At 37.8% G+C, this 72,089-nt stretch overlaps 2 protein-coding genes and 1 non-coding gene across 3 annotated transcripts; all 3 read right to left on the bottom strand.

Annotated features, from left to right (window-relative positions):
* Positions 1-8,691: 8,691 nt before the first annotated feature.
* LOC107615277 (pectinesterase 4-like) lies at positions 8,692-10,808 on the bottom strand. The gene is made up of 2 exons (XM_016317366.3): positions 9,727-10,808; positions 8,692-9,585 (listed from the first exon to the last, which is right to left on the bottom strand). Exons 1-2 carry the CDS (start codon positions 10,706-10,708, stop codon positions 8,885-8,887), a joined length of 1,683 nt encoding a protein of 560 aa, XP_016172852.1. The 5' UTR covers positions 10,709-10,808; the 3' UTR covers positions 8,692-8,884.
* A 3,695-nt stretch (positions 10,809-14,503) lies between these two features.
* Positions 14,504-17,377, bottom strand: LOC107617430 (pectinesterase/pectinesterase inhibitor-like). Its single transcript, XM_016319186.3, has 2 exons — positions 16,366-17,377; positions 14,504-15,198 (listed from the first exon to the last, which is right to left on the bottom strand). Exons 1-2 carry the CDS (start codon positions 17,375-17,377, stop codon positions 14,504-14,506), a joined length of 1,707 nt encoding a protein of 568 aa, XP_016174672.1.
* A 17,388-nt stretch (positions 17,378-34,765) lies between these two features.
* LOC148544059 (small nucleolar RNA R71) lies at positions 34,766-34,873 on the bottom strand. Its single transcript, XR_015901778.1, has one exon. It is a non-coding gene; the product is annotated as a small nucleolar RNA R71 (small nucleolar RNA).
* Between the last annotated feature and the right edge of the window lie 37,216 nt (positions 34,874-72,089).

Genomic DNA, 72,089 nt, shown 5'->3' with positions numbered 1-72,089 from the left:
TAGGATGCTATAAGCCAAGATCACATGTGATCTTAATGTATCTAATGATTCTTTTAACAGCTGAAAGATGAGATTCTTTTGGGTGAGATTGAAATCTAGAGCACACACCCATATTTTGAACAATATCCGGCCTAGAGGATGTAAGATACATGAGTGATCCTATCATTCCTCTATACTTTGTTTCATCCGCATATTTGCCTTTTTCGTCTTTGTCAAGTTTAGTGTTTGGATGCATTGGGGTTCCCATTGGTTTGGAATTTTCTAAACCAAATTTCTTGATTAACTCTTTGGCATATTTTCCTTGGTGAATAAAGATACCACTAGGAGTTTGTTTGATTTGAAGACCAAGAAAGAAAGTTAATTCTCCCATCAAACTCATTTCAAACTCACTAGTCATTAGTTTTCCAAACTCTTCACACAAGGATTCATTGACCGATCCAAACACAATGTCATCCACATAAACTTGAACAAGTAAGAAATCATCATTAGGTTCTTTTATAAACAAAGTAGTATCGGTGGTACCCCTTTGAAAATCATTTTCCAACAAGAAGGCACTAACCCTTTCATACCAAGCTCTTGGTGCTTGCCTACGGCCATAGATGGCCTTTGATAGTTTAAAAATATGATTTGGAAACTCTTTGCTTTCAAAACCGGGGGGTTGAGCCACAAATACTTCCCTATCTATAAAACCATTATGAAAAGTATATTTGACATCCATTTGAAACATTTTAAAGCCCTTGTGGGCAGCAAAGGCAAGAAGCAACCTAATTGCTTCCATTCTTGTTACTGGAGCAAATGACTCATCAAAGTCAATGCCTTCCTCTTGATCGTAACCTTGGGCCACTAATCTAGCCTTGTTACAAACAATACTACCATCCTCACCCAATTTATTTTTGAAAATTCATTTTGTACCGGTTACTTTTTTACCTTTGGGATTCGGTACAAGGATCCAAACCTCATTCTTATCAAATTGTGATAGCTCTTCTTCCATGGCTTTAACCCATGAGGGGTCTTCAAGAGCTTGCTTCACATTAAGAGGTTCCAATTGGGACAAGAAGGCAACATTGCTTGGTTCCATTTGCTTCTTGCTTGAGGATCTAGTGGTTATACCTTGTGAAGGATCACCAATGATGAATTCATGAGGATAACCCTTCAAAAATTTCCATTCACGTGGCCTTTGAAGAATGGTTTTGCTTTGACTAGTTTCAGTTGGCAGCTTTGTTCTGGATTCTCTGGCTTATTTAGGAGACAAAACAGAAATATCTCCTCCATTCTGAAGAGAAGTTTCTGGACAGACAGATTCAACAATTGGGACAGATTTGAGATTTTTTTTATTGGCTTGATAGTTCACATCAGTTTCACTACCTGCATCATCATTTAACACAGCTCTTGGAATAGAGTTAGAATCACAAAAAGACACATATATGGATTCCTCAATTGTTCTATGTTCTTTGAGGTAAACCCTAAATGCTTTTCTAGTGGTGTAGTATCCAACAAACATTCCTTCATAAGATTTTGGATCAAAGTTTCCAAGATTTTCTTTAGTGTTAAGTACAAAATATTTGCATCCAAAAATATGAAAATACTTAAGATTAGGTGGGGTTCCTTTCTAAAGCTCATATGGAGTTTTCTTTAAACCTTTTCTAATGATGGTTCTATTTAGAATATAACAAGCTGTATTTATAGCTTCAGCCCACAAAAACTTTGGAACATCATTTTCACAAAGCATTGCCCTAGTTATTTCTTGAAGGCTTTTATTCCTTCTTTCAACAACCCCATTTTGTTGAGGTGTTCTTGGGCATGAAAAATTATGAGCTATTCCAAATTCATCACAAAAATTTTCAAAATCTTGGTTTTCAAACTCCTTTCCATGATCACTTCTCAAGGGGGCAATTTTTAAATCTTTTTCATTTTGGATCTTCTTGCAAAGAGAGGAAAAAGCATAGAACGCGTCATTTTTATGAGCTAAGAAAAGAACCCAACCAAATCTAGAGTAATCATCCACCACTACCAAACCATAATATTTTTTTCCCAAACTTTGTGTTCTAGTAGGACCAAAAAGGTCAATATGTAACATTTTCAATGGCCTTTTAGTGGAAATTCCATCTTTGGGTTTAAAAGATGATCTTACTTGTTTGCCTAGTTAACAAGCATCACAAGTAATATCTTTATCAAATTTAATATTTGGAATTCCTCTAACTAAATTCTTTTTAACAAGTTTAAAAATTTGGTACATGCTTGCATGTCCCAATTTCTTATGCCAAAGCCATTTTTCAGATTCAAGAGAGGTAAAAAAAGTTACTTTTTGATTCTTTAAATCCTCTAGAGTTAATACATACACATTATTGCATCTTTTTGCTTCAAACAAAATATCACTGGATTTTTCATAAATAACCAAGCAATCTAATTTTCTAAAAATAACCAAATATCCAAGATCACACAATTGGCTAATACTTAGTAGATTGTGCTTTAATCCGTCAACAAGCAAAACATCATTAATGAAAGAAGAGAAGTTCTTATCCACTTTACCTATGGCCACTATTTTTCCTTTTCCATTGTCACCGAAAGTAACAAAACCTCCATCATACTCATCAAGCTTGATGAAGAATGTTGACTTCTCGGTCATATGCCTAGAGCACCCACTATTCATATACCACATGTTGTCTTTTCTCTTGGATGGTAGGTAAACCTACAAAAAAGCTTAAGTGACCTTAGGTATCCAAATCTTTTTGGATCCTTTGATGTCAAACCATCTTCTTTGCCCCGAACCATTATAGTTACAAACAATCTTGTAAACTTTATCACCAACCATCCTTTCACTTATGAAACATTGAATGGGAAAATGTCCATTCCAATTGCATAATCTACAAAATTTTTTGTGTTGCTGTTTTTTAAAGCTTGTTGGGTTTTGAAACCTTATGTCATCCGAAGATGATGCCATGTTGGTAAAAGAACATTTTTTAATAAATTTTTCAGATTTGTGAAAACCCAAACCAGCTTTATCATAAAGAAGTTTTTGACTAGCCAAGAGTTGATTTAAATTTTCAAAACTTTGAGCAAAGCTGGCTAAGTCCTCTTTAAGTTTTTTATCTCTTTATGCAGCCACTCATTTTTCTCAAAATAATTTAGATTTTCAATCACAGAATGATAATATTCACATCTCTTAAGTTCAACTTTTAACCGCTTGTTTTCTTCCACAAGATCAACAACAGTTTCGGCTTTCCTTAATTTATCTTTGAGAAAACTATTTTCTGCTTTTAGAATGGTAACTTGAAATTCAAGATCATAGTTTTCATTTAAGAAGCATCTTATTTTTTCATTGAGATGATCTATCATAAGATGAAGGTCTTCAATTGAGGGTTCAGGAAATATTACCTCATTGACTATGTCGGCCATGAGACAAGTTTGGGACTTGGTTTCTGTTTCCTCTTTTTCATCCGAATCATTCTCCAAGTCTTCCCATGATGTCATGAGTCCTTTCCTCTTTTCTCTTTTCGGTTTGTCCTCCTTCTTCAGTTTAGGACAATCAAACTTGAAGTGTCCATTTTTCTTACAGTTGTAGCAGATCACCTTGCTTAGGTCCCTCTTTGGTTTCCTTGAACTGCCTCATTTGTTCCATTCCTTCAGCTTCATCATTTTCCTAAATTTCTTAGCAAACAAAACAAAGTCATCGTCAGATAAATTATCACTAGATTCATCATCCAGAGATTCAGTGACTGATTTGAGAGCAACTCCTTTCTTTTTTGTATCTCTCTTTAAATAAGTATTTTCAAAAGCAAGCAAGTTTCCTCTCAAATCATCATAGGTCATTTTATCAATACCACTACTCTCAGCTATTATTATAGCCTTGGTTTTCCACTCTTTACTGAGCATCTCAATATTCTCCTCAAAAGTACAGATTCTGAATATCTGATTCCCATATCATCCAAGCCAATGATGATAATGTTGAATCTTTCAAACATTTCATCAATTGTTTCTCCTTCCTTCATTGAGAACATTTCGTAGTCTCTGTTTAGCATGTCTATTCTGGATCTTTTGACTTGGGTTGTGCCTTTATGAGTGACTTGAAGCTTGTCCCAGATTTCTTTTGTTGTTGTGCATTTTGATACCCGTCGATATTACTCGAAGCTGACAGCACAGTTGAGCAAGTTGACAGCTTTGGTGTTGAGCTCTATTTTTTTTCTGTCATCTTCATTCCAATCGGCCTCAGCCTTGGGAATAATCACTCCATCAGCTCCTGTGGTGGTTGAAAATTGTGGACCTTCCAGGATTATCTTCCAAAGCCTGTAATCTACAGACTGAACAAAGATCTTCATTCTTTCTTTCCAGTAACTGTAGTTCTTCCCATTGAAGAATGGTGTTCTGTTACTAGACTGCCCTTCTGTCAGAGTATAGGCCCCCATATTTGAACCACTGTTGACTGCCATTAGGATCTTTTCTCCAAGCTGTAAAGTTTGATCTCTTTGAGACCAAGCTCTGATACCAATTGATGGTAATCAGTGGCTAAGAGAAGGGGTTGAATCTTAGCCCCTTTTTTGCCGAATATTAATTTCTGATTTTTCAAAGAACTTTAGGAGATTTTTCTGCTTTTATCTCGTGTCGAGTTGAGAGACACTTTTGTTTTGTCTCGTACCGAGTTGAGAGACACTTTTGTTTTTCGTCTCCTAATTAACAGAAACAGAGAAAGGATTAGAGAAGAAGAATTAACACCAGATATATCCTGGTTCAGCCACTAGGTGCAATGTGGCCTACATCCAGTCTCCATCACAACAATGATGGAATTTCACTATGTTTTCACAACATTACAAACACCAATTTCTCTCTAGGAACTACCCATTCCTATCTGGGACAAATCCAGATTCTTCACCCAATCTGAATTTTACTAGGACTCAAAACCTAGCTTTTAACCGTAAAGTGCTAACCCAACTTGCAAGGAATCCCCACAGGATCAAGACACACAACATATAGATGTACAAAGAAACTCTAAGACATCTATGGCTTGTTCTCTAATATTGATCACTGCCTTTTTCCTCTCACTGGCTTTTTCTTGCAAACATCACCATGTTTGCCTTTTACCATGAGACTCAGATAGACAATACTAAGAAAAAGAAAACAAAATGAACATCTTTGAAGGAGAAGAACTCAGGAAGCTTGGGTAGCTATGAGAACTCTGTGCTTTTTCTCTTACTCTCCTTGATCTCAACCTTTGGCCGTTCACCCTTAATATAGAAGGGGAAGCTTCCAAGGTTGAAACTGGTTCAACCAACCCAGCAACATATTCTCCAACAAACAGTCGTGGTTCCGACAAAGAGAAGAGAGAGGGAAAAACTAAAAACCAACATGCATGTACCTCTCTCAACCCTTTTCATCAAGCTCCTTCCAACTGAACCCTTGATCTTGTCTTTGGCTCCAAGAAAGGATTCGGATCCTTGATGATCTTCTGACCCAGGACAGCTCCTTGCTTTCCATTTTTGCTTCTTCCTACGTGTAGCTCGGCGGCTACCTTCTTTCTTTGATGAACAAAAATGGAAGTGAACTTTTGCAACTGAGATCTTCTTCTCTGACAGAGGCGGATCCTTTCTTTTCTTGGTATGGAGGATCTTGAAGCTCTTCTTCAAATCATGCCTTCAATGACAAAAATCTTGCTTTTATTTTCTTCATATCTTCACATCTGAAGAGAGATCTTCAGTAGCCTTTCTATTTGATAGCCTTTTTCTTCATGGGCTTCTGATAACTTCTTCTTGCTTCTATCTTCTTCTCTGACAAATGATATGACCGAAAACAAAGAGAGAGAGAGGAGATAGAAGAGACAAAAATTTTAATGCACATTAAATTAAATTAAATTGTGAGTTTCGGTTACCAAGGAGTGTAACCAATTGTATTAAAATTTGAATTCCATTAACCAAGGGAGTAGGTAACTGAAGAGTGCATGCTCCAATTCCTTCTTTCTTCTTCCAATTCGGATCCATAATGATGTTGGACCAAGAGAGGTGTTTGTGTGACTATTTTAACTTTTAAAAAGTAAATTACCTCTGCAACATGGTGGATCACAGCATCTCAGATCTCTATGTTCTCTTCACTCGTATGGTCAACTTGCCGCGTCCAACTTCTTGTCTTCTTAACGGAAACTGCTCCGAAGCCTATGCCACTATGTTTTCTTTTTTTGCCAGATGCTCTCCCAACTGCAATCAAAAAAGGATTCTCATACTTTATGCTAGAAAGTAACAAAATTTAACCAATAATATTATCAAGTGAAAAGACAATAGACGTTAAACATAACAAAATAAACATTAAGAACGAACTTTGAGAGGGCATCCTGTGCTAAGCATCTGCTTCACATAAAATAACCCTTCACCTAGCTGTAAGCTGCAAACAAATTACAGCAGAAGAGTCTCAGTTCTTAATTGATTTGGAATTAGCACAGATCACATAAACTGCATTTTTCTAGTGTCATTCAAGAGAAATGTATCAATATAAGGGTCTTTTGATAAGATATTTCTTTGGTCCTGTAATAGGAACTAAATGTTACCTGTTAGAACTGAATCTTTCCACTAATAATTATCTTCCGCTCTTTTAGTATACCCCTTTGGTATCTGCATCCATGCATTTGGGAAAAGTAGGGAGGATCAAAAACATAGATGATGAGAGACTATATGTACTTAGCTCTCCATACTTCACTGTAAATTGTGCAGCCCTAGTGTATCTAAAAATAATACAGAAAATGAAAATCAGATACACAAACACAAACACACAAACACTAAAAGCCATATTCAATTCCAATTAGCGTTTCCAACAAAACAAATTGTGTGCGAGCGAGAGAACTAACCATCCTGAGGATGGCTATAATTAACGTAACCGAGCGATCAGCGAGTGGTCAACGCGCATTCGCAGGACCCACTGCCGGCGGCGGCAAAGGAGCGGCTACAACGCTATTTTGCGATGGAAGCTGTTATGTGGATCCAACAGCGGCATGGCCTCTGTCATCATTTTGCTTCGTTGTCTTTCTCTCTCTCTCCCTTAACCCTCTCTTCTCTATGACGTCGCCAAAGAAGTCTTCCCTTACAGGCGCCATCCCTGCCAAGAATTGCATCTCTCTCATCTTTCCTTCTCGTTTTCTAAATTTTTGCTTTCTCAGTTTTTTAAATTTCGGCATGAAACGTGAACATACAAACACATATGAGAATATAAGAGAAAATCAATAAAGGTTTTGAATTTGAATTCAATTAAAATTTCCGCCCAATACTTTCTTCATAGAACTTTTTGAATTTGTATTATTTTATATTTTATAGATTTTTAATGATGTGCCACATGTCTATTACAGGAACCTCCACTTATCAATTATACAAACTACCACTTATCAAGCAACTAACCTTCTACTACTCTCCTATTATATATTAATAGATTTCTTTTTCTTCAGTCACAAACTTGATTGCATTGTTTCGGTTCTTGCTCTACTCTCATTTGTAATATATTTATGGGAAAGTATGAGGAGCCAATGGAATATTTATATAATGTGTACAATAGAAGTTTAGAGAGTATTAGAGATATAATCATTAATGTTACCTTTTCTCATCAGCTGAAGCTGATGTTCATTTTGTAACTCAATAGCCCATTGTACACATTGTACAAATAGTCCATTGTCTCCCTAGCGGGATCCTTTATTTATATATGTATTAGAGTGGCTGAGCGCGATGTCATCACAAATAATTTCTTTATCATCGAGTTAATTAGTGGAACGACCTGATTACAAACATATTTATAAATTTTTAAAATTTAGGAACTTATTCATATATGAGATGAATAATAAGTACAGCCGCTAATACAATCCAAAAGGAAAAAGTACTGTGAATTAATTATGTCTAATATAAAATTATAAGTACAGATGAATTTTTCACTTATTCTATACAAAAGCAACAGATAGTGATGATATAAAATAAAAACATTTTGCATCTTTAAAGCATTACAGAAATCTTAAATTTATTTCTTTATCAATAAAATACTTATTTATTTTTCTTGTTTTGTCAAGTAAATTTTAAAGTTTATTTATTTTATTCATTGAGTAAACTATCGTTTCTAACTATAAAAATTTTAAATGTCGACAATTTTAATAATAAAAGATGTAAATTAACTTAATATCCATAAAAAATTATACTAATTTTACAAAGTTTTATAAAATATTCAACAAAACTACCTAACAAAATACTCATTTTGGATAATTTTGTTTAGCTAATCTTTTCTTTAATATGTATTGAATTAGTTTACATTTTTCATAGTTAGAATTGACAACGTTTATATTGTTCATGATAATTAAATATGTATTTTTTTCATTTATATATTCACCACATACAATTAATTTACTTCTCTTGGAAAATTTATGTGTAAAAGATTATAATTTATAAACACTTAAATTTCTTGTGATCGGAAGCCATAATTATATATATATATATATATATATATATATATATATATATATATATATATATATTTTAATTTAATTTAAGTCACATAAATAAAAATAACAATCTTTTAAATGATTATATAATTATTTATAAAAAATAAATATAATTGCATGACGTTATGTTTTAATTTAGACTGCCAGCAAAATTTATATATTGATGTGTTAATAAATTGCTTTGCCGCCATTAAAGTTTGATGTATTAGTATTGCTAACATCAATCAAAAAGAGACAAATAATAACACAATAAAATCAATCAATTAAATTCATTGTTGGTCACCACATCAAACTTTTCTCTAGGATCGATTGTCTACACATAAACTCAAAATCTTTGCCGATCTAATTCTCCAATAAAAAGTGGGAAGAATTAACGAAAGAATACAAAATCATATAACCCTCCACGATACCTCCCGATTCTTTAAAACTAAGTTAAGCCTTGGTGAAGCCAGCATCGTATGTAATGCCAGTGGCAGGGACCCAAGTGCTAGCTTGGATCCATCGCTCAGCAAGAAATTGAGAAGCTTCATCCTTACTAATAATGCCTTTTGCAAATGGGGCCCTGGCTGAGGCATTGGCACCAGCTCCACTGTTTCCATACTCAACAAAGTAACAATTGTCAGTGTTAGCCTCAGTTGGTGGGTTCCATGGGATATAACCTTGTGGCTGGATCAAATCACCAATGGTATTCTCAATGAACACTGCCCTTGAGAATGCCTTCCATGGCCTTGCCAAGAATGTCCTCACTGTCAACCTGTCTGGGTAGAGGGCGGCATCAGCCATGATCTCACAATTTTGGAGGACAATACCAGTAGGCATGTTCTTCTGGTCAGTTCCGTCTGCGACCACGATGTTCTGCTGGTTTGACATGGGCTTCCTCACAATGATCCTAGAGTTTTGGATCAAGGTGGTGCCATAGCCGAAGATGAAGTCAATGGTACCAGAGATTTCGCAGTTGCGGTAGAACTGACGATGGGCGTGGGCGTAAAGTGTATCTTGGTAACCACGCATTGCGCAATCAAAGAAGGCTGAGCGATCTCCCTGCACGCGAAGTGCCACTGCTTGGTGACCTTCAGCTCCAGCGGTATTCTCAAATGCAATTGACTTGGCAATGAAATCATCAGCATTGGTGGCTGCACATACAATTTAACTCGTTGGTGATGTAGAAATTATATGATGTTATATCAATATTAGTAAATAACCATGTCATTTTATAATAAAAGTTTTCAATAGAAAAATTTTTAGAATACGTGAGAAATGAAACTTGGACTTACAGAATGTGGATGTTCTCATGGTCTTAGTACCCTCATGGAAGTTCTTGCGACCAGTGATGATGGTTTTTGTATTTCCATCGCCATAGATAAACAAGTTCTTGAACTTCTTGTCAACGGTAATGTATTCGTCATAAACGCCAGCCTTAACGTAGATAATGTATCTACCTGTGTAGTTCTTAGGGTAAGAGTTAATAGCCTCCAAAACGGTCTTAAATTGGCCACTACCATCCTTGGCAACAACAACATTAGGTCTGACATTATTGACGTCTTGCAAGAGTTTACGATCTGCGGCAGATAACCAAGTGGGGAATCCCTCATGATCCACCTCAAGGAGCTTTCTAGAAGCAGGTTTGAGGTTCAAGTTCAAACCAAGACCGTTAAGGAAGTGGGACAATCCGGAAACAACATCAAGAGCAAGCGCAGTGAGCTGGCCAACGCTATCCAAGCTGTCAGATTGCAACTCGGTTTTGACTTTCTTTTCACCGTCGGTGTCAAAGCCGTCCATGCAGGATTGCTGGTAGGCAATAACGGCACCCAACCAATTCTTGAGTTCAGCGGAACTCTGGTAAACATTTGCAAAATTGTTGTCAGTGATAAGGTTGATAGAGGCCTCGAGTTCGTGGGTTGCTGATTGCAATAAGTCCTTGCAATCATCAAGGGCCATCTTCATGCCAGGATTACTCTCGCCATGCTCCACAGAGAGGCTATCGGTCATGTTGAATGCCTTGATGACGGTATCCAATGTTCTCTTCACCACTTCTGAGACGTAATCCTTTGGGTCAGTGGTATTGACGTTGCCAATGACATCATAGCAAAGTTTCTTGTCATCTGCGTTTTGGCACAACTTCTCGACTGCCTTGTTGTGGGATTTCAATTGGTCATGGCTGCTGTTGTTGTTGCTAACAACTGCAACGGTGCCAATGACAACACCAACTACAAGGATGATAGAAACTGCAGAAACAACGACTTTGCCGTTTGCCATTTTTTATTCTTAATTTATTTCTATCCAACAACGCCAATACAAATCAAGATAGAGGTAGATTGGGAAGGAGATTGAATCCTTCCCAATCTGTTATTATTGTTTCTTGATGGTGACGATGAAAACCTTGCATAAAGGTGGGTATTTATACTAGCGTTTATGATATTTTTATGTGTAAATAAACAAAAATAGACATTATTGACCGATTCTGTCGAAGCTATTAGCGGTTTGATTGAATTATTCTACGTGTAGTTCGCGTTGTTTACTTTCTAAGAGGCACGAGTTGCTATTTTTTTGATTGAATGCATATATATAGAAAATACTATATAAATTCAAAGAAGTAACTAATTAAAATGTAGAAATAAATTACCTTCACCTCTATTTTCTTAACACTAAAATGCGTTTAGCTCCAATATTTTGTTCTTTGCATCCCCTTTACGAATACATTTACATTTCAACTAAATTCAACTAAGTTAACATATGTTCAAGAAAAAAAAATGTGCACGAGCACTGTTTTTCCTTTTCTATATTTTTATTAGAGAACACATAAATTTATTGACATATTACAAAAATTTTTGTAAATAACACTGAAATTTTTACTTATAACATAAAAATTTGTGTATATAATACATAAATTACAAACCATTTTTTTAACTTAATTCAACTAGATTAACACAAGCTCAACTAAAAAAAGAATGTGCATGCGTCACTGTTTTTTCTTTTCTATATTTTTATTAGAAAGTACAAAAATTTATTAACATATTATAAAAATTTTTATACATAGCACCGAAAATTTTTATTCATAACATAAAAATTTTTTGTACATAATACATAAATCTTTGTTGCGAATATATTTTGTTAGTTGAGTAAGTTAATTGTAGTTCTTCAAAAATTTCTATGCTTTGCATCAAGAATTTTTGTGCTATGCATTAAAATTTTATTAATTGGGTGTCAATATTTTGAATATATAATTTTTTAAAAAGTTTTGTATTACGCACCAAAATTTTTTTACTATACACCAAATTTTTTTTGTGTTATTTAACAAAATCGTGTTGTGAGTATTTTATTAGTTAAATATTAATGTTATAAGCACGTGGTCTTTTAAAGTTTGTACGTTATATATCAAATTTATTATACTGTGAATCAAAATTCATATACTCTAATTTTTTTAAATATAAAAAAGAAAAAATGAAAAAAGAAATCCAACCCAAAAAAAAAAAAGAAAAGAAAATAAGGTTAAAAAAATGTGCATATCTGACTTAGTAGGGAAATAATCGGTAAAATTACTTCATAGCTTAACTTTATTGTTTTACATTTGGGAAGGTCGAATATGGGCATGCTAAGTGGAAGAATTTTTTATTATTATTAGATTCTATACACTGATTTAGTTTAATTTTTTCATAAAGGTTGCTCAACTTCTTATAATGAATCTAAAAGTACCACTTCCACGAATAATTTACCAAACTTTTTTAATAATAATGATACATGAAAGCCATGGATCATGCATAACATTAGTACAAAATAAATAATAATCACAATCATCAACTACGTACTAAAGTCTACACTGAGCCCCTAAAACAACCCCAAACAACCGAAGGATCACCAATGTAATTATTGGTACGAATTTCGATCTATAATAAAATTTGATTATGGTGTCTACTGACTCAGGTGAGTTGAGTCAAAAGGGTTTCAGACAAAGTCGATCAATTAAGTTCTGTCAATGTTTTTGACGGAGTAGAGATTCGAGTATAAAAAAAAATTAGGCCTTTAAGTATGGGGTGAGTCGAGTCAGACTTGTATGGAAAATTTAAAATTACACGTGGTTTTATGCAAAAATACTATACAGAATGTAAAATTTAAAGACTAAAATAAAAATAAAATCGCAAGTTGTGAGATTTAAAGACTAAAAATAAAAGTAAAAACGTGGGGTGTACACCTTAAAAAGTAAAGTCTTTCATAATCAAAGTAAAATCACAAGTTGTGAAAGTATGAGAAAAAAAAAGTTGGATTCAAGAGAGGAACATTCTGCAATTTATTCCTTATGGTTTATAAATAAGAAAAGTTCAAAAAAGTTTAATGACATTAATTTAAACATTTCACCATCACACAAAATTTTGGTCACATTGAAGTAAGGAAAGCTAATGAAATTCAAGTGCATATAAATATTTGGAGTTCACTTTTAATTTATTTTCTTTGTTTTTTTTTCTTTTATTTTTTTTGTCCTTTTTTTTTTTTTGTTAACTTATTTTATCTTAATTTTCTTTGAGCATTTCTTTCTTTTTTTTTTAAATATTTTGCTCTCTTCTAATCCTAATTTTATTTTTTTATCTATTTAAAGCTTTTATTTATTTTATATATTTTTATCATAATTTTTTACATTATTTATCAATGTTTAATATTATTGAGCATTTTTCGACACAAATACTAAAATAAAATTTATCGCAATTCTTTACAAAATAATCTCTGCCTTTTCCTATATTTCTCTTAAAAATAGAGATTCTTTTTTAAGAAATCAGTTTTAAGTTTAATTGTATAGAAACAAAACAAAGGCAAAGCACAGAAGAAAAGAAATACAAATTTTAGTTAAAAAACATAACTTATTTTGAATTGTGTACACTTAATTTTTAATAGAATGATATAGAAGAATAATATAAATTTTAATTAAAAAATATAGAAATTTTAGTTAAATAATAAAAAAATATAAATTGAATAACAAAAATTTATTTTAAATTGTGTAAATTTTTTAATTGAGTAATACAAAAAAAAAAAAAAAAACAAAATTAGTCAAAAAACACATAAATTTTAGTCGTAAAACTTGAAAATTCTAGTTAAATAACACAGAAATGTAACTTAAATAACATAGAATTTCGATATTTTTCAACATAAAATTTCAGTATTTATCATCATCAATATATTTATGTGTCTTTTTTCTTTTGTTATTTTTTCAAAACATTATATTTATGTTAAAAAGAATTCCGGTTTATCGTCATAGAATTTCTATACTTTTACTCAATCATTTTTTTGCGATTTTCTTCTTATATTTCTAAAAAAGTATTTTTATCTTTTGGATATTAATCTTAAATTATTATTTTTTAGATTATTAAAAAATTTAGCCAATTTTCAAAAATAATTAATAAATATTTAAGCGTTTTCGTAATTAATTTAAAGGCTATTTTGGTATTATAAATAAAAAATTGCTGACATTGATTCACATGACAATTTTTTATTCAATCATGTGTCGATGGTAGTTGTACTCATACTTGTTTGTAAAACCAAAAATGGTTAAAATTAATAATTTTATGTGTGTAATATATTTATAACTATATATTTATTATATTTAATAGTATTTAATTATTTCTGTAATAATTAAAGAATACTAAATAAAATAAATTATACTTCTTTGTGTTATGTTCAGTCACCAAAAAAAAAAAAAAAAAATCATACGTTACTTAAGAAATACAAAATTAAATAAATTTAATCTTTTTTGGACTAATTTTCTATTACTTTCAAAGCTGTTGTTTTTAACCAAAATTTTTGTGTAACTATTTTTTGTAGCTTATTTAGAGCATTTGATTTGAATATATTTTCTAACAACTTTACTAGATAACCAATTAGGATTTATCAACTTCAGCCAACTGCAATATGAGCTGACTTATACTTTTACTTCTAATTATGATTCAACACCTACTAATAAGCTAGAATCTGTTTCTTTTCCTCTTTCTCGCTAAACGGTCAAAAACCAGAGATGAATGCATATATATACAAGCTTGCACGCATGCCTTGGTAATAATAATATCATCATCCTCTAGTGAAGGCAGGATCAAAGGGTATACTAGTAGCTGGCAACCATGTACTAGCTTGAATCCAGTGTTCAGCAGTGTACTGAGCAGCATCGTTCTTATTAAGAACCCCACGACCCCACTTCACTCTGGCATTAACGTTAGCCCCAGGTCCGGTGTTTCCATACTCAGCAAAGAAGCAAGTGTTTAGGTACATGTTCCCTGACCACTGAAGATACCCATCCGGTTGAATCAAGTCACCAATTGTGTTCTCCAAGAAGATTGCCCTTGAATACTCCTTCCATGGCCTCGCCAGATATGACTTCACCGTTAGTTTCATAGGAACCAGTTCAGCCTCTGGTGAAATGTCGCAGTTTTGTAGCACTACCCCTGTGGGCATGTTCTTCTGAGGTGTTCCATCTGCAACCACTATGTTTTGTTGGTTTGGGTCGGGTTTTCGGACGATGATCTTGGAGCTTTGGACTATGGTTGAGGAGTAACCGAAGATGAAGTCAACGGTACCGGAGATTTCGCAGTTGCGATAAAACTGGCGGTGGGCGTGGGCATATAGTGTGTCCTGGAAGCCACGAATGGCGCAGTCGAAGAAAGCTGAGCGGTCGCCTTGCACGCGAAGTGCCACTGCTTGATGTTTGCTTGCACCGGCTGTGTTCTCGAATGCAATTGACTTGGCAATGAAATCTTCAGCAACTGTCGCTGCACTTCCATAAAATAAAACAATTAGATATGCACGCATTTTGTTATGTTCTGAAGGAAAAGTATAGGTAAATGTAAATAACAATTGATAAGGAAATACTTACGCTACATATGAAGATCTACTTTGGAAATGTAAATAACAATTTAATCAAACATTGCATGTTAAATTATCTAATAATTTTCGATTAATAGTTTCACACGAACACAGCTACACGTAAGTTTCCGTTAAAAATGTTAAAGTTAGATGCATTTTTATGTGTACATTTTCTTTTCGATAAGTTTTTGCCCTTTCAAAGAGGATACACATACTCAAGAACAACACAAAAGCGTAACAAAAAATAAAAACAACAAACAACAAATATATTTCAAGTTTCAACCAACAAACTTAATCTTTTTTAAAAAAATTTAAAATTTATAATTGATTCCTATATATTTTTTGCAAAGTAATTTTCTTATGGCCAACAAGGAAGTAAAATGCACACATTATCTAAAGAGGTGTATCACATCCATATGGTAATTTCACAAATAGAATCATCCATTTTGTTTACGAAACATTCAAACATTTTATAACATTGAAATTGAAATTTTCAATTCCTGTTTTTCAAAAAATTAAAATATTTTTAAAATTTAAATTGAATTCTCCAATTTTAATTTTGATATAATTAATTTTTTTTAAAATATTAAAATTGAATTCTCTAATTTTTTTATTTTAATAAATTTAACAATTTAAAATTAAAATAAAACTTTCAATTATTGTTTTCAAAAAATAAAAATTAAAATCAGTTTTCTAATTTTATTTTTTTGCTAAACAGACCTTCATATTAAAAAAAAAGCAAAAAAAGAAAATATATTTAAAAATATCATCATATTCTAATCGTATATTAAAAAAAATAATATTATACATTTAAGTCTTTTTATTAATCAATTCCAACTAAATTAATCTAATATAACAAAATTAGTCATGATTAGTATTATTCCAAATTTTATTGTTTAAGTTAATTGGACTTTATTTATGAAAGATTTGGATATATAATATTATTCATTAAAATTTTTTTGTCATTTTTTTAGTGAAATATGAGATTGTTAACATATTTAATATACATGTGTATGTGTATAATTTTATTTTAATACTTGCAATGATTAAAATAATTGATAAAGACGACTCACCAAAGGTAGCAGTTCTCATTGTCTTCCAGCCATCAACAAAATTTTTATTACCAGTAATAATGGTTTTGGTGTGGCCATCTCCATACATCAAAATATTTTTCTTGTTCTTATCCACAGTAATATACTCATCATATATGCCAGCCTTAACATAGATAACATATCTCCCCTTATTGTTTTTAGGGTACGCATTAATGGCATCCAAAACAGTCTTAAATTGCCCGCTCCCATCTTTAGCAACAACTGCATTGGGAGCAATGCTACCTCCCTTGCTGACGTCACCCAAGAGCTTCCGATCCGTAACGCCGAACCAAGCCGGGTAACCATCTTGATCAACCTCAATTAAACGCCGTGAAGAAGGCTTAACGATAAGGTGTAAGTCAAAATTTGACAGCACATGTGCAATCCGAGACACAACGTCAAGAGCCAACGCCGTAACCTTCCCAACGTGGTCCAAGCTTCCGGTTTGCAACTGCGACCGAACCTGCTTCTCGTGGTGGGTGTGGAACCCGTCCAGGCACGATTGTTGGAAGGCGAAAACAGCCCCTAACCAATTCTTGAGGTCGGCGACGCGATCATGTACGTGATTTATTGTGTTGCCCTGAAGGACTGTTTTTGTTGCTTGTAACTCCCCAATGGCGAATTGGAGCAGGTCTCTGCAATCTTCGAGGGCCATCTTGACCCCCGGGGTGCTGTTATCGTGCTCCAATCTGAGCCTATCGCTCATGTTAAAGGCCTTGATGACGCTTTCCAACGATCTCTTTACAACCGTTGATATGTACTCTTTTGGATCCGTGTGGTTTACAGGATTCAGTGTGTCTAGGCATAGTCTTCGGTCGTCGGAGTTTTGGCACATGGCCTTAACGGCCTTGCTATGTGTACTTATTAATCCGCCGTCGTTACCGGTTGTGCCGGTGACTTTCTCGTCGTTGGTGCGGACAATGGCAACAACACCCACTGCAACACCCACCACTAGAAGGAGAGAAACTGCAGAAGCAACCTTCGTCTTTTCCATGTTTCTTTTTTTCTTTTTTAAATAAATTAAAATTTTATTTATTTAGTAGGTGTTTTTTATTTTTTTTTCTTTTTTTTTTTTTAAAATAATTGGGGAAGGTATGATAGATTTTCTTCCCTAATTGTTTGTGTGATGGTGTTATTGTGAGGGCGGATGGTGAATGAAATACTCTTCTTCACCCCCAGTAGTTCTAAAAATTATTTTCCTAAAGATGGTTCAAGATTTTAAGCGACAATAACCATTTCCCATAAACGTGATTCATGGATAATATGAGCTCTGCTATAAATCGACAACCACTATTAGTGGCTTTGAGATTGATGGACTCAATGAACGTCTGTGTTTGCCTCTTTTCTAGTAGTGTATAGCAAGTGCGACGCAAGCCACCCAATAATTACACTTTTAAGGTGGTTTAATTTGCAGCTCAACTATAATTAGGTTAACAAAAATCGAAACACACAGTCTTTCCCAGTCTTTCTTTCTTTTTTCATTATTTTCCTTCATGGCAAGCCCATTAATGGCTATAGCTATAACAATTGTTGACATTGAAAATAAAAACAATAATTTGATGATTATAATTTTGGATCGTGCGTATGACAATGTATAATCTTGTGCAGGTCAATAATTAAATGAAAATACAACAAATAAGGTCCAATAACAAACAATTTATACAGTCCAAGAAAGTTGTTGTTGATCACAAATTAAGAAGTATAACAACTCTCTCCTCTGGCTTATAGTCGAGCAACCGAACTCACCTTTTTTCCTTAGCTCTATAACTCGCGTGATTAACACTGAATCAAGGTTGAAAAGTTCCAAAACCAAGCAAAGAAAATGAAGCTGATTAGGGTTCAAATAAAAAAGAAAAATGTAATTATCAAATCCAAGTAACAAGGAGAGAAGAAGAAGAAAAATCAGAAGTTAGGACAAAAAAAAAATTAAATTAAGGTTGAATCGAAAAAAAATCAGAACAATATTTTTATTTTTGTGTCTTTATTGTGGTTTATTAAAGTTGTCTTCTTCCTGCATGCACCGTTCGAGTAAGATGAAGAAAATGGAAGTAGTGTATCACTGCTACAAATCAAATGTCAAAAACAAAATTTAGAACCAAAGAATGGATGAACGGCTTAAACACTTGAAACCAAAAGAAAAAGAAAAAAAAAGAAGCAGCAAGGTAACGATGCATACCAACTTTAATCACTACTATTGTCCTCTCTTTCCTCTGCTTCTCTGATATGGATTTTGGGAAAGAAGAACAAATCAAAGGTGTTCAACCAAGCTTAAATTTTTAGAAGTTTTACTCTTCTTTAAAAAGGGTAAACGGCCAGAAACTGAAGCAAGTAGTGAGCACACAGTTTGGGTCTTCATAGCTTTCAATCTATCCCTTCTTCTCATTCATAGTTTTACATTAAATTTTATGTTATTCAATATTCATCTTTCTTTATTTCATATCAATGAAAAGGACATTAAGTGAGGTATCAATAAAAATCATTGAGAGAAAAGATAAAGAGAGTAATTTAGAAAATGCCAAAAAATTATGTTAAACTCTTTTATTTGTATTTCTATTTTGTATTCATGATCTTGAGGAGATTCCCTTACTAAATTGGGTAAGCACTTAGTGGTTAAAATTTTAGGAAGTGATGAACCTAGCCAAATCAAGTTTTGGTAGAAATTTTGGTTTGTCTCATATAGGAATTTGTAGAATCCTAGAGAAATTAGTAATTGTAATCTTTGTAAAAGATAGTAAAAATTCTACTATACATTGTGGTGAAAACTGGATGTAGGCCACATTGCACATGATAGTTGAACTATGATATATTGTTGTGTGATCTTTCTTCTCTATTCTATTTCTGATTTTATTTGGTAAGAGACAAAATAAAATTGTCTCCTACATAATCAATCCGACAGAAGTCACAGCATCTCAGTTCACTAAAAAAAACGTGTTTGCTCTGTACCTATCTAATCGTTAAGAGACAAAACAAAATTATCTCCTGCATTATCAATATTGTAGACTCAATAGCAACATTGACAAAAATCAAGTTTGAAGTAAAAGAGCTCAAGTTTAAAAGAGGTCATAGATTCAACTCCCTTCTTCTCTAGGCCATAGAGAACTTTCAATTGGTATTAGAACTTGGTCTTAAGAAATCAAGCTTCACAGCTTGGAGCAAAGATTCAAAGACCAACAACATGAGTTCGAATATCGTGGCTTACACGTACACTCACTAAAGGTCAGTCTAATAACAGATCTTCCTTCTTCAATAGCAAGAACTACACCTACTAAAAGGAGAGAATGAGTATATTTGTGCAATCTATCGATTACAACATTTGGAACATCGTTATGAACAGTACTCAAGTTCCAACAAAAGCAAGTGCAGAAGGAGTGGTGATTCCCAAAGATGAAGTCGAATGGAACGATGAATATAAGAAGAAGGTGGAGCTGAACGCAAAGGCAATTAACATGATGCATTGCTCAATTAGCTTTGAAAAATATCGAAAGGTATCAAGGTGAAAAACAGTAAAAGAGATTTGGGATAAACTCCTAGTCACTCATGAAGGTATCGAACAGGTCAAGAAAATAAGGATCGATATGCTAAAAAAGAAATATAAAATATTCACAATGAAGGAAGAAAAAATCATCGATGAGATGTTTGAGGGATTCTTGATCATCATCAATAGCTTGGATGCTTTGGGGATGACTCACAACGAACAAGTACTAGTGAAGAAGATGCTTAGAAGTCTCACTAAGGAGTGAGAAATAAAAGCAACAATCATATATGAGAGTAGCAATCAAAACCAAATATTATATGATGAGTTGAGAGGAAAACTACTTGCTTATAAAACTACCCACATGGACTATGTTACTAAAAAGAAATGAGTGACCTTGAAATCTAATATTGAGTGATTGGAAGATGATTCCGATGATAATTTTTCATATGAAAAAATTATGTTTTTTGTTAGGAGGTTGAAAAGACTCAGAAAGAGCAAAGAAAAATACAAAGACTCAAGCTCAAAGGAACAAAAGAAGGGTTTCAATAAGGTCATATGCCATAATTGGAAGGAAGCTGGTCATTTTAAGTATGACTGTCCCAAATTAAAAAAAAAAGACAAGATGAGAAAAAACAAAAAGAAAGTATTGATGGCTTTATGGGAGGACTTGAAAAATGATTCCAAAGATGATGAAGAATCAAATCACGAAGTACAAGCTTGTTTCATGGTTGACCAAGATCAAGTTAAAGAGGTAAACTATCCCCTCCTTATTAATGAAGAACTCTATCAAATGATTGATGATTTAACTGCTCTTGTTAATTTTTTTTTGGATAAATGCTATGAATATGAGGCTGAAAATGATTCCTTAAAAGTTGAAAATGTATTTCTTAAAGAAAAATTGAGTGAAATCGAAAGTGTTGTTAATTTAATTGAACAAAATAAACGGTTTAAAACCAAAAATGAAAAATTTAAAGGAAAGCACTCAGTTATTTTTTTAATGGACAAAATTAATAAAAATAAAAGATTGCATAAAGTGGTTAAAGGTTTGAATCAAGATATAGCGAAATTTGCTCAAAATTCTGGAAACTTGGACAAATTACTAGCTAGTTAAAGACCCTTATTTAAAAAATCTGAGTTGAGATATTTTGACAAAAATAAAGATGCTTTTGAAAAATCTCTTACTGAAACCAAAGCTTTAACTTTCAAAAACAAAATTTTTGCCAGTAAATCTTTACCGATAGAATCTTTTCGTTTGACGGTAATTACCGTCAGACTCTGCGACGGATTACGTGCTTGAAAAATTATTTGGTTACCACTAGATTTTTCCGACGGTAATGTTGGCGCCATAGTTTTTGTTCCTGTACTATTACCGTTGAATTATTCCTTTGGTAAATCCGATGGTAAATCAATTTTTTTAATTGTAAAATAAATAGTCAATTTTAATTTTTATTATTTAAATTTATTCTTATATAACTAATGTCAATTTATAAATAATAGAAACTTATTATTTAAAATAAATTATCAAATATTCAAATAAATTAAAAGTCAAGTAAATCAAATATATACAATGAAATAATAAAAGGAAACACTAATCACGAAAGATCTAGGTAGTCCTCGTCATCGTCATTGTTTCCGTGGCCCTGATGAGGTGACGCAGAAGGCGATGATATTTGTATGCCACTAGCAGGACCACTGCCACTAGCAGCGGTTAGTGCACGGAATTATGATCACACTTTTCACAACTCCGGTACAACTAACCAGCAAGTGCACTGGGTCGTCCAAGTAATACCTTACGTGAGTAAGGGTCGATCCCACGGAGATTGTCAGCTTGAAGCAAGCTATGGTTATCCTGTAACTCTTAGTCAGGAGATTAATGATAAAAATGATTTTGTTTGTAAAAAGTAAAAGAGCACGAAATGAATGATACTTGTTATTCAGTAATGGAGAACATGTTGAGGTTTCAGAGATGCTCTGTCTTCTGAATCTCTGCTTTTCTACTGTCTTCTTCTCCAAACACACAGGGCTTCTTCTATGGCAAGCTATATGTTGGTGGATCACCGTTGTCAATGGCTACCATTCGTCCTCTCAATGAAAATGGTCCAGGTACAGTTTTTGTACGGCTAATTATCTGTTGGTTTTCACTTGTGTTGGAATAGGATCTCTCTATCCTTTTGCACACTGTCACTGCACCCAACATTCGTGAGTTTGAAGCTCATCACAGTCATCCCATCCCAGATCCTACTCAGAATACCACAGACAAGGTTTAGACTTTCCGGATCTCAGGAATGCTGCCAATTGGTTCTAGCCTCTACCACGAAGGTTCTAACTTCACGGATTTGAATGCTCTGTTGTCAGGAGAGGCAAGTCAAACTCGTGGATCAGAAACCCAAGAGATACGCACTCAAGCTGTCGCCCAATGACTACGTTGAGCTCAGATAGAGCGGAAGTGGTTGTCAAGCACGCGTTCATAAATTTGAGAATGATTATGAGTGTCACGGATCATCACATTCTTCATATTGAAGTACGAGTGAGTATCTTAGAACAGAAGCAAGCGTGATTGAATAGAAAATAATAGTAATTGCATTAATCCATTGAAACACAGTAGAGCTCCTCACCCCCATCTATGGGGTTTAGAGACTCATGCCGTAGAAGATACAATATGAGATGTAAAAATGTCATAAGTTCCAAAATGAATCTCTAAAAGTAGTTTTTATACTAGACTAGTACCCTAGGTTTACAGAAAATGAGTAACTAAGTGCAGATAGTGCAGAAATCCACTTCTGGGGCCCACTTGTTGAGTGTTTAGACTGAGCTTTGAAGCTTTCACGTGCATAGGTCATTCTTGGAGTTAAACGCCAGCTTTGGTGCCAGTTTGGGCATTTAACTCCAGCTTTGGTGCCAGTTCTGGCGTTTTACTCCAGAAAAGGGTCTCTGGTGGGCGTTTAAACGCTAGTTTGGGCCATCAAATCTCGGGCAAAGTATGGACTATTATATATTGTTGGAAATCCCAAGATGTCTACTTTCCAACGCAATTGAGATCGTGCCAATTGGGCTTCTGTAGCTCCAGAAAATCCACTTCGAGTGCATGGAGGTCAGAATCCAACAGCATCTGCAGTCCTTTCTCAGTCTCTGAATCAGATTTTTGCTTAGGTCCCTCAATTTCAGCCAGAAAATACCTAAAATTATAGAAAAATACACAAACTCAAAGTAAAGTCCAGAAATATGATTTTTGCATAAAAACTAATAAAAATATAATAAAAAGTGAATAAAACATGCTAAAAACTATATGAAAACACTACCAAAAAGCGTATAAATTATCCGCTCATCATAATACCAAACTTAAACTGTTGCTTGTCCCCAAGTAACTAGAAAAATAAAATAGGATAAAAAAAGATTATGGTGCAATAAAATCTCAGAGTCTTTAATGAAGCTCAAATTCAAATTAGATGAGCGGGACTTATAGCTTTTTGCCTCTGAATAGTTTTGGCATCTCACTTTATCATTTGAAGTTCAGAATGATTGGCATCCATAGGAACTCAGAATTCAGATAGTGTTATTGATTCTCCTAGTTTAGTATGTTGATTCTTGAACACAATTACTTTATGAGTCTTGGTCGTGGCCCTAAGCATCTTGTTTTCCAGTATTACCACCGGATACATAAATGCCACAGACACATAACTGGGTGAACCTTTTTAGATTATGACTCAGCTTTGCTAAAGTCCCCAGTAGGTGCCCAGAATTCTTAAGCACACTCTTTTTGCTTTGGTTCACGACTTTAACCACTCAGTCTCAAGCTTTTCACTTGGACTTTCATGACACAAGCACATGGTTAGGGACAGCTTGATTTAGTTGCTTAGGGCAGGATTTTATTCCTTTGGGCCCTCCTATCCACTGATGCTCAAAGCCTTAGATCCTTTTTATCCTTGCCTTTTAGTTTAAAGGGTTATTGGCTTTTTCTGCTTTTTTTTTTCACAAGCTTTGTGTTTTTCACTGCTTTTTCTTGCTTCAAGAATCAATTTTATGATTTTTCAGATTATCAATAACATTTCTCTTTTTTCATTATTATTTTAAGAGCCAACAATTTTAACATTCATAAACTTCACTATAAAAAAAATGCACTGTTCAAGCATTCATTCAGAGAGCTAAAGTAATGCCACCACATATAAATAATTTGAATTTTTCTTATTTTATACTTGAGATGTTTGCACCCTTGCTCTTCTAAAAAAAATCTACTATTTTATTCATGTTTAATGATGATAAGAAGAGTAAATTATAGCCATATTGGAAAATAAAAATAAAGTACTACTCATGCAATTCAAATTTTATGAAAATAACATAAAATTAAAATGGAAAATTAAATGCTACTAATACTAATGCTCATGTAACTCTTAAAATAGGTTTCTAATAATGAAAGTTATCACAGAGTTAGGACTCAACAACCTTTATTTTGAGAGATGAGTGCTCCTTTAATCTGTGGGATGTCTGGCTCTTCAAGGGACAGCTTTTGGCACTTTAGCTCCTGCAACTCACGCCCTTGCTTCTCTTGTTCTTTGAGCAGTTTGCAGAGCATGCTGTTTTGATTCTGCTGCTCTTCTTTGAGTTGATCCATAGATTCTTGCAACTTGGTGACAGATGCTTCTAAGCGGGCCCAATAGTCAAATTGAGGGAGTTCTGGGAGGAGCTCATGCGCACTCCTCTTGATGGGGTTGTCTTGAACTTGAGGTCCATCCATTACCTTTTTGGTGATTGGGCATTCAACTAGGATATACTCATCCACGCCTATCTTTACCCTCGCATCTTTACATAACAGACTAATCAAGTTTGGGTAAGCCAATTTGGCCTCAGTGGATTCCTTGTTTGCAAATGTGTAAATTTCACAAGGAATCAGCTGATGAACCTCCACTTCTTTTCCCAGCATAATACAGTGGATCATCACTGCTCTTTTGACAGTGACTTCAGAGCGGTTACTGGTGGGAAGTATAGAACGCCCAATAAAATCCAGCTAGCCCCTAGCAACCGGTTTGAGGTCTCCTCTCTTTAGTTAGTTTGGGACACCTTTTATATTGGTTATCCACTTGGTTCCAGGGAGGCATATGTCCTCTAGAACTTGATCCAGCTTTTTATCTTTAGCCATTCTCCTATTAAAGGATTCTGAATCATCTTGTAGTTGAAGAAGTTTGAGGACTTCTCTTACTTTGTCAAGGTGAAAGTAAATAACCTTCCCTCTGACCATAGTCCAAAAAGTGTGGAAGGCAGTTCCCTCTATTCTTTGCTTATCTGTCAGCCACAGATTTGCATAGAATTCCAGGACCATGTTTCTTCCCATATTCATCTCAGAATTAGCTAGGACTTCCCAGCCTCTGTTTCAAATCTGCTCTTGGATCTCCAGATATTCGTCTTCATTCAGATCGAATTTAACTTCCGGGATCACTGATCTTCTACACACAATTTTGAAGTAATGGTCTGCATGTTCTTTGGTGCAGAACCTCTCATGCATCCAAGATAGTTTTGGATTATTTTCTTTCTTGCCTCTTGGAGTGGTTTGTTTTCTTTTAGGGGCCATGATCTTGGTCAGTGATCACGGAAAATCACACCAAACTTAGAGGTTTGCTTGTCCTCAAGCAAAAGAAAAGAAAAAAGAGGAATAGAGAGAGAGAGAGAGAGAAGGATTCGAATAATGTGCCAAGGGGGTTGGCCGAATGTGTATATGAAAGGGAGGAGGGTGGGTTTTGAATTTTTAGAAAAAGATATGAGAGAAAGATATGATTAATAAAAGATAAACATGATATGAAAAAGATATGAGGAAGTGAAATCTGAATTTTTGTTAATGCATCTAAGAATTAAAAGATAATATGGATGAATTAAAAAAATTTGGAAAGGAATTGGAAAGATAAATGAGTTTTTAAAACGTTTTGAAAAAGAATTTGAAAAACAATTAAAAAGAACTTATAGGATTATTAATTTTTGAAATGGAAATTAAAAGATGAATATTTGTAACATTTTTATGCAGAAAATTATGAATGAAAATATGAAAATTAAAAAAAAATTGAATTGGAAACGAAATTACCTCCCCCTTGCTGTTCTGGCATTAAACGCCCAGTCAGGGTGTTAAACGCCAGAAACCCCTTTGTTACTGGGCGTTTTTCTGAACACCCAGGATGCTGCTGATTCTGGCATTAAACGCCCAGAATGCTGCCCATTCTGGCGTTTAACGCCCAAAATGCCTCTTTACTGGCATTTTAACGCCAGTGAGCTCTTTTTCTCTGTGATTCCTCTGCTTTATGTTTTGAACCTTTGTTTCTCTGTATTATTTACTAAAATGTATCAACAAACATGAATAACAAAATTAAATAAACTTATATAATTGTTATAAACATCTAATTTGTTAATGGCTGGGTTGCCTCCCAGCAAGCGCTTCTTTACTGTCTTTAGCTGGACTTTACTGAGCTTTAATCCAGTCTCAGTCTTGAGCATTCTTGCTCAACATGGCCTTCAAGGTAATGCTTGACTCTCTGTCCATTAACAATGAACTTTTTGTCAGAGTCAATATCCTGAAGCTCTACATATCCATATGGTGACACACTTGTAATCATATATGGTCCCCTCCACCGGGATTTTAATTTCCCAGGGAACAATCTGAGCCTAAAGTTAAACAGCAGAACCTTCTTCCCTGGCTCAAAGACTCAAGATGACAGCTTTCTATCATGCCACCTTTTTGCTTTCTCCTTGTAAATTTTAGCATTTTCAAAAGCATTGAGTCTGAACTCCTCTAGTTCATTCAACTGGAGTAATCTTTTCTCTCCAGCCATCTTAGCATCAAGGTTTAGGAACCTGGTTGCCCAGTAGGCCTTGTGTTCCAGTTCTACTGGTAGATGACAGGCTTTGCCATACACAAGCTGGTATGGAGAGGTCCCTATAGGAGTCTTGAATGCGATTCTGTATGCCCACAGAGCATCATCCAGACTTCTTGCCCAATCCCTTCTATGGGTATTTATAGTCCATTCCAGGATTCATTTTAGTTCTCTATTTGAGACTTGAGCCTGCCCATTTGTCTGTGGATGATACGGAGTTGCCACTTTATGGTTAATTCCATATCGGATCAGAGCAGAGTCAAGCTGTTTATTGCAGAAATGAGTGCCTCCATCACTGATCAGTACTCTAGGGACACCAAACCTGCTGAAGATATGCTTCTGGAGGAATTTTAGCACTGTCTTAGTATCATTAGTGGGTGTTTCAATTGCCTCTACCCATTTAGATATATAGTCTACTGCCACCAGAATATAAGTGTTTGAATATGATGGTGGAAAAGGCCCCATGAAGTCAATACCCCATACATCAAATAATTCAATCTCTAAGATCCCTTACTGAGGCATGGCATAACCGTGAGGTAGATTACCAGCTCTCTAGCAACTGTCACAATTACGTATAAACTCTCGGGAGTCTCTATAGAGAGTAGGCCAGTAGAAGCCACATTGGAGAACCTTTGTGGCTGTTCGCTCACCTCCGAAATATCCTCCATATTGTGATACATGGCAATGCCATAGGATCTTTTGCGCCTCTTCTCTAGGCACACATCTACGGATCATTCCGTCTGCACATCTCTTAAAGAGATATAGTTCATCCCACAAGTAGTACTTGGCATCAGAAACCAATGTTTTTGTTTGCTACCTACTGTACTCCTTGGGTGTGAATCTCACAGCTTTATAGTTTGCAATATCTGCAAACCATGGTACTTCCTGAATGGCAAATAGTTGCTCATCCAGAAAGGTTTCAGAGATCTCAGTAGGAGGGAGGGACGCTCCTGCTACTGGTTCTATCCGGGACAAGTGATCGGCTACCTGGTTCTCTGTCCCTTTTCTGTCTCTTATTTCTATATCAAACTCTTGCAGAAGCAACACCCATCTTATGAGTCTGGGTTTTGAATCCTACTTTGTGAGGAGATATTTTAGAGCAGCATGGTCAGTGTACACAATCACTTTTGATCCTACTAAATAAGATCTGAACTTGTCAATGGCATAAACCACTGCAAGAAACTCCTTTTCTGTGGTTGTGTAATTTTTCTATGCGTCATTTAAAACACGGCTAGCATAATAAATGACATGCAGAAGCTTGTCATGTCTCTGTCCCAATACTGCGCCAATAGCATGATCACTAGCATCACACATTAGTTCGAATGGTAATGTCCAGTCTAGTGCAGAAATGACTGGTGCTGTGACCAACTTAGCTTTCAGAGTCTCAAAGGCCTGCAGACACTCTGTGTCAAAGACAAATAGTGTATCAGTGGCTAGCAGATTGCTCAGAGATTTTGCAATTTTTGAAAAATCCTTTATAAACCTCCTATAGAATCATACATGCCCCAGAAAGCTTCTGATTGCCTTGACATTGGTAGGTGTTGGTAATTTTTCAATTACCTCTACCTTAGCTTGATCCACCTCTATTCCCTTGTTTGAAATTCTGTGCCCAAGGACAATTCTTTCAGTCACCATAAAGTGACATTTTTCCCAGTTTAAAATCAGGTTAGTCTCTTGGCACCTTCTCAGAACAAGTGCTAGATGGTCAAGACAGGAGCTGAATGAGTCTCCAAATACTGAGAAGTCATTCATGAAGACTTCTAGAAATTTCTCTACCATACCAGAGAAGATAGAGAGCATGCACCTCTAAAAGGTTGCAGGTGCATTGCACAGACCAAATGGCATCCTTCTGTAGGCAAATACTCCAGATGGATATGTGAATGCTGTTTTCTCTTGGGCTTGAGGATCTACTGCAATTTGGTTGTAACCTGAATAGCCATCCAAAAAGTAGTAGTATTCATGACCTGCTAGTCTCTCTGGTATCTGGTCTATGAATGGTAAAGGAAAATGATCCTTTCTGGTGGCTGTATTGAGCCTTATGTAGTCAATACACATATGCCACCCTGTAACTGTTCTTGTAGGAACCAGTTCATTTTTTTCGTTATGAACCACTGTCATACCTCCCTTCTTGGGGACGACTTGGACAGGGCTCACCCAGGGGCTATCAGAAATAGGATAAATAATCCCAGCCTCTAGTAATTTAGTGACCTCTTTCTGCACCACCTCCTTCATGGCTGGATTCAACCGCCTCTGTGGTTGAACCACTGGCTTAGCATCATCCTCCAATAGGATCTTGTGCATGCATCTGGCTGGGCTAATGTCCTTAAGATTGCTTATGGACCACCCAAGAGCTGTCTTGTGTGTCCTTAGCACCTGAATTAGTACTTTCTCTTCTTGTGGCTCTAAAGCAGAGCTTATGATTACCGGAAAAGTGTTATCTTCTCCTAAAAAGGCATATTTCAGGGATAGTGGTAGTGGTTTGAGCTCGGGTTTAGGAGGCTTCTCCTCTTCCTGAGGAGTTTTCAGAGGTTCTTCTGTTTTCTCTGGTTCCTCCAGATCAGGCTGAACATCTTTAAAAATGTCCTCTAGCTCTGATTCGAGACTCTCAGTCATATTGACCTCTTCCACCAGGGAGTCAATAATATCAATGCTCATGCAGTCTTTTGATGTGTCTGGATGCTGCATGGCTTTGACAGCATTCAACCTAAACTCATCCTTATTGACTCTCAGGGTCACCTCCCCTTTTTGGACGTCAATGAGGGTTCGTCCAGTTGCTAGAAAAGGTCTTCCTAGAATGAGAGTTGCACTCTTGTGCTCCTCCATTTCCAGCACTACAAAGTCAGTGGGAAAGGTAAATGGCCCAACCTTGACAATCATGTCCTCAATTATGCCTGATGGAATTTTAATAGAGCCATCAGCAAGTTGGAGACATATTCGGGTTGGTTTGACTTCTTCAGTCAAACCAAGCTTTCTGATAGTGTATGCAGGTATCAGGTTGATACTTACCCCAAGATCACATAAAGTTGTCTTGGTACAAGTACCCTCTAATGTGCATGGTATCATAAAGATTTCGGGATCTTTAAGCTTCTCTGGTAAGATTTTTAAGATGACTGCACTGCATTCTTCAGTGAGAAAAACTTTTTCAGTTTCTCTCCAATCCTTCTTATGACTTAAGATCTCTTTCATGAACTTAGCATAAGAGGGTATTTGCTCAAGTGCCTCTGCAAATGGAATCTTTATTTCAAGAGTCCTGAGATAGTCTGCAAAGCGGGCAAATTGTTTATCCTGTTCCGCTTGGCGGAGTTTCTGAGGATAAGGCATCTTGGATTTATACTCTTCAAGCTTAGTTGCTGCAGGTTTATTTCCTACAGAAGTGGTTGGAGAAGCCTGCTTAAGGGGGTTGTTATCAGCACTTGTAGGTGTCTAATCCCTCATTGGTGTTTGAACGCCAAAATTGGCTTCTGAATGGGCATTTAACGCTGACCTCTGACCCTTTTCTGGCGTTTGGACACCAGAATCATTCCTCTCTGAGCTCTTACTGTCCTCAGAGGGATTTTGGGTAGTGAATTGGTTATCCTCTGTTAGATGTTCCTTTCTTGGCTTCACGCTGCTTTGAGTTGAGTCATTCAATGTCTTTCCACTCCTTAAATGAACAGCTTGGCATTCTTCTGTTATCTGTTTAGATAACTGTTGTTTTGTCTGATTTAATTATTTTTCCATATTCTGGTTAGCATTTTTGGTTTCTTGTAGCATCTCCTTGAATTCTGCTAACTGTTTTGTTATAGAAAATAGTTACTGATTGAGTTCAGCAACTTGTTCTGGAGGACTAAGTTCAGTGGATACTGCCTTAGCCTCTTCTTTCATGAAGGACTCACTACTTAAGTACAGATGCTGATTTCTAGCAACTGTATCTATGAGCTGTTGAGCCTCTTCAATTGTCTTTCTCATGTGTATAGATCCACTAGCTGAGTGGTCTAGAGATATTTGGTCCTTTTCTGTAAGTCCATAGTAGAAGATGTCTAACTGCACCCACTCCGAAAATATTTCAGAGGGGTATTTCCTTAGCATCTTTCTGTACCTTTCCCAGGCATTGTAAAGGGATTCCTTATCCTCTTGTTTAAAGCCTTGGATGTCCAGCCTTAGCTGTGTCATCCTTTTTGGAGGGAAATATTGATTCAAGAATTTCTCTGACAATTGTTTCCATGTTCTTATGCTGGCTTTGGGTTGGTTATTTAACCACCTCTTAGCTTGGTCTTTTACAGCAAATGGAAACAGCAATAATCTGTAGACATCCTGATCCACTTCTTTATCACGTACCGTGTCACCAATTTGTAAGAACTGTGCCAAAAACTCAGTAGGTTCTTCTTGTGGAAGACCGGAATACTGGCAATTTTGCTGCACCATGATAATGAGCTGAGGATTTAAATCAAAATTGCAGGCTCTAATGGGAGGTATACAGATACTGCTCCCATATGAAGCAGTAGTGGGATTAGCATATGACCCCAGAGTCCTTCTGGACTGTTCATTTCCACTTAGGTCTATAATGGAGAAAGGGAGATGATGTGGATTGTATTAAAGAAATTAAAATAAAGTAAATAAAAATGATGTAAGTTTCGAAAATTAAGAAGAGAAAAAGAAATAACAGAAATTAGAGAACTAAATTAATTAATTAATTAAAAAGATTTAAAAAAATTTTTTGTGGATTTTTGAAAAAAAAAATGAGGAGAGAGAGAGTGGTTAGGAAGTTTTGAAAAAGACATGTCTTAAAATTAAAGATACTTGAAAATTAATACTTGTAAGAAAATAAATAAAAGAAAAGATTTGAGAAAGATATGATTTAAAATTTTAAAGATTGAAACTTTCTTAACAAGAAAACACCAAACTTAAAATTTTTCAATCAAAATAATAAAATAAGACCAATAATTCGAAAATTATATAAAAAGAAAGAAAAAGATTTTGAAGAATTTTATAAAAGATTTTCGAAAAATATAAAAAGAAAATTGAAAAAGAATTTGTTTTGAAAAAGATTTAAAAAGATAGATTTTTAAAATTAAAATTTTGACTTGACTAACAAGAAACTATCAAATTTTAAAAATTTTGACTAAATCAACCTAATGAATTCGAAAATTATGAACAATTAAAGGAAAGGATATTTTTTTATTTTTTGAATTTTAATGAGGAAAGAGAAAAACACCAAAAAGACTCAAAACTTAAAATTTTTAGATCTAATGCCCTTAATTTTCGAAAATTTAAAGAAAAACACAAAGGGACACCAAACTTATAAACTTTAAGATCAAAACACAAAGAAAACACAAGAACACCTTAAAGATTAAAAAGAACACTAAGAACAAGACTCAAGAAACTCAAAGAATACAAGAACATATAAAGGACACCAAACTTAAAATTTTTAGAAAACCAAACACAAATTTTTGAAAATTAAAAGAAAAACACAAAGAAGACACCAAACTCGGAATTTTTAAAGATCAAATAAAGAAAATTATCAAGAACAACTTGAAGATCAAGAAAGAACTAAGAACATGTAATTAAAACTATGAAGAAAAATAAAAACATGCAATTCGAAAAATTGAAGGGAAATAAAAACATGCAATTGACACCAAACTTAAAACATGAAACTAAACTCAAACAGAAGACTTAAAGAAAAATTAAAGATTAATAAAGAAAAATAAGATTTTTTGAAAAGGAAATAAAAGACTCAAATTTAGTGACTCTAAACCCACAAAAATAAATTATTCCTAATCTAAGCAACAAGATGAACCGTCAGTTGTCCAAACTCGAACAATCCCTGGCAACGGCAGCAAAAACTTGGTGCACACAATTGTGATCACACTTTTCACAACTTCGGTACAACTAACCAGCAAGTGCATTGGGTCATTGATAAACCCATATTTTATGATATAATTTGTGCTCAAATTGAGTGTTTCTATCAATTCTTCACCCACTTATTCATGTAAATTGCATGGTTTTACTTTCCCTTCCTTATTGTATGATATCAGTGAAAAACATGTTTCCTATGCTTTAAAAATATTAATTTTAATTATCCTTTATTACCATTTGATACCATGATTTGTGTGTTAAGTGTTTCAGATCTCATAGGGTAGGAATGGCTCAAAGGACAAAAAGGAAACATACAAAAATGGAAGGAAAGCACAAAAATGGAGTTTTGAAGAAAAGGCAGCGACGCGAACGCATGGATGACGCGAACGCGTGCCTAGCGCAAAAATGCAGCGACGCGAACGCGTGGATGATGCGGACGCGCACCTTGAGCAGAACGCAATTGACGCGTATGCGTGACCCACGCGGACGCGTGATAGACGCCACGTACAAAAGTCTGCAGAAAATGCCCCCAGCGATTTCTGGACCCTTTTTCGGCCCAAATCCAAGCCAGAAACACAGAATATAAGCAAGGGAATGGAGGAATCAAAAGGGATATACGTAGATACAACTGAATAATTCATAATTTTAGGTTTTAGATGTAGTTTTTAGAGAGAGAAGTTCTCTCCTCTCTCTTAGGATTTAGGATTAGGATTTCTCTTATTTTTAGGATTGCTTCTACAATCACAGGTTCAATGTTCCTTTAAATTACTTTCTAGTTTTATTTCTTCTATTACTTTTATTTGTTAATTACTTATCTTTTCAAATTGGCTTATGAAATTTTCCATGTTAAGATTTGAATGTTCTATTTAATATAATTTGAGGTATTTCAGACTAATAATTTTCTTATTCTATTTATGATGATTTCAATTCAATTTAGATTTATTTTCCCCTTTTGGCTTTGGTTAAGTAATTTATAATACTTGAGTTATCAAACTCAGCTGTTGATTGGAATTTGAATTCTTTGCTGGTTAATTTGTACTCCAATAATTTTAGTCTCTCCACAGGAGTTGACTAGGACCTGAGGATCAAATTAATTTGTCTACTTGACTTTTCTTTGTCTAGCAAGGGTTAATTAAAAGTGGGAGCTGAATCCAATTCTCTTCACACCTGATAAGGATAATTAGAATAGGACTTCAATTTCTTACACCTTGCCAAGAGATTTTATAATCATTAATTTATTTTTCTTTCCATTTAAATTACCTGTTCCTTATTTCAAAAACCCAAAAATACACAATTTTCCATAACCAATAATAAATCATACTGCCCTGCAACTCCTTGAGAAGACGACCCGAGGTTTAAATACTTCGGTTATTTATTTTTATTGGGTTTTATTACTTGTGACAACTAAACTTTTGTAAGAAAGGAACTTTTGTCGGTCTAGAAGCTATACTTACAACGCGAATCTATTTGTGAAAATTCTAGATCGCGCGAGAGTTTCGTTCTTCAAAATGGCGCCGTTGTCGGGGAGTTGCAATAGTGTGTTAAATTATTAATTAGTGTATATATTTTATTTTATTTGCATATTTTATTTTTATTTCTGTTACCATGAGTTACATGTTTTTCTCATTGAATGACGCGTTCATTTCCTGATCCGAGTTTAGTCCCATTTGATCCTGAAATTGAAAGAACTCTTTCACATATTAGACGAACTCGACGTCGGTTAGTCTCCGAGGGTGGTGAAGTGATTATTATCAACTCACCAGTCTCATCTGAAGGCGAATCTGAACCGCCATCTGAGAGCGAGACAAGCTCATTTACTACTGATCCAGTTGATTTACGTGCAGGAAACATGGCAGCACCTAGGAGGATTACTCTCCAAGAGGCAGGAGCCCCAGATTTTACACTGCATCCATATCAAGTGCATCACCCGACTACAGCTGCAGATTTTGAACTAAAAACCGCACTGATCAACTTGATGTCCAAGTTTCATGGCTTACCTACTCAAGAGCCTATCAAGCACCTTAGAGATTTCCAGACAGCCTGTTCTACTGTTAGGCGTCATGGTGTAGATGAAACTTCTATTTTGTTAATCGCCTTCCCGTTTTCTCTCGAGGGAAAGGCGAGGGAGTGATACTACTCCCAACCTCAAGCGACTGTTACCAACTGGGACACGCTTAGAAGAGAATTTTTGGAAAAATATTTCCCAGCTGAAGTCACAGATAGACTGAGAAAAGAGATCTCCTGCATTGTTCAAGGTGAATCAGAGACTCTCTTTGAATATTGGGAGTGCTTCAACAATCTCCTGGACGCATGTCCCCATCACATGATTGATAGACTAGTATTGATCAGCTACTTCACCCAAGGCATGAATCCCCAGGATAAGACTACACTGGAAGGTGCCAGTAATGGTTAACTGAAAAAGTACAAAACTGCAGATGAAGCATGGCAGCTGATCAGCGACTTAGCTGAGTCCACTAGGAATCACAGACAGAGGCGTAACCCCAAGGCTGTTGCAGAGATTTTCACTAGCAAAGAGACTACTGCTCTCACCCAGAGTATATGTGAAATGACCAACCTACTGAAGCAGATGCAGTTGAATCAACAACAAGCATAACAAGCTCAGCCTCCACCACAACAAAGCCAACAGTTAGTTCCACAAAGAGTATGCGGGATCTGTGCTGATTATAGTCATTACACCGATGAATATCCACAGCTCCAAGAAGACAACACTGTGGCAGTCACTCACAACTTCTATGACCGCCCGAATCAAGGATATAATCACCAAGGTGGCAACTACAACTAAGGTGGCAACAATAACCATGGATGACAGGACAATTCCAACCAAGGTTGGAGAGATAATTCTAACCATGGCTGGAGGGATAACTTTAACAGAGGAGGCATCCACACACATTGAGATTCATCACATTTGGATTACATTTAGTTTTAGATCTGAGTTTTTAGAGTTGCATTACATTGATAGTTTATGCTTTTGCTTGGATTTGTGGGATGCTAAAAGTCATTACCTCCATTGAATAAATTACTTTAGTTTGTTTCCTTATTCTTTTATTTTTAATTAGTTACTCATTGGCTCTATTCAATTAAGTATGTTACATTTTGGATTTATTAATATATGAAGTTATTTTTATTTAATTGATTTTAATTCTCCATTTTATTTTAATTAATTATGTCTTCTTATATTTTTATGATTATTAATTTCATGTCAATGGAGTAGAATTTTTACTTGACATAGGGGTTGATTAAGAGGTGATACTTGAGTTGGAATGCTCAAGTGCTTGGTTAAACTAGATGTTGTTGGCTAATTCCATACCCACAAACACTAGACCTCCCCAAGGGAGAGGGCTAGGACCTGAGGGTAAGAGTTAGTTCAATCAACATACCTTTCCTTAATTAGTAAGGGGAAATCGAGTGAGAACAACAACCTTTTTACACCACACTTGAGAAGATTCCCATAAGAATAGAAGTTCCACTTAATTATTCCCCCAGTCAAGGCCTTTTATTAAGAGTATCAATAATTATTCTTAGTTATACTTACAACGTGAATCTATTTGTAAAAATTCTAGATCGTGCGAGAGTTTCGTTCTTCAAAATGGTGCCGTTGCCGGGGAGTTGCAACTGTGTGCCTTATTATTGGTTATTGTAAATATTTTCTTTTGCTTGTTTATTTCTTTTTATTTTTGCTTTAATTTTTATTATTTACTATGAACTCTCACCCCTATTACTTTGAGTTTGGTTCTAATAATGTTGAAAGGAATGGAAGCTATAACAGAAACATGCATCAAGGTCAAAACAATCAAAGATGGACGGAGCCACGAGGATCTGATCAACCCTTTAGGCAACAACACCTTCCAAACTATCATGGACGACGACCATTCAATAATGCATGTCAGAACAATAGTTATGATGGACCCCCTTGTAATTACCGACAAGCCCCATCATACGCCTATGAACCACCTACTCAACACAGCTTTGAACCACCACACTCACAAGCCAACTACCACCATTCACCTCCATATAACCCTAACCCATATCCACCCCAATTCCAACCTAATTACTCTCAAGAACCACCACTTCCCTACGCACCATGTCCATATCCATCACTCCAAGAATCAAGGGAGAAACTCAAAGAAACATTTGAAAAATTTCATGCTACACTTCACCAATTGAATCAAGCGATAAATAGACTACCTTCCCGACGTTCGGACACTCAAGGAACCCCAATGGCTTCATGTGGACAATCTAATGGAGAACACAGCATGAAGGAGATACTAGAAACACCACTGGATAGTACGAATCATGATTTTGTACTGGAACAAGTGGAGGAAGCTGAAATTATAGAAGAAAAAGAATTGGTTGAAGACTTAGGAGATGCTGAACCTCCATGGGAATCCAGAATTGTGGAGAGTTCCGTCAAGAAATTTACAATTGATGCTAAGGAGGGTAGTGCGCAACCTCCAAGGCAAGAATCTTATGAAGAACTGGACGGAATAACTCAACAAGAAAGTTTCCTTGATGATGAAGATTACGAGTCCAGTTCTCCTAGTAATGAACTTGCATCCGCAAGTGAATTCTTTGAGATGAAAGAATCTTCCCCAAGTGAATACGAAGATGATGCAGAAGTAGATTTTTCACAACCTCCAATTTATGACTTAAGTGATGAGGAAGATATCGAGGACTTCGATCAAGACATGGTTACAACTGAAGAAATTTGCAAGGAAGTGGAAGAATTCACAGAAGAACACGAGGGAGTAGAGCTTGCAAAACCACTGGAAACACCTATTCCAAGGCCATTACCACCCAATACAAATTTCAAGTGGGTAAAATCCTTAGCTTTTATCTTTACTTTTCCACTTGAATATGGTTTGCTTGAAACAGATGGTCAGCTTAGAGCTCTTTGCGATTTTAAGAGTAAAAAGGAAATGGTTCGTGCTCAAGGCTGGTATGCAAAATTGAATAAGGTTTCACGCTTCAATCTGAAGTGTAAGGATTGGTTTCGAGTTCGATTAAATGGGTCTCGGAGAATGTTTGGCCATCTTGGTGAGAATGCAACTTCCAAACCGCCCGGCTGGAAAAATATAAATCAAGACAAAGGCGGAGATAAGAGCAAGGTTTGAGATCTTGGAATCTATTCTGACATTCAACACCCCAGGAACCTGAGAACCTGTTTGAATTTACTCAAAGGCTTTACATGCCTAGTTTGGGACCCTGGAGGCTGTTGGCATTCCAAACAGTAGAGGAGATTTTTGGATGAATTCAAGCACAAGCCACCATAGCAGGAAGCTCATCAAATGTCCAACTTAAGGACTTTAACTAAAAGTGCTTGGTGGGAGACAACCCACCATGGTATGATCGTTCCTTTTCCAATTTTACTTCGTTTTGTTTTATTTTATTTTATTTTATTTTTATTGAACCTGGAACTATTCATAGCATCTACATTAGCATTGCATATTGCATACTGCATAATTGCATAAAAAAAAATCAACCCACGCGAGTGCACAGGCCACGCGTGGGCGTCGAATGGAAATCGGCGTAAAGATCCAACGCCCAGAAAGTTGGGCTGGAATCATGCGGCTGGTGTGCGTTTAGCACAAATCGGCCCATGCGTTCGCGTCCCTGACGTGAACGCGTCACTTGCACTACGCACATCCCACGCGAAAGCGTGAGCGACGCGTCCGCGTCGCGTAGATTTTGTGGACCCCATTGGAAACAGAGAGTTGCGCCAAAACGACGCTGGAATTGTGAGTTTAGCACAATTTTCAGCAACGCGTTTGCGTGCTTCACGTGTACAGTCCCTTACCTTTTTCCGAATTCATGTGATCGCGTCAATGGCGCGTTCACGTCAACACCCTTTTTGCCCAAAATCACGCGATCGCGTGCTCCACGCGTTCGCGTAGATTCGAAAACACTAACCCCATTCACGTGAAACCTTACCCATTCACGCGAAAACCACCCCCACCCCCCATCTGCAACCTCTCTTCCTCCCATCTCCCAACCACCACCCCCCTCGCCGCCCAGACCCGACCGCTGCGCCGCCCCGACCGCCAACGCCCCCTCCTTCTTCTTTCCTTTCTTCTCCACCCCTCTTCTCCTTTTTCACCTCCCTCCACAACCACCAACCCCCACTGCCGCCGCCCCAATGCCGGACCGCCACCACCGCGCCACCCCCTAACCACTTCAACCCGCCCCCTCCCCTCCCCTCTTCTCCTTAACCCTAAACTACCCACAACCACCATCGCCCCTACCCCCACCTCGGACCGCCGCCGCGCCGGCACCCCTCGCCGCTGCATCACCAACACCACCACCATCTCTCTTAGCCTACTTTCTGTTTCTACACGCTAGGTTCTGCCGAACACCGATTTCGTTTTCCAATTAATCAGTTCGTTGCATATTTTACAAGTTTTTGTTCGAAATAGGATAGTTAGAGATGCATGATTGTAGTGGATTTTAGGTGGTTAGGTAGCTAGGATGTGGTTAGTGGATTTAGGCCTGATAATTATACCGTTCATGCTAACTATTTTTCTCTGATTCGCAATTCTGAACTTGATATGATGATGTACTGTTCATATGTTGTTCTTCATATTTCATGTTGCTATTAAACTGTTCTTTAATATTTTTGCTATTTGTTAATCTTTTCAGCACTATTTACTTTCATATGAACTGAATTTTTCTGCTGCTTTACTACCCGAGAACATCCAATTTTAGCCGGAATGCTGCCCAATTTTCTGCAAATGATTTAATCTACTCCATTCATGTCTTGGTTTACAAACTCATTATTTTGGCTACAACCAAACCAATTCAGGAATGCACAGGGCTAGCATTCTTATCCCCTTTTGTTCCCTGAGTAATATTTGGTTATTGATGATTTTATTCTCATTTTAAACTTACTTTATCTATAGAAATTATCATCAATAAATTACACTACTTGCTTGAATATGAGTTGATTGCTCCTCATCTTTGTGAATTTCTTGGTAACTAGGAAAACCATTCTCATGCCACTCACTTTAACTTCCTTTTTAACTCCTAACCAGCTCCACTTTCTAACTTCTTTTGGTTTTCCTTTAACAACTTTAACTTTCTAACTAAAGGCATGATTACTGCTTTTCCTAATTAACTTGAACTCCACTTCTATTATATTTTGGATTGTGATTTTCATCTCAGCTTTTTAACTCGAATTCAATCCAAAATGTACATATATTTACCTCATATCTTGCTTCTATTGCTCTTTTTGCCTTTATGCTTACATTGACAAATTCCTACTTGCCTACTTGTTTTCCTGCTTTAATTCTTCAATTATATCCTGCTACTTCTACTTTTCAGGATGTTTGACGCCCAACGGAAAGGAAAAGGCAAGGCTACTACAGGCAAACGAAAAAGAGGATAATTTTCTACCTCTATCCTGGATCTCCTTCACGACGATTCCTGGCGGGAAAAGAACTTTACCCCGTAGGAAAAGGCTGACAAGCTCCTCACTGCCACAGATCCAATCAAATTTGCAAACAGATACTGTGAGCTAAAGTATCCAGTGTTTGCCACTGCCAGGAACCTCTACCTGGAGCGATCTCTTAAAATTCTAGAAGAACTCACCCAGTAAACTTCCGAACAGATTAAACAACGAGGATGGTTCTTCATGGAAAGGAACTTGACAGAGGTCAATGCCTCCTGGGTCAGAGAATTTTATTGTAACTATTTTAAGACCTCCCTGGATGCAGTGAACCTCAGAGGGAAACAGATTTTGGTCACTGAGGAAGTTATTGAGGACATCCTCCGGCTTCATCCTAAGTCTGATCAGCCTGACGGTTACCAAAAGACCAAAGAGGATATGAGATACATGAGATTTGACTGGGATGTAGTCAAGCAGAGAATAACCCTTGATCCTACTGCCCCATGGGTCATGGGAAAGAACACAGTGATGCCTAAGGGAATCAAGCTGATATATTTGAATGATGAGGCTCGGCTTTGGCAGCAGATCCTGAGCAACTATGTGATGCCGAGCACTCATGAGACAGAGGTGCCCGCTGCTATGATCACCCTCATCTGGTGTGTGATGGAGGGTAAGGACCTATATCTTCCACGTTTCATCAGGTATTATATGGCCAGGGTCCATGTCAGAGGCACTCTCCCTTTCCCTTATCTGATCACCCAGCTAGGCCACCGAGCTGACGTGCCTTGGGAGCTTGCTTATGAGAAGCCAACTGCTACAGACTGCAAGAAGATCATTCCTCACAGCAGGAAGTTTCTGGCATTAGGGTACAGACCTCCTTTTCTCACTGCCTCGGGTGAGGCAGCCACATCTTCAGATGCCCCTTCTGCATCCACTGCTGCACCAGCCCTATCTACTGCACCTCCACCTGCTCCTGAGCCTATCTATCATCTAGTGCACTGCCTTTTCACACGCCTAGATCGTATGGAGCGTCACAGTAAGCGACGCTATAAGAACCTCAAGTTGATGATCTGATCCGGCAGCGACATCCCCTCTGAGCCTGACACCGCTTCTGAGCTATCTGATGCGGAGGCGGATGATCATGAGGAGGAGGTACATGCCCAGGCTGAGCAGGGAGGACCTGAGCAGGCTGCACCACACCATGAGGAGCCCCACCAGATCCAGGCCGTAGATCCAGAGATTCCTATACAGACAGAGCCTTCGCTTCAGCAGGCAGCTCCTCCTACACTTATTCAGACTGCAGATCCTCAGCTTACCACAAAGTCACTAGCAGCCCATCCTTCCGGAGATGACACTTCTCACACCCAGCTTCAGTGAGCATCGAGGACGATGCTATCATTTAAGTGTGGGGAGGTCGCCATCTCTGGCATACTATTTTGGTGAACCACTCTTCAGACATTTTTTTATCCTATTTTGCTTATTTTTCTGTATTTTTATCTTTACTTTTATTTTTATCTTATCTTGTCTTTCAGTACTTGCACATTTTTCTGTATTTTTACAGTATTTCTACATTTTGCACTTTAGTTTATATACTTATCTTAAATATTTAGTTTAGTCTGGTTGTAATTTTAGTTATTAAGTTGTGATATAGAACATATAGATCAATTAGTTTAGTTTACCCTTTTTAGCATACGATAACTTGGATTAATTGAAAATAAAAAAGAGTAAACTAAAAACTTTAGTATAACAGAATCACAACAATCCACACACTGTATATATATAGCAATAAATGATTGGTTAATTTACATAACATTTTTCAAGGAAGAACACTAAGATTTTAAAGGCCACCCTAAGATTCACATTGAGAATAATGGGAACTCTTGATTTCTACTTGCATGACATACATAACTGATATATGGTTTTTGAGCTAGAGAACACACAACCTATAAGTTTTTGAGCTTATTTGTATGGTTACATTATTTAACCATAATTATTTCATTCTTGTGTGTTCGCCCTTCTTTTTTGTTCTGGTAATCTTTACTTTATTTTAATCTATATGTCCAATATAGAATATAGATACATACCAAGAGATGATTAAGGCCATTGTTTAAATTGCTCACTTAGCCCAAATTAGCCTACCTTTTACATCACCCTTGTTAGCCCCCCTTGAGCCTTTTAAATCCCGCTCTATTCTATAACCATATTACTAGCCTTAAGCAGAAAAATAAATTAAAAATCCCAAGTTGAATCCTTGGTTAGCTTAAGATAGAGATTGTGTATTCACTAAGTGTGGGAAAACATGGGAACATGGGTTGATAGGAAAAGGATTAACTCAATAAGATAATAAGGGTTTTGGGAGCATACTCATATAAAACCAAAATAAATAAAAATACCATGTGCATTGATATATGTTCTGTTTATATTTCAAAAAAAAAATTCTTCTTAGTTAAATAAGTAAATAAGGGGACAAAATTACCCCAATAATAAGCTTAGTAAAGAAATCAATGCACATAAGGTAAATTTCAAAGTAAAGTTAGTACATGAGTATGTAATAAAAAAGTGGAAAAATTTGGGTAACTAGGTAAAGCATTTCAAATTATATAAAGTATATGTTAGGTGAGACCTTAGACTAATTAAGGATTCAACTTTGTTAGCTCACTTAGCCTCATATATATACCCTTACCCTTGCCTTGGCCCCATTACAACCTTTAAAAGACCTCATGATTTTTGTATGTCTGTATTCGATATTTGTTGATTGGTTAGATGAAGAACAAAGTTTTAGAAAGCAAGAATAGAAAAGAATAGAGTGATTAACCCCAAACACTGAGTGAATAGAGAGTAAACACAAATCCAGTGAGGGTTCAATAGCTCATCACCATATATCTCTGCTTAATTCTTTAATTGTCTTGCAAGCTTATGAAATAATTTAACCCAACTCAATTGTGACAGTGCTTTAACAAATATTTAGGTTTGGCTATACATATATAATTCCTTGAAAATATGAATTAGATTAACCACATGTAAGCTCTATATATATAGGTGGGTGATAATTAAAATTGCATGATTCATGTAGATAGTTTGCATTTAGAATATATTGCATTGCATGAGATTCCACCATTCTAACTTCACTCTTTCTCTTGGATTTAGCATGAGGACATGCTATTGTTTAAGTGTGGGGAGGTTGATAAACCCATATTTTATGATATAATTTGTGCTCAAATTGAGTGTTTCTATCAATTCTTCACCCACTTATTCATGTAAATTGCATGGTTTTACTTTCCCTTCCTTATTTTATGATATAAGTGAAAAACATGTTTCCTATGCTTTAAAAATATTAATTTTAATTACTCTTTATTACCATTCGATACCGTAATTTGTGTGTTAAGTGTTTCAGATCTCATAGGGTAGGAATGGCTCAAAGGACAAAAAGAAAACATACAAAAATAGAAGGAAAGCACAAAAATGGAGTTTTGAAGAAAAGGCAGCAACGCGAACGCATGGACGACGCGAACGCGTGCCTAGCGCGAAAATACAGCGACGCGAATGCGTGGATGATGCGGACGCGCGCCTTGAGCAGAACGCAATTGATGCGTACGCGTGACCGACGCATACGCGTGACAAGGAAAACTCCTAGATGATGCGAACGTGTGACCCAGCGGACGCGTGACAGATGCCACGTACAAAAATCTGCAGAAAACGCCCCCAGCGATTTCTAGACCCTTTTTTGGCCCAAATCCAAGCCAGAAACACAGAATATAAGCAAGGGAATGGAGGAATCAAAAGGGATATACGTAGATACAACTGAATAATTCATAATTTTAGGTTTTAGATGTAGTTTTTAGAGAGAAATGTTATCTCCTCTCTCTTAGGATTTAGGATTAGGATTTCTCTTATTTTCAGGATTGCTTCTACAATCACAGGTTCAATGTTTCTTTAAATTACTTTCTAGTTTTATTTATTCTATTACTTTTATTTGTTAATTATTTATCTTTTCAAATTGGCTTATGAATTCTTCCATGTTAAGATTTAAATGTTCTATTTAATATAATTTGAGGTATTTCAGACTAATAATTGTCTTATTCTATTTATGATGATTTCAATTCAATTTAGATTTATTTTCCCCTTTTGGCTTTTGGTGCACGAAATTACAATCACACTTTTGCATCTCCGCACAACTAACCAGCAAGTGCACTGGGTCGTCCAAGTAATACCTTACGTGAGTAAGGGTCGATCCCACGGAGATTGTCGGCTTGAAGCAAGTTATGGTTATCTTGTAACTCTTAGTCAGGATATCAATAATTCTCAGATTTAATTGTAAAAAGTAAAATAACATGAAATAAATACTTGTTATGTAGTAATGAAGAACATGTTGAGGCTTTGGAGATGCTTTGTCTTCTGAATCTCTGCTTTCCTACTATCTTCTTCTTCATGCACGCAAGGCTCCTTCCATGGCAAGCTTTATGTTGGGTATCACCGTTGTCAATGGCTACTTCCCGTCCTCTCAGTGAAAATGTTCCAAATGCGCTGTCACCGCACGGCTAATCATCTGTCGGTTCTCGATCATGTCGGAATAGGATCCATTGATCCTTTTGCGTCTGTCACACGCCCAACAATCGTGAGTTTGAAGCTCGTCACAGCCATCCTTTCCCAGATCCTATTAAGAATACCACAGACAAGGTTTAGACGTTCCGGATCTCAGGAATGGCCACCAATAATTCTAGCTTATACCACGAAGACTCTGATCTGAATCATGAGGCTAAGAGATATGCATTCAATCTAAGGTAGAACGGAGGTGGTTGTCAGGCACGCGTTCATAGGTGAGAATGATGATGATTGTTACGGATCATCACATTCATCAGGTTGAAGTGCGAATGAATATCTTAGAATAGAAGCAAGCGTGATAGAATGGAAAACAGTAGTAATTGCATTAATTCATGAAGAACAGCAGATCTCCTCACCCCCAACAATGGGGTTTAGAGACTCATACCGTAGAGAATACAATAAGAAACGTGTAAAGTGTCATGAGGTACAATATGAATCATTGAAAGTAGTATTTATAGTAAACTAGTGACCTAGGGTTACAGAAAATGAGTAAGCTAGGGTGTTTATTGTAAAATTCCACTTCCGGGGCCCACTTGGTGTGTGCTTGGGCTGAGCATTGAAACTTTCATGTGTAGAGACATTTCTTGGAGTTAAACGCCAGCTTTTATGCCAGTTTGGGCGTTTAACTCCAGCTTTTGTGCCAGTTCTGGAGGTAAACGCCAGAATTCTTGAGCTGACTTGGAACGCCTGTTTGGGCCATCAAATCTCGAGCAAAGTATGTACTATTATATATTGTTGGAAAGCCCAGGATGTCTACTTTCCAACGCAATTGAACGTGCGCCAATTGGGCTTCTGTAGCTCCAGAAAATCCACTTCGAGTGCAGGGAGATCAGAATCCAACAGCATCTGCAGTCCTTTTTCAGCCTCTGAATCAGATTTTTGCTCAGGTCCCTCAATTTCAGCCAGAAAATACCTGAAATCACAGAAAAACACACAAACTCATAGTAAAGCCCAGAAAAGTGATTTTTATTTAAAAACTAATAAAAATATAATAAAAACTAACTAAAATGTACTAAAAACATACTAAAAACAATGCCAAAAAAGCGTATAAATTATCCGCTCATCACATCACCAAACTTAAATTGTTGCTTGTCCCCAAGCAACTAAAAATCAAATAGGATAAAAAGAAGAGAATATACAATGAATTCCAAAAACATCTATGAAGATCAGTATTAATTAGATGAGCGGGGCTTTTAGCTTTTTGCCTCTGAACAGTTTTGGCATCTCACTTTATCCTTTGAAGTTCAGAATGATTGGCTTCTATAGGAACTCAGAATCCAGATAGTGTTATTGATTCTCCTAGTTAAGTATGTTGATTCTTGAACACAGCTACTTTATGAGTCTTGGCCGTGACCCTAAGCACTTTGTTTTCCAGTATTACCACCGGATACATAAATGCCACAGACACATAACTGGGTGAACCTTTTCAGATTGTGACTCAGCTTTGCTAGAGTCCCCGATTAGAGGTGTCCAGAGCTCTTAAGCACACTCTTTTTGCTTTGGACCACGACTTTAACCGCTCAGTCTCAAGTTTTCACTTGACACCTTCACGCCACAAGCACATGGTTAGGGACAGCTTGGTTTAGCCGCTTAGGCCAGAATTTTATTCCTGTGGGCCCTCCTATCCACTGATGCTCAAAGCCTTGGATCCTTTTTATCACCCTTGCCTTTTGGTTTAAAGGGGTATTGGCTTTTTCTGCTTGTTTTTCTCTTTCTTTTTTTTTTTGCAAGCTTTCTATTCACTGCTTTTTCTTGCTTCAAGAATCAATTTTATGATTTTTCAGATTATCAAATAACATTTCTCCTTTTTCTTTCATTCTTTCAAGAGCCAACAATTTTAACATTCATAAACAATCAAATTCAAAAATATGTACTATTCAAGCATTCATTCAGAAAGCAATAGTATTGCCACCACATCAAAATAATTAAACTGTTTTAAAATTCAAAATTTCATGTATTTCTTTTTCTTTTTCAATTAAGAACATTTTCCTTTTAAGAACGGTGATGGATTCATAGGACATTCATAGCTTTAAGACATAAACTTCAATTTTATTGATTATGGAATAAAAATAAGACTAAAAAATAAATATAAAGGTAGACCCATAATAATAGAAGACAGAAAATTAAAAGCAGAAAAATAAATGACTCTTAAAATAGACTCTTAATAATAAAGGTTATCACAGAGTTAGGACTCAACAACCTTGATTTTGAGAAGTGGATGCTCCCTCTTTTTGTGGGGTGCTTGGTCCTTCAAGGGAGAGCTTCTGGCGCTTCAGCTCCTGTAGCTCACGCCCCTGCTTCTCCTGTTCCTTCAGCAGCTTGCAGAGCATGCAGTTTTGATTCTGCTGTTCTTCCTTAAGTTATTCCATAGCTTCCTGCAGCTTAGTAACAGATGCTTCTAAGCGGGTCCATTAGTCAATTTCAGGAATTTCTGGGAGGAACTCCTACGCCCTCTTTTTGATGGAGTTGTCTTGCACTTGTCCTTCCATTGACTTCTTGGTGATTGGGTGTTCAATTGGGATGAATTCATCTACTCCCATCCTCACCCCAGCATCTTTACATAGCAGAGAAATTAAGCTTGGGTAGGCCAGTTTGGCTTCAGTGGAGTTCTTGTTTGCAATTGTGTAAATCTTACAAGAAATCAGATGATGAATCTTCACTTCTTTTCCAAGCATAATACAATGAATCATCACTGCTCTTTTGACAGTGACCTCAGAGCGGTTGCTAATAGGCAATATAGAACGCCCAATGAAGTCTAGCCAGCCTCTTGCAACTGGTTTGAGATCTCCTCTCTTGAGTTGGTTTGGGACACCTTTGGAATTGGTTATCCACTTAGTTCCAGGGAGGCATATGTCCTCTAGAACTTAATCAAACCCCTTATCTACTCTCACCATTCTCCTATTAAAGGATTCAGGATCATCTTGTAGTTGAGGTAGTTTGAAGATCTCTCTTATTTTGTCCAGATGGAAGTAAATAATTCTTCCTCTGACCATGGTTCTGTAGGTATGAAAGGCGGTTCCAGTCATTCTCTGCTTATCTGTCAGCCACAGATTTGAGTAGAATTCCTGAACCATGTTTCTTCTAACCTTTGTCTCAGGATTGGCTAGAATTTTCCATCCTCTATTTCGAATTTGCTCTTGGATCTCCGGATATTCATCTTCTTTCAGATTGAATTTAACTTTCGGGATCACTGACCTCAGACCCATTATTTTGTAGTAATGGTCTGCATGTTCTTTGGTTAGGAACCTCTCTTGATTCTAAAGACTCTTTGGAGTATTCTCTTTCTTGCCTCTTGATTTAGTTTGTTTTACCTTAGGTGCCATGATCTTGATGAGTCTTAGCTCAGTGATCACGGAAAAGCACACCAAACTTAGAGGTTTGCTTGCCCTCAAGCAAAAGAAAGGAAAGGGGAGAGAGAGGAGAAGATGTAAATTCGAATGGTGTAGAGGAGGGGGTGGCCGAAACTATTTTTATAAGAGGAGGGGATGGCTTTCGAAAAATTTGAGAGAGATATGAAAAGATATGGAAAGAATTTGAGAAGATATTTGAGTTTTTGAAGAAGATTTGGAAAGGATTTGAAAGAAATTTGAAAAATAATTTAGAAAATTATTGAATGATGAAAATTGAGGGTGAATGATGAAAGTTTGAAACATGTTTATGCAGAAAATTATGAGTCAAAACATGAAAATTTGAAAAAAACTTTGAAGTTGGAAACAAAATCTCCTCCCCCTGCCTTTCTGGCGTTAAACGCCCAGAATGGTATCCATTCTGGCATTTAATGCCCAGAATGGTATCCATTTTGGCATTTAACCCCCAGTTGTTGGCCATTATGGGCGTTTAACACCCAGCTAGGTACCCTGGCTGGCGTTAAATGCCAGAAACTCCTTTATCACTGGGCGTTTTGCTGAACGCCCAGGATACTGCAATTCTGGCGTTAAACGCCTAGAATGGTACCCATTCTGGCGTTTAACGCCCAAAACGGTACCTGTTCATACCCTGGGTCGAGCTATCCGACCTGGGATGATTGGAGATAAAGCGACCGACCTCTTCAGGTCAGACTATCCGACCTCTTCTCAGAGAGCTCGGCCAAATCAACAAGAGAGCCCAGTAAAAGGCCCAAATAGAGGAACACGACCCAAATCCTAAGGCGGCCTAAGCCTATAGAGATAAGGGCGGTTCCAATGAAGATACGCTGACCTCAACTCTAAAGATAAAGATAAGATAAGATAACTAACTTATCTTCCCCAACGAAGGTCACATCTCAATACTATAAATACACTGGAGCACCCAGGTATAACTCATACTCTGATTCTACTAAAAACCTTCTCAATACCCTTACTAACTTAAGCATCGGAGTCTCTTGCAGGTGCCCCCCACTCTTCGGTGGCAAAGGATCAGCAGCACAACCAGTCCAACAAGTCGGACGCACCAGCTCCGGTCGCCATTCACCAACCGGACACCTCGGTTCCGGCCAGCACAGAAGATCTCGACCGAGATCGACCTACAAATTCAGGTAACCCTCGGAACATTGGTGCCGTTGCCAGGGACCTGAAAGTCATCCCATCACCATGGCGGACAACCATGACAACGATCACGATTCAGGTTTGGAGGATCGAACACCGCACAAAAACGCAAACGTCACGCTACAAGACACTCCAGAGACCAACCAAGACAAAGACTCACCAAATTCAGGGGCCATAGAAGCACTCCAAGATCGCCTAAAACAACTGGAAAAAGAAACCCACCAACAACGGAAAATCGGAAGAGATCTACAAAGAGAGATGCGGCGACGTCGGGAGTTGGAAGAAAAACTGCAGCAATTGGAAGCCGATCTCAAATCAAAAGCCCCTCGCGCTAATCTCGAGGAGAATTCACACAAAGAGCAAGACCCCTTCACTAGGGAAATCATGAAAACCAAAACTCCAAAAGACTTCAAACTCCCGGATATGGCTCTATATGACGGCACCACAGATCCCAATCACCATCTCAGTAACTTCAGAAGCAGAATGTACCTCACTGACACCCCAGATGCTATTTGCTGTAAAGCCTTCCCAATGACTCTCACAAAGACAGCTATTCGGTGGTTCGACAACTTACCCTCAAAATTCATCTCAAGTTTCGACGACTTAGCTAAAAAATTCCTAGACAGATTTTCCATTTAAAAGGATAAAGCTAAGCACACCCCCAGTTTATTAGGAGTCAAACAAGGAGATCGGGAGAGCCTTCGCAACTACATGGAAAGATTCAACAAAACATGCATGGACATACAAAGTTTACCCACGGAGGCCGCAATCATGGGACTCATCAACAGCCTACGAGAGGGACCTTTCAGCCAATTTATATCAAAAAAGTACCCGACTACCCTCGACGAAGTACAGGAGCGAGCAGAAAAATACATCAATATGGAAGAAAATGCTCGGTTAGGAGAATCCTCGAAATCGGAAGCTTCCTACCGTGACAGAGACAAGGAATCCAAAAGAAAAGACGACAGACAAGGGGAGAAAATTAAGAAGTACCATAACTATACTCCTCTTAGGGCATCCTTGGTCGAAATATACAAAGAAGTCTGCCATACGGAAAAAATTCCCCCAGCACGGCCACTCAAAGGCAAGAAGAGAGGAGGAAACCGAAAGGAGTATTGTGAATATCATCGGGTCCAGGGACACTCCACTAACGAATGCTTCGACTTGAAAAACATCATAGAAAAATTGGTGAGGGAAGCAAATCCAGATAAATGCCAGGCCATACTCAACATGAAAAGCCCAACCTGCGTAAAAGAAGTACAGCAACTCAATGGGAGGTTGGCCGCCCTATCCCGATTCTTAGCAGGAGCCGCAATAAGATCTCTCCCCTTCTATGCTACTTTAAGAAAGGGAAAATAGTTCGAGTGGACGACAGAATGCGAACAAGCGTTCCAAGACTTTAAAAAGTTCTTAGGACAGCCACCTATCTTATCCCGACCTCAAGAAGGAGAACCACTCATACTATATCTTGCAGTAGGAGACAAGGCAGTAGCGTCAGCACTGGTCCGAGAAAGCAAAAACGGGCAACAACCCGTCTATTTCATTAGCAAAGCACTGCAGGGATCCGAGCTGAACTATCAGAAAATAGAAAAATTTGCTTACACTCTCGTTTTAACATCTCGGCGACTCCGCCCCTACTTCCAGGCCCACACCATTAAAGTTCGAACTAATCAGCCCTTAAAGGGAATACTGCAGAAAACAGATTTAGCAGGCATAATTCTACAATGGGCAGTCGAGCTGTCAGAATTTGACCTCCAATATGAAGCTCGGACCGCCATCAAATCACAATACCTGGCCGATTTTATCGCCGAATTCACAGATGCCCTAGAAGCCCCCATAGAGTGGAATTTGTATGTGGATGGTTCTTCAAATAAAACGGGAAGTGGTGCAGGAGTTATAATAGAAAGCAACCAGGGAACCCAAGTTGAGGTCTCCCTCAAGTTCGGATTCCCGGCTTCAAATAACCAGGCGGAATACGAAGCATTGCTAGCTGGTCTAAAACCGGCTGAAGAGGTGGGAGCTCGAAAACTTAACATTTATAGTGATTCGTAAGTGGTCACATCACAGATAGCAGGGAGCTACCAAGCTAAAGATCCTACCATGAAAAGATATATGGATAAAACCAAGCAACAGCTCGAACAAATCGGGGAATACAAGATCTGCCACATACCCCGTGAGAAAAATGCTCGAGCTGACGCACTCTCAAAACTGGCCAGCACCAAACCAGGGGGTAATAATAGAAGCCTCATCCAGGAAATGCTACAGAACCCATCAATCTCGGAAACAAAAAAAGTCCTAACCATAACAGGCCAGGACCAAGGATGGATGATCCCCATAATTAACTACCTCAAAACAGGAACGGTCCTCGTAGAAGAAAAGGAAGCGAAGAAGCTAAAAAGGGAGGCACAGTACTACACCATCATAAACAACATCCTGTACAAAAGAGGGATCTCGGTACCATTACTAAAGTGCGTGCCGACCTCCCACACCAGGGAAGTGTTGGAAGAGGTACACAGCGGCATTTGCGGTAATCATCTCGGAGCATGGGCTCTTGCCAAAAAGATACTCCAGGCAGGGTTTTACTGGCCAACTTTACAGAAAGAATCTACAGAATTCGTAAAGACATGTCCACCATGTCAGAAACATGCCAATTTCCACATCGCCCCGCCAGAAGAACTCATTAGCGTGACTGCGCCTTGGCCTTTTGCGAAATGGGGACTCGACCTTCTCGGCCCCTTTCCTCAGGGATCAGGGCAAGTTAAATTCCTCATAGTAGGGGTAGATTAATTTACAAAATGGATCGAAGCAGAACCATTAGCCAATGCCACTGCCCAAAGAAGCCGAAAATTCTTATACAGAAATATTGTCACAAGATTTGGGGTCCCGTACTCAATAACCACAGACAATGGCACCCAATTCACAGATGTGGGCTTCAAAAAATTAGTAGCCGACTTGAATATAAAGCACCAGTACACCTCTGTCGAACACCCCCAAGCTAACAGACAGGCCGAAGCCGCCAACAAAGTCATATTGACAGGGTTAAAACGGAGATTGCAGGATGCGAAGGGAGCCTGGGCAGAGGAGCTCCCACAAGTCCTTTGGGCATATCGAACGACGCCACATTCCACCATAAAGGAATCCCCATTCCGGCTAACATACGGAACGGAGGCAATGATTCCAGTAGAAATTGAGGAAGGATCACATAGGGCAGTCCATTATAATGAGGGAGCAAACTCCCAACTCCAGAGGGAAGAACTCGACCTACTACCTGAGGTTCAGGAAAGAGCTCGGATCAGAGAAGAAGCGCTAAAACGCCGAATGGCTTCTAGATATAACCAAAGGGTAGTACCAAGAAGTTTCGCTGAAAACGACCTCATCTTAATCCGAAACGACATCGGAACAACTCGACCCGGAGAGGGAAAGCTGGCAGCCAATTGGAAAGGACCATACCGAGTCATAGAAGTACTCGGGAAGGGCTACTACAGAGTGTCCGAACTCAACGGACGGGAGCTTCCAAGGTCATGGCACGCCTGCAACCTAAGAAGGTACTACAGTTAGAAAAGGTAAAAGATCTCACCAGTAGATGCGCTCTTTTTTCTGAAAAGGTTTTTTAATGAGGCACCAGGTTGAGACATAGATCATACCCAACTTAAGAGGATGAGAAAATTCCCATATGTATATATTTGCATTTTCTTTGAATAAAATTTATCTAGGTATTCTACAAAGATTTCAAGACGCATTAATCTGAAGTATTCATCGTCCGATTATAAAGCTACAGGTCGGCAGAAAGTGAAAAACAATTTCACTGCACGACCACGATAAAGATGAGTCGTCCGATAAAGGTGAAAACGCGATTCACCCAAAAGACGAGCTAAAGATGCCAACCACTTTCTACAAATCGGCAAAGATGAACACAGAATAATGTAAGAAGTTATAGAAAGCAATCTAAAAAAGAACCTGACGAGGTCTTACGGATAGCTAATAAAATAACAAGACTGGCCGGCGTTCAGAAGTCGGACCAAGTCAACCCAAGTTACAAGTAAACCCTGGAAAGAGGTCTGGCCAACCCTATTAAAGAGGATTACTTTAACTTAGAAGGGCTCGACCTAACGAAGTCGACCTCCTACAAAAGACAAGTTATAAAAGTAATCCCTGAAAGAGATCTAACAAAGGTCCAAGAAAGAGGATTACGAAATAACTTAGAAGAGATCGACCTAATGAAATCGACCTCCTACAAAAGACAAGTTATAAAAGTAATCCCTGAAAGAGACCTAACAAAGGTCCAAGAAAGAGGATTGCGAAATAACTTAGAAGAGATCGACCTAACGAAGTCGACCTCCTACAAAAGACAAGTTATAAAAGTAATTCCTGAAAGAGACCTAACAAAGGTCCAAGAAAGAGGATTGCGAAATAACTTAGAAGAGATCGACCTAACGAAGTCGACCTCCTACAAAAGACAAGTTATAAAAGTAATCCCTGAAAGAGACCTAACAAAGGTCCAAGAAAGAGGATTACAAAATAACTTAGAAGAAGTCGACCCAACAAAGTCGATCCACTACAAAAATCCAAGCAATCCCTGAAAGAGACCTCACGAAGGTCCAAGAAAGAGGATTACAAAAAGGAGTCTATCAGGGGACCAACGCAAAGAAGTCGGTTACAAAGCACTAAAGAACACACGCAAAGCAAGAAAACTAAATTGAACCCCTACAGCTACAAAGAGTCAAAAACTCAAAAAGTTCGAATTGGGAGAATTCAACATCAGCAGGTTTTATATAAAGTTATAAAGGCCTCGAAGGGCCACCAACACTTACTACCCAAAAGGTAGCAAGCTACTTGTCTGTTGTTTAAAATAAAAAGTTGCTAGGAAAGCAACTAAAAAGTCAACATCTTAATAAAGTTTTAAAAAACGCCCACAAGTCGGGCCAACTACAATCAACAAACATCAGAAGTTTTCTCGGCAGCATCATGAGCTTTCTTGGCGACATCAGGACCAGGAGAAGGAGGGCGAGCTTGAATAGACACCGCATCAACAGTCCCATCCTCCCGATTCAGGATCTGGCAATCCAGGTCAGGCACAACAGGAGGAGCGGAAGAAGTCGGCGCTTTGGTGGAAGACACAAGGGGAGGAACAACTTCATCATCATCACCCTCATCATCAGGGACAATCTTGCCATCTCTGACAACATTATCCAAGCTAAAAAGGATGAGATCGGCCTAGGGAGCAATAATTCGGACTTGTTCTTTCAAGTTCTCATAAGCAGCAGTTACGCTGCCAACAAGATGACCTTGGAGCTCAGCATAATCCTCCCGGGCATTGTCGAGCTCTTCCCTCAGGCGCCTCCCCTCCCTATAGGAAGTCACATAGCTGTCCTTGTGCATCATGGCCGCATCCTCAGCCAACCTCAAGGAAGCAGCCAGCGCCTCAGAACTCGCCTTCTCATTTTCGAGGTCCTTCTCCAATTTGACCACCTTCACCTCGAGCTCCTCCTTCAACCCCTTCATCCGGTCAAACTCTCGTTTCGCCTCCTCCATAAACGCCTTGGTAGCGTGGAGAGGAAGATTCTGGGCAGTACGATGAAGTGCAGCCGACATAAAGGCCATCCTCACATGATTCTGAGCCATAAACTCCAAATGATGGAGAATGGACACATCATCCATGGGAATGGTACCATATGGCCCAATTTGTTGATCTATAAACTCAATGGCGTTGAAGTCAGGAGCGTTGAGGTCAAAAGGCTCAGAAGTCTTTTGCTTTTTACTTGGAGGAGCGGCGGATGGAACGACAGAAGAAGAAGGAGGATCCACCAAACGAACCCGAGGTATTGGGATCGCCTTCTTCACCCCAAGAGAGCTCGGCACGGCCGGCTTCTCGCGGGGCTGAGAGGACCCCTCTCCAGCAGCCCGAGCGGCAACATTCCTGGCAGCAGTCGCCTTCTATGCCCTTTTAAAAGCTTTCATAGACTCATTGTTCTTCATTGCCTCTGCAAATAAAATAGAAGTCAAGCTACAAATCAAACAAGTCGAAAATACAGCTACAAGCATCATAAGACAAACAGCAAAGGAAATACAAGATACCCAGTTCAGATTGAAGAAGAGAAGGATTGGTTAGAAATTTCTTTGTGCCGAGATGGGGAGGCTGACCCCAACGCTCCTCTAAAACAGTCACAAAGGCTCGCTCAGCCTCATCCAACATGTCCCAAGAGTACCTGGAGACCCTAACATCCTTCTGCCACTCTAGGGGAAAGGCGGGCTCATCATTTTCATCCAAGAAAAAGGGCACAGATCCTTTAACAGCTCGGACCTTGAAAAAATAGTTTTTAAAATCCCAAAACGATTCATCAAACATGGAAAAAACTTTCTTTCCTTGGGTAGAACGGAAGGAGACCCAAGCTGACTTCTTTTTCACCACACCAGGCTTAGTCAAGACAAACAAATAGAAAAAGAGAGATTGGGAAGCAGGAATACCAAAACCATTACACAACAATTGGAAGATTTTAATAAAACCCCAGGAGTTGGGGTGAAGTTGAGAAGGGGCAACATTACAAGACCATAACAGGTCGATTTCAAATTGAGTAAAGGGAAGAGTAATTCCAAGTTGACCAAAGAAAAAATCGTAGGCATAAAAGAAAGGGCAATTGTCAACAACTCGAGTCGAGAAACAGACTCTCTCGTCAGAGGAAAGAGGAACAAGCTCATAATTCTTCTCATCACCAGAGTTACTACAGACGCTGAGAAACTGCCTAAGCTGAGAACAAAACTCAGAGTCAACCAGCGAAACATACATGAGAACCATGCAGTCCACCCAATCGGCCATACCCGCAGGAACCTGGGAAGGCACCGCTACGATGTTATTTCGGGAAGACATGAGGACAACTAAGATCCTACAAAAGAAAAGAAGAGCGGATTACTCAAAAATATCTCGAGCATGGGTCAAAACATCTCGATGGGCGGATAAACAAAAGGAAAATCCCAAGACTCAAACCAAAAGTCCTGGGGCATCCTTTGGAGGCAATAACAAAGCAAGATTTCTAAGAAAAACTTACACCCCAGTATCGTTCAGTATCTTTCAAAACAAGGAAAGAAGGCCTAAAGCAGCAAGCATTTCGTCCGTCAAGTTAAAAAACGCAAAAGTCATCAAAGCAACTATCTTTCTATAGTCTACCAGCGAAAGCACTGTCAACGTCAACAAATGCCAAACAGAAAGTCACCAAAGACACAACCTTTCTCAGAATTAGGCGAAAAACCACCATCAAAAGCACAAACAAAAAAGGTGATAGCGTGCAAAAACCCTAAAAGCATTAAACGAAAGCAATCATGCAGAAGATGAAGAAACTCCAGAACACACGGTGACAAACAGGCACGACAAATGCAAAAAGATTCGAGTTTTTCAAACAAGCATTCAAGCAAAACCAAAACTTTATCAAAAACCGAAGGCCAAAGCCGCAAAAGAAGTAAAGAAGCAGAAAGTAGAAACCAAACCTGGAAAAAGGAGGAAAGTTCTGAAGAAAGATGAAAGCCAGGGCAGGAAATCGTCTCTCAAAGTGAAGCACCAACGGAGGCGAAGCAAGAACAAACATAAAGAAAAGTTGAGAGCGAGAGAATGAAGGGAGAAATGCGAAGAAGTTACGAAAGGGGCGAAGGAGAGAAACCGTTTCTGGGTTTGCAAAATCAAAATAAAGAGAGCCTAAGGGAAACGGGGCAATTAATGTTAATAAAGGCATTAAACCCTCGCACGTTTCCAAAGTGCCGATATAAAAGCGCGCGCTTTTAGAGGAAAACGTTCTACATTCAAAAAAGACTCTACAAAGAAAGGAATCGACAAAAGTGCTTGAGTTCGACTTCAATCAAGGACTCGACCTCAAAAAGAAGACCGAGCTCAAGCAGGGGCACTGTTCATACCCTGGGTCGAGCTATCCGACCTGGGATGATTGGAGATAAAGCGACCGACCTCTTCAGGTCAGACTATTCGACCTCTTCTCAGAGAGCTCGGCCAAATCAACAAGAGAGCCCAGTAAAAGGCCCAAATAGAGGAACACGACCCAAATCCTAAGGCGGCCTAAGCCTATAGAGATAAGGGCGGTTCCAATGAAGATACGCTGACCTCAACTCTAAAGATAAAGATAAGATAAGATAACTAACTTATCTTCCCCAACGAAGGTCACATCTCAATACTATAAATACACTGGAGCACCCAGGTATAACTCATACTCTGATTCTACTAAAAACCTGCTCAATACCCTTGCTAACTTAAGCATCGGAGTCTCTTGCAGGTACCCCCCACCCTTCGGTGGCAAAGGATCAGCAGCACAACCAGTCCAACAAGTCGGACGCACCAGCTCCAGTCGCTATTCACCAACCGGACACCTCGGTTCCGGCCAGCACAGAAGATCTCGACCGAGATCGACCTACAAATTCAGGTAACCCTCGGAACAGTACCTTTACTGGCGTTTTCTTGCCAGCAAGCTCCTTTTCTCTGCTTTTTGCATTGAATCCTTCTGTAACTCTGTGAATTCCTTCATTTTTGATGATTAACCTTTAATGAAAATGTATATCAAGCCTCTACAAGTATTAATTTAAAATAAATAACTTGCTAATGGCTGGGTTGCCTTCCAGCAAGCGCTTCTTTATTGTCTTTAGCTAGACCTTTACTGAGCTTCATTCCAGCCTCAGTTTTGAGCATTCTTGCTCAAAATTACTTTCAAGATAATGTTTGATTCTCTGTCCATTGACAATGAACTTTTTGTCAGAATCAATATCTTGAAGCTCAACATATCCATATGATGACACTCCTGTAATCACATATGGTCCCTCCACCGGGATTTTAACTTCCCAGGGAATAATCTGAGCCTAGAGTTGAATAGTAGAACTTTTTGTCCTGGCTCAAAGACTCTGGATGACAATTTCTTGTCATGCCACTTTTTTGCTTTTTCCTTATAAATTTTTGCATTTTCAAAAGCATTGAGTCTGAACTCTTCCAGCTCATTTAGCTGGAGCAATCTTTTCTCACCAGCTAACTTAGCATCCATGTTTAGGAATCTGGTTGCCCAGTAGGCTTTATGTTCCAGTTCCACGGGCAGATGACAAGCCTTGCCATACACAAGCTGGTATGGAGAGGTTCCTATAGGAGTCTTGAATGCTGTTCTGTATGCCCACATAGCATCATCCAAGCTCTTTGCCTAATCCTTTCTACGGGTAATTACAGTCCGTTCCAGGATTCTCTTTAGTTCTCTATTAGAGACTTCAGCCTGCCCATTTATCTGTGGATGATACGGAGTTGCTACTTTGTGGCTAATTCCATATCGAACCATAGCAGAGTAAAGCTGTTTATTGCAGAAATGGGTTCCCCCATCACTGATTAGTACTCTGGGAACACCAAATCTGCTGAAAATATGTTTCTGGAGGAACTTCAACACAGTCTTGGTATCATTAGTGGGTGTGGCAATTGCTTCCACCCATTTAGATACGTAGTCTACTGCCACCAGAATGTAAGTATTTGAGTATGATGGTGGGAAAGGACCCATGAAGTCAATACCCCATACATCAAACAACTCAATCTCTAAGATTCCTTGTTGAGGCATGACATAACCATGAGGCAAGTTACCAGCTCTTTGGCAACTGTCACAGTTACGCACAAACTCTCGGGCATCTCTATAGAGAGTAGGCCAATAGAAGCTACATTGGAGGACTTTAGTGGCTGTTCGCTCACTTTCGAAATGTCCTCCATACTGTGATCCATGGCAATGCCACAGGATCTTCTGTGCCTCCTCTCTAGGGACGCATCTGCGGATCATTCCGTCAGTGCATCTTTTAAAGAGATATGGTTCATCCCATAAGTAGTACTTTGCATCAGAAATTAGTTTTTCTTTTTCATCCTACTGTACTCCTAGGGTATGAACCTCACAGCTTTATAATTTGCAATGTCTGCAAACCATGGTGCCTCCTGAATGGCAAAGAGTTGCTCATCCGGAAAGGTCTCAGAGATCTCAGTGGAAGGGAGGGACGCCCCAGCCACTGGTTCTAACCGGGACAGGTGATCAGCTACCTGGTTCTCTGTCCCTTTTCTGTCTCTTATTTCTATATCAAACTCTTGCAGAAGCAACACCTATCTTATGAGCTTGGGTTTTGAATCTTGCTTTGTGAGTAGATATTTAAGAGCAGCATGGTCAGTGTACACAATCACTTTTGATCCTACTAAATAGGATCTAAACTGGCATAAACCACTGCAAGCAGCTCTTTTTTTGTGGTTGTGTAATTCTTCTGTGCGTCATTTAGAACACGACTGGCATAGTAAATGACGTGCAGAAGCTTGTTATGCCTTTGTCCCAACACTGCACCAATGGCATGGTCACTGGCATCACACATTAATTCGAATGGTAATGTCCAATCAGGTGCAGAGATGACTGGTGCTGTGACCAGCTTGGCTTTCAGGATTTCAAACACGTGCAGACACTCTGTGTCAAACACAAATGGTGTGTCAGTAGCTAGCAGGTTGCTTAGAGGTTTTGCAATTTTTGAAAAATCCTTTATGAACCTCCTATAGAATCCTGAATGTCCCAGAAAGCTTCTGATTGCCTTTACATTGGCAGGTGGTGGTAATTTTTCAATTACTTTCACTTTAGCTTGATCCACCTCTATTCCTTTGTTTGAAATTTTATGCCCAAGGACAATTCATTCAGTCACCATGAAGTGACATTTTTCCCAGTTTAAAACTAGGTTGGTCTCTTGGCATCTTTTCAGAACAAGTGCTAAATGGTCAAGACAGGAGCTGAATGAGTCTCCAAATACAGAAAAGTCGTCCATGAAGACTTCCAGAAATTTTTCCACCATATCAGAGAAAATAGAGAGCATGCATCTCTGAAAGGTCGCAGGTGCATTGCACAGACCAAAAGGCATCCTTCTGTAGGCAAATACTCCAGAAGGACATGTGAATGCTATTTTCTCTTGGTCCTGAGGATCCACTGCAATTTGGTTGTAACCTGAATAGCCATCCAAAAAGCAGTAATATTCATGACCTGCTAGTCTCTCTAGCATCTGGTCTATGAATGGTAAAGGAAAGTGATCCTTTCGGGTGGCTGTATTGAGCCTTCTGTAGTCAATACACATACGCCACCCTGTAACTGTTCTTGTAGGAACCAGTTCATTCTTTTCATTATGAACCACTGTCATGCCTCCCTTCTTGGGGACAACGTGGACAGGGCTCACCCAGGGGCTATCAAAAATAGGATAAATAATCCCAGCCTCTAGTAACTTAGTGACCTCTTTCTGCACCACTTCCTTCATGGCTGGATTTAGCCGCCTCTGTGGTTGAACCACTGGCTTAGCATCATCCTCCAATAGGATCTTGTGCATGCATCTTGCTGGGCTAATGCCCTTAAGGTCACTTATGGACCACCCAAGAGCTGTCTTGTATGTCCTTAGCACTTGAATTAGTGCTTTCTCTTCCTGTGGATTTAAAGCAGAGCTTATGATCACTGAAAAAGTGTCACCCTCTCCCAGAAATGCATATTTCAGGGATGGTGGTAGTAGTTTGAGCTCGGGTTTAGGAGGTTTCTCCTCTTCCTGAGGGATTTTCAGAGGTTCTTTTATTTCCTCTGATTTATCCAGATCAGGCTGAACATCTTTAAAGATGTCATCTAGCTCTGATTCAAGACTTTCAGTCATATTGACCTCTTCCACCAGGGAGTCAATAATATCAACGCTTATGCAGTCATTTGATTGTCTGGATGCTGCATAGCTTTGACAACATTTAACTTGAACTCATCCTCATTGACTCTCAGGGTCACTTTTCCATTTTGGACATCAATGAGAGTTCGTCCAGTTGCTAGGAAAGGTCTTCCTAGAATCAGAGTTGCACTCTTGTGCTCCTCCATTTCCAGCACTACAAAGTCAGTGGGAAAAGCAAATGGCCCAACCTTGACAATCATGTCCTCAATTATGCCTGATGGGTATTTAATGGAGCCATCAGCAAGTTGAAGACATATCCGGGTTGGTTTGACCTCTTCAGTCAAGCCAAGCTTTCTGATGGTGGATGCATGTATTAGATTGATACTTGCTCCAAGGTCACGTAGAGCTGTCTTAGTACAAGCACCCTCTATTGTGCATGGTATCATAAAGCTCCTTGGATCTTGAAGCTTCTCTGGTAAGCTTTTCAGAATGACTGCACTGCATTCTTCAGTGAGAAACACTTTTTCAGTTTCTCTCCAATCCTTCTTATGACTTAAGATCTCTTTCATGAACTTAGCATAAGAGGGTATTTGCTCAAGTGCCTCTGCAAATGGGATCTTTATCTCAAGAGTCCTGAGATAGTCTGCAAAGCGGGCAAATTGTTTATCCTGCTCCGCTTGGCAGAGTTTTTGAGAGTAAGGCATCTTGGCTTTATATTCTTCAACCTTAGTTGCTGTAGCTTTAGTCCCTACAGAGGTGGTTGGAGAAGCCTTCTTAGAGGGGTTACTATCAGCACTTGCAGCTGTGTGATCCCTCATTGGCGTTTGAACGCCAGGATTGGGCATCCACTGGGCGTTTAACGCCAGTCTTTCACCCTTTTCTGGAGTTTGAACGCCAGAATTATTCCTCTCTGGGCTCTTGCTGTCCTCAGAAGGATTTTGAGCAGTGGTTTGATCATCCTTTGTCAGTTGTTTCTTTCTTGGCTTTCTGCTACTTTGAGCTGATTTATTCAATGTCTTCCCGCTCCTTAATTGGACAGCTTGGCATTCTTCTGTTATCTGTTTAGATAGCTGCTGTCTTGTCTGATTCAATTGTGCTTCCAGATTTCTGTTAGCATTTTTAGTGTCTTGGAGCATCTCTTTAAATTCTGCTAATTGTTTTGTCACAAGGAGTAATTGCTGATTAAGTTCAACAATCTGTTCTTGAGTATTAGAATCAATAGTTACTACTTTAGCCTCTTCTTTTATAGAGGACTCACTGCTTGAGTACAGATGCTGATTTCTAGCAACCGTATCTATGAGTTCTTGAGCTTCTTCAATCGTCTTCCTCATGTGTATAGATCCACCAGCTGAGTGATCTAGAGACATCTGGGCTTTTCCTGTAAGCCCAAAGTAGAAGATGTCTAACTGTACCCACTCTGAAAACATTTCAGAGGGGCATTTTCTCAGCATCCCTCTGTACCTCTCCCAGGCATTATAAAGGGATTCATTATCCTCTTGTCTAAAGCCTTGGATGTCCAGCCTTAGCTGTGTCATCCTTTTTGGAGGGTAAAATTGATTCAGGAATTTGTCCGTTAATTGTCTCCATGTTTTTATGCTTGCTGTGGGTTGGTTATTTAACCACCTCTTAGCTTGATCTTTTACAGCAAATGGAAACAACAATAATCTGTAGACATTCTGATCCACTTCTTTATCACGTACTGTGTCAGCAATTTGTAAGAACTGTGCCAGAAACTCAGTAGGTTCTTCCTGTGGAAGACCGGAATACTGGTAATTTTGCTGCACCATGATAATAAGCTGAGGATTTAGCTCAAAGCTGCTTGCTTTGATGGGAGGTATACAGATGCTACTCCCATATGTAACTGTAATGGGGTTAGCATATGACCCCAGAGTCCTTCTGGACTGTTCACTTCCACTTATGTCCATGATGGAGAAAAGAAAATTGATATGAATTGCAATGAAATTATATTTTTAAATTTTTTTTATTTAATAAAAAGTGACCGAATAAAATAAAACGAAATAAATGAAGAATAAAATAAAAGTTTTTGAAAATTAAGAAAAAAAGTAAAAAAAAAAGATAAATAAATAATTCGAATGCTAAAATGGCTAATTAATTAAAAAGATTTGAAAAATTCTGGATATGATTTTCGAAAATTAGAAGAAAATAGAATAAAAGCAAATTGAAAACTAAATTAATTAATTAATTAAAAATATTTTGGAATTAGCAATCAAAAAGATATAATTGAAAATTATTTTGAAAAAGATAAGATTGAGAAGATATGATTGCAATTCATTAAAAAAAAAGATATGATTGAAAATTATTTTGAAAAAGATATGATTGAGAAGATATGATTGCAATTTAAAAAAAAAGATATGATTAAAAAGATATGATTGAAGAAATTAAAAAGATTTGATTTTTGAAAAAGATTTGAAAAGATCAATTTTTGAAATTAGAATTTTGACTTGACTAAAAAAAAGATATGATTTTGAAAATCTTTGACTAATTTAATGCAAAATTTCGAAATTTATGAGTAAAATAAGGAAAAGATTTTTTTTTATTTTTGAATTTTAATGAGGAAAGAGAAAAATAACAAAATGACACTAAACTTAGAAATTTTAGATCAAAACAAAGAGAACAAACAAGAAAACTTTGAATGTCAAGATGAACACCAAGAACACTTTGAAGATCATGATGAACACCAAGAACAAATTTTTGAAAAATTTTTAAGTAAATAAAAGCACAAAAACACCAAACTTAAAATTTTTAGAAAATCAAGCACAATATTTTCGAAAAATTAAAGGAAAACACAAAGAAGACACCAAACTTAGAATTTTTAAAAATCAAGAAAGAACTAAAGACATGCAATTTCGAAAATTTAAAAGAAAATAAAAGCATGCAATTGACACCAAACTTAAAATATGAAACTAAACTCAAATAAAAGACTCTAAACCAACAAAAATAAAATATTCCTAATCTAAGCAACAAGATAAACCGGCAGTTGTCCAAACTCGAACAATCCCCGGCAACGGCGCCAAAAACATGGTGCACGAAATTACAATCACACTTTTGCAACTCCGCACAACTAACCAGCAAGTGCACTGGGTCGTCCAAGTAATACCTTTACGTGAGTAAGGGTCGACCCCACGGAGATTGTCGACTTGAAGCAAGCTATGGTTATCTTGTAACTCTTAGTCAGGATATCAATAATTCTCAGATTTAATTGTAAAAAGTAAAAGAACATGAAATAAATACTTGTTATGCAGTAATGAAGAACAGGTTGAGGCTTTGGAGATGCTTTGTCTTCTGAATCTCTGCTTTCCTACTATCTTCTTCTTCATGCACGCAAGGCTCCTTCCATGGCAAGCTTTATGTTGGGTATCACCGTTGTCAATGGCTACTTCCCGTCCTCTCAGTGAAAATGTTCCAAATGCGCTGTCACCGCACGGCTAATCATCTGTCGGTTCTCGATCATGTCGGAATAGGATCCATTGATCCTTTTGCGTCTGTCACACGCCCAACAATCGCGAGTTTGAAGCTCGTCACAGCCATCCCTTTCTAGATCCTATTCAGAATACCACAGACAAGGTTTAGACGTTCCGGATCTCAGGAATGGCCCCCAATAATTCTAGCTTATACCACGAAGACTCTGATCTGAATCATGAGGCTAAGAGATATGCATTCAATCTAAGGTAGAACGGAGGTGGTTGTCAGGCACGCATTCAAAGGTGAGAATGATGATGATTGTCATGGATCATCACATTCATCAGGTTGAAGTGCGAATGAATATCTTAGAATAGAAGCAAGCGTGATAGAATGGAAAACAGTAGTAATTGCATTAATTCATGAAGAACAGCAGAGCTCCTCACCCCCAACAATGGGGTTTAGAGACTCATACCATAGAGAATACAATAAGAAACATGTAAAGTGTCATGAGGTACAATATGAATCACTAAAAGTAGTATTTATAGTAAACTAGTGACCTAGGGTTACAGAAAATGAGTAAGCTAGGGTGTTTATTGTAAAATTCCACTTTCGGGGTCCACTTGGTGTGTGCTTGGGCTAAGCATTGAAGCTTTCATGTGTAGAGACATTTCTTGGAGTTAAACACCAGTTTTTATGCCAGTTTGGGCGTTTAACTCCAGCTTTTGTGCCAGTTCTGGAGTTAAACGCCAGAATTCTTGAGCTGATTTGGAATGCCTGTTTGGGCCATCAAATCTCGAGCAAAGTATGAACTATTATATATTGATGGAAAGCCCAGGATGTCTACTTTTCAACGCAATTAAGAGCACGCCAATTGGGCTTCTGTAGCTCCAGAAAATCCACTTCGAGTGCAGGGAGGTCAGAATCCAACAGCATTTGCAGTCCTTTTTCAGCCTCTGAATCAGATTTTTGCTCAGGTCCCTCAATTTCAGCCAGAAAATACCTGAAATCACAAAAAAACACACAAACTCATAGTAAAGCCCAGAAAAGTGATTTTTATTTAAAAACTAATAAAAATATAATAAAAACCAACTAAAATATACTAAAAACAATGCCAAAAAGCGTATAAATTATCCGCTCATCAGCTTTGGTTAAGTAATTTATAATACTTGAGTTATCAAACTCAGCTGTTGATTGGAATTGGAATTCTTTGCTGGTTAATTTGTACTCCAATAATTTTAGTCTCTCCACAGGAGTTGACTAGGACCTGAGGATCAAATTAATTTGCCTACTTGACTTTCTTTTGTTTAGCAAGGGTTAATTAAAAGTGGGAGCTGAATCCAATTCTCTTCACACCTGATAAGGATAATTAGGATAGGACTTCAATTTCTTACACCTTGCCAAGAGATTTTTATAATCATTAATTTATTTTTCTTGTCATTTAAATTACCTGTTCCTTATTTCAAAAACCCAAAAATACACAATTTTCCATAACCAATAATAAATCATACTGCCCTGCAACTCCTTGAGAAGACGACCCGAGGTTTAAACACTTCGGTTATTTATTTTTATTGGGTTTTGTTACTTGTGACAACCAAACTTTTGTAAGAAAGGAACTCTTGTCGGTCTAGAAGCTATACTTACAACGCGAATCTATTTGTGAAAATTCTAGATCGCGCGAGAGTTTCGTTCTTCAGTCGTCCAAGTAATACCTTACATGAGTAAAGGTCGATCCCATGGAGATTGTCGGCTTGAAGCAAGCTACGGTTATCCTGTAACTCTTAGTCAGGAGATTAGTGATAAAAATGATTTTGTTTGTAAAAAGTAAAAGAGCACGAAATGAATGATACTTGTTATTCAGTAATGGAGAACATGTTGAGGTTTCAGAGATGCTCTATCTTCTGAATCTCTACTTTCCTACTGTCTTCTTCTCCAAACATGCAGGGCTCCTTCTATGGCAAGCTATATGTTGGTGGATCACCGTTGTCAATGGCTACCATCTGTTCTCTCAGTGAAAATGGTCCATGTACAGTTTCTGTATGGCTAATCATCTGTCGGTTCTCACTTGTGTCGGAATAGGATCTCTCTATCCTTTTGCACACTGTCACTGTGCCCAACATTCGTGAGTTTGAAGTTCGTCACAGTCATCCCATCCCAGATTCTACTCGGAATACCACAGACAAGGTTTAGACTTTCCGGATCTCAAGAATGCTGCCAATTGGTTCTAGCCTCTACCACGAAGGTTCTAACTTCACGGATTTGAATGCTCTGTTGTCAGGAGAGGCAAGTCAAACTCGTGGATCAGAAACCCAAGAGATACGTACTCAAGCTGTCGCCCAATGACTACGTTAAGCTCAGATAGAATGAAAGTGGTTGTCAAGCACGCGTTCATAAATTTGAGAATGATGATGAGTGTCACGGATCATCACATTCTTCATATTGAAGTACGAGTGAGTATCTTAGAACAGAAGCAAGCGTGATTGAATAGAAAATAATAGTAATTGCATTAATCCGTTGAAACACAACAGAGCTCCTAACCCCCACCTATGGGGTTTAGAGACTCATGCCGTAGAAGATACAATATGAGATGTAAAAGTGTCATAAGTTCCAAAATGAATCTCTAAAAGTAGTTTTTATACTAGACTAGTAACCTAGGTTTACAGAAAATGAGTAACTAAGTACAGATAGTGCAGAAATCCACTTTCGGGACCCACTTGGTGAGTGTTTGGGATGAGCTTTGAAGCTTTCACGTTCATAGGTCATTCTTGGAGTTAAACGCCGGCTTTGGTGCTAGTTTTGGCGTTTAACTCCAGCTTTGGTGCCAGTTCTGGCGTTTTACTCCAGAAAAGGATCTCTGGTGGGCGTTTAAACGCCAGTTTAGGCCATCAAATCTCAGGCAAAGTATGAACTATTATATATTGCCGGAAAGCCCAAGATGTCTACTTTTCAACGCAATTAAGAGCGCGCCAATTGGGTTTCTGTATCTCCAAAAAATCCACTTCGAGTGCAGGGAGGTCAGAATCCAATAGCATCTGCAGTCCTTTCTCAGCCTCTGAATCAGATTTTTGCTCAGGTCCCTCAATTTCAGCCAGAAAATACCTGAAATTATAGAAAAATACACAAATTCATAGTAAAGTCCAGAAATATAATTTTTGCATAAAAACTAATAAAAATATAATAAAAAATGAATAAAACATGCTAAAAACTATATGAAAACACTCCCAAAAAGCGTATAAATTATCCGCTCATCAGCGGTGCTACCACCAACAGGGATGATGCCAGTGGTGTGCATCTAAACTTGACACACCTCTATCTAAGCCTCCATCCACCAAAGCCACGCACTCCAGCTGCTCCCTCCACTCTAGCCTGAGGTCATCCGTGGATGTCACGCGTGTGAAGTTCTCCTAATACCTCTTGTAATAATTGTTTAGCTTCTGAGCCTGCTGGCGAAGGCTGCAGGTGAGCTCCTGTACCTCCAGCCTCAAATCCACGCCTTCATTGAGCTTGACGACTTGATTGGTGGCAGAAGCAGACGATGGTCTCAACGTAGAGGTGCATAGTATATTGGTGAAGAACGCCCCAGGACGTATACGCGGTTCTTGTACAGCGGTGAGGCAGTCTCGCGCCAAACTGCATCGGAATCGAAGATTGGCAGCATCATCCCCACTTTACTGAGATTGCTGTCTCATGGCCTATAGTCTCTGCGTGTAGGACTCCTGTGTAACATATGTTACTATGATTAGTATGGCAACTATACATTTAATCTCTAATTTTATACCAAAAAATCATATGTATGTTTACTCACATAATGATCTTGAGACCGCTGATCAGCAAATCTCGTTTTGTTCTCCTTCAACGTATGGGCGTACATGAACGTCTTTGCCAATGTCGGGTCGCGATCCAATGACTTCGACTACACATGTTGCATTGAAACAATATGATTAGGATACCTAGTAATGATATGTAAAAGAATATAACTAAGTTAATAACAAAATTAAAGACACTACATAACAGCCTGACCTTAGTTTTCATGAAGGTCACCGAGCCGCCAGTATACTTAGATGACCTAGCCGATGCCCTGTTAGCTCTGTTGGTGAGACGCCAATACATAAACCCCTCATCGGTCTTCCAATGAACTAATAGAGCCTTCTTTATTTTCGGTTGGAGCCAGATCATTAGGTGGTCCCATCCCTCACGAACATCCTCCAACACCTGCTGTAACTGTCGACCCATTCTATGGTCGTATATATTCTTGATGGTAAGATTGTGCTTAGTGTCCCATATAAAGTGCAGTTGCACAAAGAAACTTTAGAATTTGTTAATCAAAATAGAAGATATAAACTAGCTAAAAAAGTTTGAAACTAAAAAAAAATTAATTACTGCTCATTTTTGAAACCATCGCTCTTTGGTCTCAAAGGGGTCTTCTTATAAGCTGGGCCAGGGAGGTTCATACGTCAGCTTGATAACATTGATCATCTCCTGAGTACATACATTGTTGTTCAGCGCAAACCTATCAACAATCTACAAAACAAAACAATATGGCAATATAAATGAAATTTTCATCAAAAACAAAAAACATTAATATATAAAGATTTTTACAGAAATTTTGGTAGAGTTTTATCTATAACTAGAATGCGCCACAAACTCTTTTAATCAACAATTAACTTAAACAGCACCAAATGTTAACAATAAATGAACAACAGGCAATAATAAAGAATCAACATCCATAAATCCACTAAACTAGAATAAATAATTAGACATTTCCAGCAATTCAATAATCAAGAAATATGAAATACTTTTAGCCATTCAAACCTACAGCCCTAAATCCACTAAACTATAATCAATAATTAGACACTTTTAGCAATTCAATAATCAAGAAACATGAAACACTTTCAGCCGTTCAAACCTATAGCCCTACATCCACTAAACTAAAATCAATAATTAGATACTTTTAGCAATTCAATAATCAAGGAACATGATTAACTTTCATCCATTGAAACCTACAGCCTTAAATCCACTAAACTAGAATCAATAATCGGGAAATCACTACAACATTTTAGGTCTATGGCCACGGTTTTTTGGTCACGATAAAAACCGTGACCATAGACCCTCTATGGTCATAGTTTTTTACGTGACCAAAAGAAAAGGAGCTATGGTCACGGTTTTAAAAAAGGGTGACCATAAAGTACCTATGATCACGGTTTTTTAAGAAAAGATGGCCTAAAAGGGTCTATGGTCACGGTTTTGAGGGGTGACCTAAAGGGGTCTATAGTCACGGTTTTTTACAGTGACCAAAAAGTGTCTATGGTCACGGTTTTTCAAAAAGGGGTGACCTAAAAGGGTCTATGGTCACGGTTTTTAGGGGTGATCTAAAAGGGTCTACGGTCACGGTTTTGGGGATGACCTAAAGGGTTCTATGGTCACGGTTTTTGGGGGTGACCTAAAAGGATCTATGGTCACGGTTTTTCAAAAAATGGTGACCTAAAGGGGTCTATGGTCACAGTTTTAGGGGGTGACCTAAAGGGGTCTATGGTCACAGTTTTAGGGGGTGACCTAAAGGGGTCTATAGTCACGGTTTTTTGGAGTGACCTAAAAGGGTCTATGGTCAGTTTTTTGGAGTGACCTAAAAGGGTCTATGGTCACGGTTTTGGGGGTGACCTAAAGGGTTTTATGGTCACGGTTTTAATGGGTAACCTAAAAAGGTCTATAGTCACGGTTTTGTAAAAAAGAGTGACAATAAATAACCTATGGTCACGGTTTTAGGGGTGATCTTTGGTCACAGTTTTTTTATTTTTTTATTTTTAAAAAACCCCAGCCACAAACGGCGCCGTTTTGACCCTAATTTCCCCCTCCCTCCAAAATTTCCCTATTCCCCCCTCCCAGCCCCCAATTTTTCCTTCGTTCATTTAGCCCTTTTGTTTCATTTCATAAACTCTTAACAAAGATTTCTTCAAAAAAAAAATAAATGAACTCTTAACAAAGAAAATAAAAAGAAGAAAACCATCGAGCCCTAACGCCTTTCTTCTTAACGTGATCCTCCTTCTTCCTAACCCCATTTTCCAACTCATCCATGGAGCCTAACCTTCTCTCCCAGCCACGCACTCTCCTCCCCTCAGGCACGGTGCCACCCTGACCAGCAACCGTCACTACTCACCAGACTCAGAGACACCTTGGCCCGCGGCAGAACTCCTTGTATGACTGACGACGGTGACGATTGACGATGGACGAGTGATAACTGATGACTGATAGTGCTTCTCTGGTAAATAGAACTGAACTGAATTGAGCATATTAAATGTACCAAGAAAGGTCTTGTTCCAGTTTTGACATTTCTTTTTCCTCTTTTATTTTGGTGGTCCAGTATTGACGCTTTGCAGCTTGCTGATTACTGGTTTGACTGCCTGCTTCTCAGTGACGACTGCCGTTTCTCTGTTTGGTCTGGTCATCTTCTTCTTATCTGTTAGCTCTGCCACCTCTTCTCTGCTCTCTTCTCCAGTCGTCCTCTTCATCTCTTCTTAAGTAAATAATTAATTATTATAATTAATTAATGTTATGATAAGGGAATATGGATTTTGATTATCACAACTTCTGACTAGGGGTGTGGGTCTTGATTTTGATTATTAGAACTTGTGATTAGGGATGTTATTTTTTATTATCAAAACTTCTGAATATTAGGGCTATTGATTATTGTTCTGTGTAGCATTTTTTTCTGATTTGTTACTTGTTTTTTTAATCTGTTCAGATTAGTAATTTAGTATTATTAGAACTTAAAATTAGGGTGTATAGCTAAATCCGTAAAGAAACTGAAATATGTACGATTAGTGGTTTTGCAACTAAACTCTTGTGAATTACCTAAATTTGTGTAAGCTCTACGAGTTTTGTTGAACTCTTGATTATTGCCTTGAAACTATGAAATTGGTGAAAGGGGCATGTGGGGTGTGTTATGCTTAAAAATTTTAATTGGGAGACATTCAAAGTTCAAAGCACATGCAGGATGGCTTATACATTCATGTAATTTAACTCTCTCTCTGTCACTCTGTGTTGGATTGGCATCACCTAAACTTGCGCCATGGGGCAGGTGCTTCATTTGTTATGATGAATGTCAAACTAAAATCAATGTTAATACTATTTCAAAAGTTCATATTTATGTTGACTTCCTTTCATAGCTTTATACACTAGATGGTTGGAGCTTTATACTTCAGAAAATTGTTTCAAATACCCCATTCTGGATAATGTAAATAGTTGTAGAAGACTGCATTAAATCAAACTGCTGAACACTGAACTAAACTGAATGGGAGGCTAGTGACTAATTTCCCAATGCTGACTACAAGTTCTAAATTTGAGGGGGAAGCGGAGATGCGAATGTTATGCAACATGTTTCTTTATATGTAGTGTAAACTGTAGAAGAGCCTTCTTTCCTCTGAGATTTCCTGTTGGCACTAATTATTACAATTCTTGTTGTGGTTGATTGACATCCTTCTTCTGCATGTTCATGATAATATTATGTTTTGCATGAATTTCAAGTAATTTTCTTTGAGCATTGAACATGCTATTTTTATATTGTGTGTAAAATTTTTCCAGCTTCCTCACTTTTTGATGACCTGCTCTTCTTCTTCTAGCTCCATTTGTTCTATATAGTGTGCTAGCTCCAGTACTGGGCCTACCACTTAACCCAATTAAAACAGCTGCACAAGCAGAGAAAATTTTGATATAGGTGAGTTAAATTAAATTAGAAAGAAATTAAATTAAATTTACAACTTAAAGCATATTGCCAGGTTGTATTAATGATGCATGTGATTTGAACTTTGAACTTTGAATGACTTAATGAGGACCAAGTGTGTGAATTCTTTTACTGTGATTGATAGTAAAAGATTAGAGAGTGCATGATTAAATTTTATTTTTGGTCTTATAAATTTCACCTTCAATGTATGCTTCATCGG

The sequence above is a fragment of the Arachis ipaensis genome, chromosome B9 (assembly GCF_059453495.1).
Source record: "Arachis ipaensis isolate K30076 ecotype BB chromosome B9, ASM5945349v1, whole genome shotgun sequence".
NCBI classification, from domain to species: domain Eukaryota; kingdom Viridiplantae; phylum Streptophyta; class Magnoliopsida; order Fabales; family Fabaceae; genus Arachis; species Arachis ipaensis.
This window is presented reverse-complemented; position numbering and strand designations above follow the sequence as displayed.

Bases quoted from the DNA above. Each gene is read 5' to 3' on its own strand.
- LOC107615277 (XM_016317366.3), bottom strand. From the start codon at position 10,708: ATGGCAAACGGCAAAGTCGTTGTTTCTGCAGTTTCTATCATCCTTGTA. The intron at 9,586-9,726 runs GTAAGTCCAAGT...TTGTATGTGCAG, and splicing joins CATGAGAACATCCACATTCT to CCACCAATGCTGATGATTTC.
- LOC107617430 (XM_016319186.3), bottom strand. From the start codon at position 17,377: ATGGAAAAGACGAAGGTTGCTTCTGCAGTTTCTCTCCTTCTAGTGGTG. The intron at 15,199-16,365 runs GTGAGTCGTCTT...ATGGAAGTGCAG, and splicing joins AATGAGAACTGCTACCTTTG to CGACAGTTGCTGAAGATTTC.